This window comes from Triticum aestivum, chromosome 4B (assembly GCF_018294505.1).
Source record: "Triticum aestivum cultivar Chinese Spring chromosome 4B, IWGSC CS RefSeq v2.1, whole genome shotgun sequence".
Taxonomy (NCBI): domain Eukaryota; kingdom Viridiplantae; phylum Streptophyta; class Magnoliopsida; order Poales; family Poaceae; genus Triticum; species Triticum aestivum.
The window spans coordinates 556,322,852-556,394,940 of NC_057804.1; positions in this window are offsets into that span (position 1 = coordinate 556,322,852).

Consider the following 72,089-nt stretch of genomic DNA (forward strand, 5'->3'; position numbering starts at 1 on the left):
TGATGTTATTTTGGGAATGAACTGGTTGACTCAATATCAAGTATGCATAAATTGTGTGACCCGAGAAGTCACCCTGACAAATCAGGAAGGGCGAGCCATAAAATTTTATGCCCGCAAAGGCATACCCAAAGGGAGATGGTCTTCACTGCAGTAGCTAAAGAATTGGACCTAATTCCTGTGGTCAGTGAATTTCCCGATGTATTCTGTGAGGAATTACCAGGAATGCCCCCAGACAGAGAGATTGAGTTTGCAATCGATCTTGTACCTGGGACTGCACCGTTGTACAAAAAGTATTATCGGACACCTTCCTCCGAACTCATGGAATTAAAGAAGTAGTTGGATGAGATGTTGCAAAAAGGATATATCCGCCCAAGCTCGTTGAGGGAGTCCTGGATTAAGGGGTCCTTGGGCGTCCAGTCTATTGACATGGGCCGGACTGATGGGCTGTGAAGATACAAGACCGAAGACTCTCACCTGTGTCCGGATGGGACTCTCCTTGGTGTGGAAGGCAAGCTTGGTGTTTGGATATGTAGATTCCTTTCTTTGTAACCGAATTTGTACAACCCTAGTCCCCTCTGGTGTCTACATAAACCGGAGGGCTTAGTCCGTAGAGGCAATCATAATCATACATGCTAGACTTCTAGGGTTTTAGCCATTATGATCTCGTGGTAGATCAACTCTTCTAATACTCATATTCATCAAGATCAATCAAGTAGGAAGTAGGGTATTACCTCCATAGAGAGGGCCCGAACCTGCGTAAACATCGTGTCCCCCGCCTAATGTTACCATCAACCTTAGACGCACAGGTCGGGACCCCCTACCCGAGATCCGCTGGTTTTGACACTGACATTCGTGTTTTCATTGATAGTTCCACTGCGTCGTTGCCAAAAGGTTTGATGGCTCTGTCAATCATCTACAACAATGCAGTCCAGGGGGAGGTTTTCCTCCCTGGACAGATCTTTGTATTCGGCGGCTTCACACTCCGGGCCAACTCGCTTGGCCATCTAGAGCAGATCCACAGCTACGCCCCTGGCCATCAGGTCAGGTTTGGAAGCTTGAATTACGTTGTCGATATCCATGGAGGCTTGATCTTCGACTAATTCAAGCCCATGACAACCGCTCCCTACCACCACGATGAACATGACCTAAATCTGTCATCGGACCATGCCCAGGAGATAGTGCCTGTAACTGCTCTGGCCCTAGATCTGGAGCAGACTGCATCGTCTGAGGACGGGAAGCTCAACCCTGCCGTGGAAGCCGCAGACACAGCGGTGTTAGAGCCGCACACAAATCCAACCTCGAGTGGGGCCTGTGTCACCGGAACCTCAGATTCGTCTCCGGCCATAGGTTCCGAACCGCGTGCATCTGTGCCCACCAAGCAGGCGCCAATTGTTGAATTCAGTTCCACGGACATCTTCTAGCACTCAGCTTTAGGCGATGTGCTAAACTCATTAAAAGCCCTCTCGTTGTCAGAGGACTCTTAGCCGAACTATATCCGGCTTGAATTGGAAGCTGATGATGGAGAATTTCGCTTCCCACCCACCACCCACTTCATAGCCACTGTTGAAGACTTAACCAACATGCACGATTACGGCTCCGAAGACATCGATGATATGGACGACGATCTCTGAGAGGAGCAGGCACAAAAACCACCGCTTACAGGGTGCTAGACAGCCACCTCCTCGTATGACGTATACATGGTGGATACACCCAAAGAAAATAACGGCGGCAATGAAAAGGATCTAGTTGAGGATAAGCCTCCTGAGATACAGCCAAAGTGCCGGCATCAGCGGCGCTGCTCCAAAACACACCTTGGAAAAAACATCAATACCGACATAGGAGAAAATAATACTCCGGACAATGACGAAGACAATGAAGACCCCGTTGAGCCAACTTCCGAACAGGATGAACTGGAGGATGGGCAAGTTAACCCCAATGAACAGGCTGTTAACAAAGACTCGGAGGACCGTAATTATCTTCCCCTATCCGAGGACGTGGCGATCCTTAGCGACAAAGAATTTATCGTGCCTGAGGAGCCCGTCGATCAGGAGCACTTTAAGCGCCGGCTAATAGCCACTTCAAGGAGCCTGAAAAAGAAGAAGCAACAGCTTCAAGCTGATCAAGATCTGCTTAGTGACAGATGGACTAATATCCTGGCGGCCAAGGAATACACCCTCGAGTGCCCAACCAAAAGTTACCTGAAGCACAAATTGTTACCCTTCGATGACGAGGCACTGGAGCCCGTCCTACCAGCACATAATGCGGCTGATCGACCACTACGTGGTCGGGACAAAGCGGCAACTCAATAGGAACACCAGCCCGCACTACCTCGCCGTAAAAACAAAAACACAACAACTCGGGGATACACATATGACATGCGGCATGACATGGAAAACAGAGTAGGTCAGACCAGATCGATCTATGGATCACGGGGGCATGCCCCGATGCGCGACAATGGCCATTGTAGGACCTTTAAGTATGTCTAGAGGGGGGGTGATTAGACTACTTGACCAATAAAAACTTATCCTTTTCCCAATTTTAGAGTTTGGCAGATTTTAGCTATTTTAGGACAAGTCCAGCAATCATCACACAATTCAAGAAGGCATGCAAAAGAGTGTATAGGCAGCGGAAATTAAAGCATGCAACTTGCAAGAAAGTAAAGGGAAGGGTTTGGAGGATTCAAACGCAATTGGAGACACGGATGTTTTTGGCGTAGTTCCGATAGGTGGTGCTATCGTACATCCACGTTGATGGAGACTTCAACCCACGAAGGGTAATGGCTGCGCGAGTCCACGGAGGGCTCCACCCATGAAGGGTCCACGAAGAAGCAAACTTGTCTATCCCACCATGGTCGTCGCCCACAAAGGACTTGCCTCACTAGCGGTAGATCTTCACGAAGTAGGCGATCTCCTTGCCCTTACAAACTCCTTGGTTCAACTCCACAATCTTGTCGGAGGCTCCCAAGTGACACCTAGCCAATCTAGGAGACACCACTCTCCAAGAAGTAACAAATGGTGCGTTGATGATGAACTCCTTGCTCTTGTGCTTCAAATGATAGTCTCCCCAACACTCAACTCTCTCTCATAGGATTTGGATCTGGTGGAAAGAGGGTTTGAGTGGAAAGCAACTTGGGGAAGGCTAGAGATCAAGATTCATATGGTAGGAATGGAATATCTTGGCCTCAACCAATGAGTAGTGGTTCACTCTCAGAAATGGTAAGTTGGAAGTGTAGGTTCATTCTGATGGCTCTCTCCACGAATGAAGAGGAGGTGGAGGGGTATATATAGCCTCCACACAAAATCTAACCGTTACACACAATTTACCAAACTCGGTGGGACCGAATCATTAAACTCGGTCGGATCGATTTAGTAAACCTAGTGACCGTTAGTGATTTTCGGTGGGACTGAGATGCATCTCGGTGAGACCGATTCGGTTAGGGTTAGGGCATAACGTAATCTCGGTAAGACCGATTACACAAACTCGGTGAGACCGATTTGGTAATAAGCTCTCCAGAGAGTTGGTCAGGTAAACTCGGTGGGACCGATTTGCTCTTTTCGGTGAGACCGAAATGTTACAAAAAGGAAACAGAGAGTTTACATTGCAATCTCGGTGGGACCGATCGCTCACTTAGGTTAGACCGAAATGTTACGAAGGGAAATAGAGAGATTACAATCCCATCTCCGTGAGACCGAGATCCCTATCGGTAAGACCGATTTTCTTAGGGTTTGTGGCAGTGGCTATGACTTTTGGAATCGGTGGCGCCGGATAGAAAGAATCGGTGTGACTGATTTTGGCTTTAGGTTTAGGTCATTTGTGGATGTGGGAAAGTAGTTGAGGGTTTTGGAGCATATCACTAAGCACATGAAGCAAGAGGCTCATTAAGCAACACCTCATCCCTTCTTGATAGTATTGGCTTTTCCTATAGACTCAATGTGATCTCGGATCACTAAAATGTAAAATGAAGAGTCTTGAGCTTTTGAGCTTGAGCCAATACTTTGTCCTTAGTATTGTGAGGGATCCACTTTCATCATCCATACCATGCCATTCGTTGAGCTTTCCTGAGATAATAGTCTTGAAATAGCATTAGCTAAATGAGCTATATGTTGTTATGAATTACCAAAACCACCTAGGGATAGTTGCACTTTCAATCTCCCACTTTTTGGTAATTGATGACAACATATAGATCAAAGCTTCGACAAATGATAATAAAATTTAAATAACATCATCGCTTTGAGAAGTATGTGATCAGCAAGAGCTCCCCCTAAATTTGTGCATAGTTTTAGATTTGCTTTGGACTGCAAATGCACAATGAATTAGGCTCATGGGTTACTCTTCCATGTCACATACATCTTGGTGGAGCGCTCAAAATAATAAACAATGAATACATGCACTCATCACCTAGCATAGTGAGTGATCACATAAGATAGATAGAATAATATCAAGCATGCATAAGTGTAGCTTATGATCAAACACATGATCATTAATGTCTCACAAGCATAGTATCTCAACCAATCAAACAAACAAGGATTAAACACACCAAAATCAAGAGAGAACAAAAGCAACACTCTCTCTCTCTCGAAGCCTATGATCTATACATTTTTCTCCCCCTTTGGCAACAAGTTACCAAAAAGTTCATAGAAAATGCATAGTGCTAGATCGACTCTGAGCTTGATCTTCTGGTGGTGGTGTAGAGATGGCTGTTTGGATGAAGGCTTCAGTTGAAGTGGATGGAGCTGGAGGAGTTGGTGTTGGAGCTGGTTGCACTGGAACTGTAGGGGCAGTGGCTAGTGCTGAAGTTGTTGCTCTAGTGTCTGTCACTCGCACTACAACTGACCTTTGGGCTGTGGGCACTCTGGCAAACACAATGGTGGTAGTCTTGCCCTTCCTCTCCTGCATGTCATCCTGGAGCTGCTCCACAACTGACTGAATCTCAGTTACCTTGACATCTAGATCATAGAATTTTTATTCCATGATTGTTTCCACGCTCTGCTGGTTTTGAGTTAGGGTGTCCAACCCCTTCTCAATCCTCAGAGATGATGCTATCAAGTAACCAAGCTGCTCCTATTTGGTTTTCAAGAAATATTCAGATGCCTCCTCTTGTGTTGGCATCTTGACAGCCTTCTCCCTCCTTGCCTTCTCCTTCTTCTCCTGAGCTTGAACTGATTGTGCATCATCTTCATTCATGACAATCTCATTGTCCTCAAAGTCTGGATAAAGTGGAAAGTGTTCGTTATCCAACTGATATTTTCCTGTGCCCATCTTTGATTTTATCAATTCTTGATTCTGAGGGGCATATCCACAGCTCCTCTTCTGATCTGCTGCAAACCTCTTGATAGTTTCAACTATAAGGCTCATGACTTTGAATTTTTGTGGCACATCAAATAAATGCAACATGTTGATGGCATGCCCTCTGATCATGTTATGGTCACCAGACTTGGGCAACAGAGTGTGCCTCAGAATCCAATTTATGGTAGGCAGCCCTGACAGCAGAAAATGGACTGATCCAAAAGAGAAAGTCTCTAGGGCTTTGTTTGGGATCTCCTTGTACATGTGTGTCATGGTATTGTGTCCCATTTTCTTCTTTGCATAAATGTCCAGATCATCATCATTTTCCTTTGGGGCATTTATCAGTTTTGCCCATTCTTCAACAGTGGACTGGTACCTTGTACCTTTAGACATCCAAACTATTCTTCCATCTGGGTAAAAGTGTGTGCTGTGGAGTAGAACTGCATGATAAGCTCATCATTCCAGTTGGTGAACTTCTGTCCAACAAAATCTTCAACTCCACAAGCAACAAAGTTGTCTTGCACTCCAGGATAGTGCTGTTCATTTTCCTTGATGAATTTCCAGTCAACCCACCTCATGTCACAAACTATGGGCTTCTTGTCCAATAAGATTGTCTCATAGAAGTCCTACTGTTCCTTTGTGTGGAACCTATAGTTAACAACAGTTCTTCTTCTTGTGGCATATAGATCTGCCATCCTCCATAGTCTCAGCCCTGAATCCTTCCTAATTCTCATGTCCTCAGCCACAGGATGGGCATCATTGTGGTCTGGTATCTTTGGCTTGAGCTTCCTTAGAACCTGTCCTTCTTCATCTTCCTCCTCAGCAACATTTGGCACTGGGGCCTTGTTCTTCACAGCAGCTGGAATACTCCTGGTATTCCTCTTTGGTGCAGACTTGGCCTTGGGGGCAGCTTTGGGTGCTTCCTTGGGCTTAGATGTTGCAGCCCCTGATCTGATTGCATCTACCATAAGCTTAGCTGCCTTTGGAGCTGGTGCAGCAAGCTCTTCCTCTTCCATCATGGAAGGTTTCCCAACAACTCTAGCCATGGTCTTCTTGACCCTTCCCTTCCTCTTCTTGCTTTCATCAGCTGGCTCTTTCGGATCAGGATTTTCAGGCAGTTGAGTTGATGCTCCGAACTTGGGCATAGGTTGCCTTCTTGCAGGCCTTTTAATCTTCATGCGTGGCTTTATATCCTTTGCTGAGCCATATTCCTTCTTGAGCACCACTTTCTTGGAAGTAGCCTCATCTTCCTTAGCTTTGTAATCTTCATCCTCTAAATCTGAAGTTCTTTTCCTCCTTTGCCTAGTTGCAGCCTTAGGCAAATTGCTAGGAGTACTTCTGCTCCCTTCATCTGAAGTTGAGGGACTAGTGCCCTCACTCAAGTCCATCTACTCTTCTGACCTATTCTGGCTGTCACTTTGATCAGACATACTGCAAAAGCTGACTGCTGACCCTGTGAAGAGTTATAGATGAGATAGAAAAGATGAGCATCACAAAATGCAGAGGTTTTTGCAAAAGAATGACTCAAAAGTTCAGTCTTAGTTTTCCACAGAAAGCATTTTGGATCCACCGATTTTCAAACTCGGTGATACCGAAGCAGTTTTGGAACCTAAACTGATGATCTCGGTTGGACCGAGTTTCAGTTCGGTGGTACCAAGACTGCTAGGGTTTCACAGAATCCTCAATTCAGTTGCACCGATTAGTAATTCTCGGTCAGAACCGAGAGTCACTAGTGCAATGGCATAAGCCAAATCGGTGAGACCGAGTTTTTCAACTCAGTGGGTCCGAGATGGTTTCGGCGGAAACCTAACCCTAAAAATTTGAATCACATCTAATCTATGAACTACTTTGGCTGGATAGAAGGGTTTGAATCGTGGCAAGAATCAATATGAAAACAATGTGCCAGGAATCAGATCTGGATAGCACAAAGATTAAGTCCATACCCTAACTTGGCGGTGGACTTGCTACGGCGGCAACAGCGGGGACGAAATCCGTTGACGGCGGCGAAGACCAGTGACAGGAGGCTGTTGGCGATGAGGAGACGATCCGAGACCATGATGGCAGAGCGAGCTGTTGCGCAGGCGTAGGGTTTCGGAGAAATTTCCAAAATTTTGCCCGTGGCTATATATATTGCTCGACCCTGTCGGTGTGACCGAGTGGAACAACTCGGTGGCACCGAGATGCATAACTGTGTTCAGTTACAGCAAATCGGTGAGACCGAAAAGTTTGAATCAGTTGCACCGAGATTGAAAACTCAGATCAACTTGATGATCTCGGTAGGACCGAAATGGAAGGATTGGTCAAACCGAGAATGACTGAGAGGTTTTGGAAGTTTAAGTCTATGATGAATCGGGGACTCCGAGTGCTCCTCACACAGAGTGGTTCGAATCTGACTTGATCAAATTTTGTGATGTAGCATGAATAGAGTTTGAGACGAGAAAAGCATAGATAGCTAAAGAAGGTTCTTAGGAATTCTTGTCCATCCACTTGGCATAAAGAAAAGAATCCAAACAAACAAAACAACAAGTGGATGTCATTGAATGAGTAAAATATGCACCAACATGCTCACACAATAAGATGGCAATTGAAATATGTGGCAAAGCATGCACAACCAATTCTAGCATCTATCAAACAATTGGCGATGACTAGGTCATCTATATATGAGTATATTGACTTAGGAGTCAAATGAGAACATTTGATCATAGGTCATACTCATCGTTTAAGTTCAAGTGGGGTTACCACTTTTACATAATGCATTAATGTGTTCACACCATTAGAGTTGCTTTGACTCAATTCTTAGAGTTAAGCTCCCCCTAGATGTGAGATCCCCCCTTAGAGGGATGAACTAACCTTGGGTTTTGTCGATGATGACTTCATGTAGGTGTTGAAGTTGTAGATGCTCAATGTTGATGTACATCATTTGGAGCAATCCTTTGGAGTGAGTTGCACTTTCAACTTGCCTACATGGGTTAGTCCCACAAGGAATAACCAAGAATATCCATAGACATAGAATGATGCACACACAAGATGATGTCCATGAAAACATTAGGTTACCTTGTCCCTTGCCTTACCAACATGAGGGTTTGTGACTCCTTGAACTAGTGCAAGATGTGGAAGTTGATTACACTTGTCCTTTCCATAAAGATATGAGTGAAGAATGTTGGCGGAGTCACCCTCAAGAACTCTCTAGTTCTTCTTCTTCGGCATCCACATCATCTTGATGGGAATCCTTGGAGTTGTAGTTGTACTTGATGAAGTAGAACTTGACGTAGTCTTGGGAACCCACTTGAACGAGGCTTTAGGTGCTTCTTCAAATGCATCAATCTCTTCTTGAAGCTTGTCCTTGCCTTTGTCCTTGTGGTCTTGTGGTGGAAGATCATCTTGAGCTTGTGTCCCCTTGAAGGAAGTAGGATCATACTTCTCTTGTTGAGGAACAAACTTTGTCTTGGGGTATTGATCTTCTTCCCACTCAACTCCATTGGCGTTGAACTTTCGTTCAAAACCAACACCGTGATTCTTCCGGTGCCTTCCTTGCTTGCGTACAATTTCCTCGAATTGATTTTACTCCTGGCAAGGCTCTTGTAAACACCTTTCTTTATAATTCCCTTCAATAAACTATTTTCTTGCTCAAGTGTAACTTGGCTAAGAGAATCATTAGTGGAATCAAGAGAACTACTAGAAGCAACAACATTGGATTTGACATTATTATTGTTACTACTAGAGGAAGTATCTTTCTTGTACTTGTTACTAGACTTGACTTGAGGCATGTAAGTAGATACGAGTAAACGCTTGGCAATGTAAGAAGAACTTTTCTTGCGGAGATCATCATTGATTGCCTTTAAGAACTCATGCTCTTGCTCAAGATTGTGCTTTTCAAAGAGTAACTTCTCATGAGCCCTTAGAAGTTCTCGATGATCTTTGAAGATAGTTTCATGAGCCAACTTAAGAGTGTTTAGTTCTTTAGTTAGAAGCTCAATTTTCTCCTTATCATTGTCATTCGTTTGATTAGCATGATTAATTGACGTTTCATCATAGTATTCATCACTAGAGTTGTCAACAAGTAAATCATCATCCACAAGCAAGTCATCTTCATCACTATTGAAATCAACATACTCGGGATGTGTTACCTTTGGACCATTGGCCATGAAGCATCTTCCAATTCCTTCATTTGGTGAGTCAAATATGTCGTAGGAGTTGGTTGACACAAGTGCTAGACCGGCAACACCTTCATCTTGAGTATATTCGGAGTCGGAGTGATAGCTTCTCTCAGAGTGATTGTTGGAGTCGGAGCTGGAAACCCATTCACCAACATGAGCTTGATGTCTTTGTTTTGTGGAGCTCCTTGATGACTTATCCTTCCTCTCCGAATCCTTGCTTCTCCGTGAGGGTCTTCATTCATAATGATCATCTCTACTCCTCCTCTCTCATGGTGGTGATTCTTTTCTTTTTTTGTACGGTGTCGTACACTCATTGGAGTAGTGTCAAGGCCTCCCACAATTGTAGCAATTGCGCTCTCGACTGGAAGATCTTTTGTCATGATAAGACCTTGATTTGGAGCTTCTTTCTTTGCTTCTACTCTTGTAGAATTTGTTGAAGTTCTTCACCATTAAGCTCAATTCTTCATTGAAGGTTTGTTTCTCACTTGATGATGTGGGGGCTTCACTTGAGGCTTTGTAAGCACTACTTGACTTGTTGTGAAGTTCTTCCTTATCCTTGAGTGACATCTCATGAGCAACAATCCTTCCAATGACTTCCGTTGGCTTGAGATCTTTGTAGTTTGGCATCATTTGGATCAATGTGCAGATGGTATCATACTTTCCATCCAATGCTCTTAGGATTTTCTTGATGATGAATTTGTCGGTCATCTCTTCACTCCCTAAGCCGGCAATCTCATTTGTGATAAGAGCAAGCCTAGAGTACATTTCAGCGACACCTTCACCATCCTTCATTTTGAACTTGTCAAACTGACTTTGGAGCACATCCAACTTGGATTCCTTGACGGACTCGGTACCTTCATCCATATCAATCAAAGTATCCCAAATTTCCTTTGCATTCTCAAGACGGCTGATTTTGTTGAATTCTTCGGGGCACAATCCGTTGAACATGATGTCACATGCTTGAGCGTTGTATTGCGGCATCTTCAATTCTTCCGCATTCGCTTCACGGTTCGGTTCTCTCCCATCGAAGAATTCACCTTGCAAGCCAATTCAAATAATTGCCCAAACGGCGGGGTTATGTCCAAGAATATGCATTTTCATCTTATGCTTCCAACTAGCAAAATTAGTACCATCAAAGTAAGGACCTCTACGGTGATAATTTCCTTCGCTAGACGCCATACTCTCCTAGGTTGTGAAACCAAGGCTATGACCACCAAAAGCTTTGGAATTCAAAGCAAATGGAGACCAAAGCTCTGATACCACTTGTAGGACCTTGAAGTATGTCTAGAGGGGGGGGGTGATTAGACTACTTGATCAATAAAAACTTAACCTTTTCCCGATTTTAGAGTTTGGCAGATTTTAGCTATTTTAGGACAAATCAAGCAATCATCACACAATTCAAGCAAGCACGCAAAAGAGTGTATAGGCAGCGAAAATTAAAGCATGCAACTTGCAAGAAAGTAAAGGGAAGGGTTTGGAGGATTCAAACGCAATTGGAGACACGAATGTTTTTGGCGTGGTTCCGATAGGTGGTGCTATCGTACATCCACGTTGATGGAGACTTCAACCCACGAAGGGTAACGGCTGCGCGAGTCCACGGAGGGCTCCACCCACGATGGGTCCACGAAGAAGCAACCTTGTCTATCCCACCATGGCCGTCACCCACAAAAGACTTGCCTCACTAGCGGTAGATCTTCACGAAGTAGGCGATCTCCTTGCCCTTACAAACTCCTTGGTTCAACTCCACAATCTTGTCGGAGGCTCCCAAGTGACACCTAGCCAATCTAGGAGACACCACTCTCCAAGAAGTAACAAATGGTGTGTTTATGATGAACTCCTTGCTCTTGTGCTTCAAATGATAGTCTCCCCAACACTCAACTCTCTCTCATAGGATTTGGATCTGGTGGAAAGAGGGTTTGAGTGGAAAGCAACTTGGGGAAGGCTAGAGATCAAGATTCATATGGTAGGAATGGAATATCTTGGCCTCAACACATGAGTAGGTGGTTCCCTCTCAAAAATGGTAAGTTGGAACTATAGGTTCGTTCTGATGGCTCTCTCCACGAATGAAGAGGAGGTGGAGGGGTATATATAGCCTCCACACAAAATCTAACCGTTACACACAATTTACCAAACTCGGTGGGACCGAATCGTTAAACTCGGTTGGACCGATTTAGTAAACCTCATGACAGTTAGTGATTTTCAGTGGGACTACCATGCATCTCGGTGAGACCGATTTGGTTAGGGTTAGGGCATAACGTAATCTCGGTAAGACCGATTACACAAACTCGGTGAGACCGATTTGGTAATAAGCTTTCCAGAGAGTTGGTCAGGTAAACTCGGTGGGACCGATTTGCTCTTTTTGGTGAGACCGAAATGTTACAAAAAGGAATCAGAGAGTTTCCATTGCAATCTCGGTGGGACCGATCGCTCACTTCGGTTAGACCGAAACGTTATGAAGGGAAACAGAGAGATTACAATCCCATCTCGGTGAGACCGAGATCCCTATCGTAAGACCGATTTGCTTAGGGTTTGTGGCAGTGGCTATGACTTTTGGAATCGATGGTGCCGGATAGAAAGAATCGGTGTGAACGATTTTGGCTTTAGGTTTAGGTCATTTGTGGATGTGGGAAAGTAGTTGAGGGTTTTGGAGTATATCACTAAGCACATGAAGCAAGAGGCTCATTAAGCAACACCTCATCCCTTCTTGATAGTATTGGCTTTTCCTATAGACTCAATGTGATCTTGGATCACTAAAATGTAAAATGAAGAGTCTTGAGCTTTTGAGCTTGAGCCAATCCTTTGTCCTTAGTATTTTGAGGGATCCACTTTCATCATCCATGCCATGCCATTAATTGAGCTTTCCAGAAATAATAGTCTTGAAATAGCATTAGCTCAATGAGCTATATGTTGTTATGAATTATCAAAACCACCTAGGGATAGTTGCACTTTCAGCCATCTGGCCGGATGTGACAAACATAACCACACCCGGCCTGAAGACCGCAAACGAATTACATCCTAGCTATGTCGCGACTTGTCCCGATATAGAGGCGCCGCACACCCCCTTTGCTTCACTGATGAAGTAATGGAACATGAATTCCCGGAAGGGTTGAAACCCATGAACATCGAGTCATATGATGGGACAACAGACCCTGCGGTATGGATTGAGGATTTTCTTCTCCATATTCATATGGCCCGCGGTGATGATCTTCACGGCATCAAATACCTCCCGCTAAAACTCAAGGGACCAGCTCAGCACTGGTTCTACAGTCTGCCCGAAAACTCCATTGGCAGCTGGGAGGACTTGTAAGATGCCTTCCTCAACAACTTCCATGGTACATATGTCTGACCTCCAGATGCCGACGACTTAAGTCACATAGTTCAATAGCCCGGAGAGTCATCCAGGAAATTCTGGACTAGGTTCTTAACTAAAAAGAACCAGATCATCGACTGTCCAAATGCCGAAGCCCTAGTGGCCATTAAACATAGCCTTCATGACGAATGGCTCGCCCGACACCTTGGCCAAGAAAGGCCAAAGTCTATGGCAGCCCTCACGACGCTTATGACCTGCTTCTACGCAGGCGAGGATAGATGGCTATCCCATAGCAATAACAATGCAAGCGAACCTGGAACTTCTGAAGCCAAAAATAGCAACGGCAAGCCCCGATGCAATAGACACAAGCATCAAAACAATGGTGACAACACCGAGGACACGGCGGTCAATGCCGGATTCAATGGCTCTAAGTAGGGTCAGTGAAACACTACAAAAAAAAGACACATCCGTGACATTTTGGGCCGAACGAAATTTTTTTCTATCATACATATGACACTTTTATGACGATAATTGTGACAAAACCCGGAATCATCATAGATGCGGTGGGCTCCTACTTCTATGACAAAAAATCATGACAGAAAATGGGCTTTTCGTCCTGGGTGGGCCGGAGACGCAGTTGCATGACATTCTTTGGGCCGTCCATGACGGAAAAAACCGTGGTAGAAGTGAGGGCGAGGAAAATTTCAGGGAGTTCTCGGTTACGGTGGGTGGTCGGGGGCCGAGCGATGCATGTTTCTCTCGTACACGTACGCGCGTGTGTGCGAGGCGTTGGCTCTAACTGAACCCGTGCGAGGCGTTGGGCTCTAACTGAACCCGAGCGATTGTACTTCAGGCTACGCATTACTGAATCCGAGCGATCAATCAATGGTTGTTAACTGAACCCGATCGAGCGATTACTTCACTACTACTGTTAACTGAAGTCGATCGATGCTGCCTCTCTGGATGAACAGTGAGTGTTGCGGGGGGTTTGTATGAACATTGAGCGGTGGGGTGGATGAACAGGACCCCGTGGTGTTGCCTCGATCGAGCCGGTTGGGGCTGGATGAACAGTGCCCCATGGAGTGGAGGGCTGGATGAACAGGACGACCCGTGGATGGCTGGATGAACAGTAGATGGTGGAGGGGTGCCTGTGGAGGGGTGGTTGAACAGTATCTGGTGGAGTAGGGCGCGGTGGAGGCTGGATGAAGAGGAGCCCATGGAGGCTGGAGCAGGTCGACGGTAGCCCGTGGAGGCGGGAGGAGGTCGACGGTGGAGATGAACAGTATCCCGTGGAGTCCCGTTTTGCGGTACGCCACACCCCTCCCGATGAACAGGACCCCTGTTTCGACCATAGAGCTCCAACACAAGTCTGTTTCATTTGTTTTGCAGTACGCCACACCCCTCCCGATCAACATGACCCCCGTTTCGATTGTAGGAGGTCCGTCTCCTCCGTTTTGCGGTACGCCAGAACCCCCCCAATGAACAGGATCCCGTTTCGAACATGGACGGTCGAACACAAGGCCGTTCCCTCTGTTCTTCTGTACACCAGGCCTTGTTTCCATCGCATGTTCCATCCAAGCCCTCCCAATGAACACGACGACACATTCTGTTCCAACCCAGCCGGTTGGCTCCCCATGAACACAACGACGACGCTGTTTCTCCGTTCCGACCCATCCATGTTCACGAGCCCTGGCCGTACGTATGCGCGAGTAGGCATTCGAGACCCCGCCCGTATGTACACATACGTGGCCGTATTTTCTTTCTTGCACACTGGCGGCTGTACGTACGCATACATGCTACGTGCGCGCCTCTACATCGACCAGTATATATGTACATACACGTTTGTGACCAGAATGACAATGCTACGTACGCCTCGACCAGGTGGGTCCCGACTGTCAGGCACTTCCTTATCTGCGAAGATGTAGATGGTGGGTCCCAGCAGTCAGGGGGGCGAATCTTTTTTTTTTGCCCGGAGGCATTTCCTTTCGTGCGAAGAGGTAGCTGGTGGGTCCCAGCAGTCAGGGGGGCAAATTGTTTTTTTTTGCCCGGACGCACTTCCTTGTGTGCGAAGGTGTAGCTGGTGGGTCCTAACAGTCAGGGGGGAAACGTTTTTTTTCACGAAATATGGTGGCCCGTCTGGTGGGTCCGTGCTGTCAGGTGGAGGAATCATTATTTTCCGCATAATAAGGAGGCACTTCCTTGATGCAGCCGTGGACCCAGCTGTCAGCCCCTCAATGTATAGTCCACGTCCGATGGAAGTCGTTCCTTGACCACGTCGACCACGCCGCGCCGATAGCACCAGGGCGGTGGACGATGGCGAGGCTAGGAAGGGGACGACGCGGAGCTGGGGAAGACGTGAAAGTGGATGCCCGCGCATAGAGGAGTATGAGGGTTCACTGGTTCGGCTGCGGTGTGAGGCTCCCGTCGCCGCAGAATCACAGGGGGTGTGGGTGAGTAGAGGGATGGCCTGGCCAGTGGTGGGAGTACTAGGGGGCGGTGAGGCCTCCGCGGCATCACAGCCGGCCACGGGCGGTAGGAGCAGGCGGCACGACTGGTGCTGCTTTGGACGGCTGGAGCAAGAAGACCAGAGGTTGAAGAAGCACTACGGCCGTTGGATGGACATCGTACGGTCACTGGAGCTAGAATTGTTCATATATTGACTAAAGTTGACAAAGGCCTCCGTCCCAGTCAACTTAGTAGGCCCACAAGTCAGCCTCCCACCAAGGTGGGTCCCAGCTAGCAGGGGGGTATTCATTTTTTTATGCGTAATAAGGAGGCACTTTCGATGGGTCCGAGTTGACAGCGGGGGGAATGTTTTTTCGTGAAATACGGTGGCCCGTCCGGTGGGTCCCAGCAGTCTAGGGGAAACATTTTTTTCACGAAATACTGGTGGCCCGTCCGGTGGGTCCCTGCTGTCAGGTGGAGGAATAATTATTTTCCGCGTAATAAGTGGGCACTTCCTTGTGGCTGCCGTGGACCCAGCTGTCAGCCTCTCCATGTACAGTACTCTTCCGATGGAAGTCGGTTGTTGACCACATTGACCACGCCGCGCCGCGACCGCCACGGTGGTGGACGACGGCGAGGCGTAGGAAGGGGACGATGCGGAGCCAGGGAAGACGCGTTAGTAGAAGCCCGCGCGGAGAGGAGTACGAGGGTTCACCGGTTCGCCTGTGCTGTGAGGCTGCCGTTGCCGCAAAATAACATGTGGTGTGGGTGAGTAGAGGGATGCCCTGGCCAGTGGTGGGAGTAGAAGGGGGCGCTGAGGCGTGCACAGCAGCACAGCCGGCCACGGGAGGCGGGAGCAGGCGGTCCCGCCGGCGCTGCTTTAGTGGCTGGAGCAAGAAGATCAGAGATTGAAGAAACACGACGGTCATTGGATTGACATCCAACAGTTACGTCTGCTAGGATCGTTTGTTGACGTATATAATAACTAAAAAAAATCTTGCATACGCGTCAACTAAACAGGCCCACAAGTCAGACCACTCCCTCTTTTTTTTAATAATTTATATATAGCTCATGGCAACTTCTTATGAAATTTATTGTAGTCGTTTTCTTTGGTTGGCTTGGGCCAATTTCGCGTATTTCTGTGGGTTCCAAACTATTTTTAATACCGAAATGTCGAGCCAGATTTAAAGTACTTTGAAGATATATTTAAATTAGGTTAATGCCCAATGAAATAGGAATATGAAAATGTGAAAAAATTCAGAAATTATAAAGTAATTGCCAATTTGTCATCTGTTATATTTACAACCCATTTCATATTACTTTCAAGATTTGCAGGCGTGTTGAAAGAGTTGCAGCCCATCAGGGCGTAGAAAAATAAGTAGGCCTGGATTGGGTATTCTTCAGAAAAAATAAACTGGGCTCATTTTCACAAAGAAAAAATAGCTGGGCTGGTCACATGGTGAACATAAAATATAAGCCTGGGCTAGACGGGCCACAACCCAGTTCAAACCCTACTCCGTCTCAACAATAACAAAAAAATACTGCTCGAGAAGCTACGTCCCAGGTGTCAGCCGATCTTGTGTTGTTCTGTTGTCTATTGACTATATACGCTCACAATATCGTGGGTCCCATATGTGAGGAACACACTAGGAGGAAGCATTTTATTTTTCCATATGATGACGTGGTGGGCCCCTACCGTTATCCTCTCCACGTACTTTTGCCGATTCCTGTTGTTTGTTGACCATGTTGACAAAGCGAGAGGGCGGCGCCGCGGCAAGCGCGCCAAAGTGCGCGGAGGACGTCGGTGTTAACGATTTAGGCGACGGTGGGGTGGCGATGCGTGCGTTGAGGTGTAGCCAGCCGTGGGAGGCAGAAGCAGGCGGCCCCGCCGGCGCTGGTTTGATTTTGGCGGCTGGAGGAACACATGACTGAAGAAACAGGACAAACTATAAAAGAAGCAGGAGTACTTAACAACCTTAACTGAAACCAGCAGGGGCACTTAACAACCAAAGCTGAAAGCACTATGCGTACTTATACAGGTTCAACTGTACAAAGCACGCCTTGAACAGTGCTACTTTGCCTACAGTTAACCAAGGGTGAGGCCGCCAAGCCCAAGGACAAGGCCCGGGCTCCACCCCGCGCATCCACAACCTTCTGAAAGCGGCTTCATCTCGCAATGTGGTCAATAAACATGATATTCTCTTTAGAGCCATGGAAAAGCATGAACATAATCTTCTGTCCTATTCTCCAAGATGGACGGGCCTTCATTATTTGAGACCACCCATGAATAAGTATCTTTTCACATCCAAGGAGAATTGAGTAGGTCGACATAAACATCATGTTGTGACCAAGCGCAAGTCTGACCCGACAATGGTCAGGCATCTGTATAGGAACAATAGAACTAGGCAGTTTCTGTTTCAAGAAGATCACAACTGTAAAACTGTGTATAAGCAATAGTTTATGAACAACATATATAACATAAAACAACTCGTACCATAAGTTTCTCGACACAGTTGGACCTGTTCAATGAGTGCAGTAGTGGCACACATATCCCACGTGGCCTTCCACCATTGAAACGCCCCACAAGGACCACAAGATGATCAATAAAGTGTAGGAACTTGTGGATGTCGATCCAGTCAACTTCAGTGCCATCAGTAACATCTGAGTTATTATAGAGTAACAAACGAGCAGACTGCTTAACTCTGAAAAAACCTACACGTGTCACCAATTATAAGAAAATATTAGTTAGAAGTAGCATCTTCGTGAGAGATTCGTTGCTACTTCTAAATTTAAATTGTCATTAGTTACACAGAATAGGTGGATTAAGAAGTAATCGAGTCAACAAGAAAGAACCAGATACAAAACTAACATGGATAAACAATTGGAACAACATCGGGGTGGAAGATCGCAGGGAAGATGAGACCAGGTTCTGCTATTTCCATCAACATTCGTGCACCAACTTTCAGTCTGTAACACTTGAGAAAGTTTATCCAAGTTTGGCCACAAAAAAAGCAGCGATCTTCTTGGTTCATGAACCCAACTCGGAAATTATATCCATGGCTTGTCTTCACTATGACCATTCAACTAGTGTATTCAGTTATGGCAAGGCCGAGCATCTTGAGTACATGTGTTCTGGAAGAGCAAATAATACACTGCAGGAAAAATAATATGATAACACAATGTATTCCCTATCCAAACCTAGAAATAACTTCCTCCTTCACGACAGTGTTGATCATCGTACTAGTAGTACCTTTTATCGAAATATAGCAATCCAAATTTCCAAATTAGTCAACAGCATGTTCAAAAAATACCCACCCTCCCGGATAGAAAAGAGGATTCTAGGAACATATTGTGCGCATTTCAAAATCCGGTACTAGGATGAGAAGGAACAAGTGTGGCGTCTCGACGAGGGCACAGAAACCTGTAGGGTACTCGCACTTTGGGCACTGCAGATGAAACACACTAGATTCAGTAGGAAGAAAAATGCATCAACGGCGGGGGCTGCCATCCTAGGATTACCTGCGACCAAGGGACTTGGATTTATCGGGGATGGATGAAGAATTCGTACCTGGTTCTCCAGGGGAAAACCCTATGCAATCGCCAAGACGTTTTTTTCTCTAAACAAGCAGACGAGGGAGAAGGGGATTCCGGCCTAGTGAAATATTGCCGCTTCGTCTGTCCAGCTTACTGCTAAAGCTGGAAAGGGGGGGGGGTTGTGATTTGACAGCTCATTGGGCATTACTGCGGCGCTATGATAGGGGTGTGTCTACCGTGAAGTTGTGCACTCTAATTTGTGCATATGGCACGTGGACCCCGTTGCCGGTTGCCCCACATATCAGCAAAAGGAACTAGAAAGACAGGAGTAACTAGTTACACATAAATATATATTTTGATAGAGAGATACTCCCTCTCTAAAGAAATATACAAATCTTTTATATCACAGACATGCTCACCTTGCCAAGAAATATACTCCCTCTTCAACGCACGGGCATTATGCGGGTTCAGCTTTTTTTATGGGGGGTCAGCTGAGAATATAATACTCAGACAGGCTCACGGTTCTGGACTTTGGGCCGCAGGCAACCCTGCATGTTTGGGGGCCCATGTGTTCTACATTAGCGCTTTTCATATTGCAAGAGATCAGTACGGCGCTGGTTTTAGATGCTGTCACAAGGCCAATACACAAAATTGAATAAAGCACGACACCTGTTGGAATGAAATCGAGCGATAGTTCCTAACCAGCAATCAGAGTTGCAATTCTATCAATGACATACCATGTGATAAATAATACTACCGTACTACTTATATACACATGACACTTGTTTCACCATGCCAGATTATTACATCAAAATCTCTCGGAGGATAGATCAGTTCGACAGTTGCGTGTTGCTACTGAAGAATTTCAAAGTTGATTTGGACCTGCTCTCCATGCCAAGAAAGTTTGATTTTGACATCATCCCCTACCGCAAGATATGATTTAGATTTGAACCTTCACCATCCTTTAGCATCAATCATGATGAGACCATCCTTTGTACTTACAGTATATTGAGCAGGTTCATTCACACCAAGGCTGCGCATGGTAAGAGAAACTTGGCCGCGGTCGCCCGGATTGTTGAACGACTCCCTCGTTGCTCTAGGAATTCTCTGTTTGCAAACAAGAAGACATACCCAAACAGTTAGATCAACACAGTGAATCATGTGAAACAACATGGAATGAAAAAAGAACGAAGCACTTGGGCGGCCAATGCTTACCAAGAAGGTGGACATGCCAGTTTTTGTAAGGACTTTGGTATATGAAGTGCGAACTGCAGCCCAGTGTGTTGCCGGTGCAACTGCACGGGCCAGAGCAGATGCAAGTGCAAGTGTTGGCGCAGGTGCCGAAGCCGCTGCTACTGCTGGAGTCGATGCTCGATCCTTCGGTAGATCAGACTGATCCACTGATGCGGTCATGGCCCAATCCTTAGCTGGATCAGACTGAGCTGCTGCTGCTGTCAGTGCTAGAGCAACTGCCGGTGCTCGATCCGTTGTTGAAGGTGGTACCGATGTGCGAGACAGCGGCGATCATGTCTGGTCTGCTATGATTAGCTTTCTAACTTGACTAGGACACGTGACCGTGATCCGGTTTTTTTCTTCATTTCTTTTAAATGCAAGAAGGACTAATTGTGGCGTTTTTGTTAAACCAAACTGCAGTTCATCATAGGGATTCAGCTTGTACTCAGACAACAGACTGATCCAATTGTTTCCAGTAATATAAGTGATGGACAGTGCCTTCATTACATACACGACATAAGAAGTGAAACCTGCAGAAATAGCCATCGTAGAGCAAACCAAACAGTTTATTCTGTGATGAATGTCACATGGCAAAACCTGCATCGTAAAATTGCAGGAAAAGAAAGAAAACATGACATTAAATCAATAAGATTTAGACAGTAATCAATAAGATTTACTTGATGTGACACGAGTGAATTCTTTCCAGGAAATCACTATGTTGAAGTACTAAACAGAAGATTGATCCTCCAACTACGGGTGGCATGCAGGGGCCCCTCCTACTCCCACAAGCAGGACAGTCCAAAGGTCGTGACAAATCGTATGGACCGAACATCCATGGGACTGGAAATCCTGGTGGGTGCGATAAACCCTGCAATGCATACATATATTGGAGTGTAACCATAATTAATAAACCGTCCTCACAAAAAATATGATTTGGATACTTCAAAATATACAGACTGAATTGAGTGGACAGACATTAACATAGACCGTTCTCAGGACTGACCACACGCCAAAAGCGGCAATACTAATAAGCAATACAGGGTTCAAAAACACAAATCAAGTACTGAACAATAGTACTTACTACAGACAAGAAAAGTTGCACTAACTAAACTCTGCAGACTATTTCTTGCGACCAACCTATGGGATGAACCCCGCATAACTGACTAGGCCATGGACTTCGTGAGAGATTTCTACATGCACCATCACCATCTTGTCAACCTTGGAGAACCTAACAGAATGGTCTTTCCACTCATAAACATGATGATGAAGACAGGCCGCATCAGATTTGTTGGGAAGCTTTACAAGAACCACACCCTTCGTAATCGAAGGCACAACTAGGAAATTGTTGTTGTCAAGTACAGCCTCGAGAACACGCCTGACAACAAAGCTACAGGAAAACACCAGTTCAGGACACGTGGCGACAAGGACAGAGCAGTTGGATAGTTTAGCAGTAGAACTCATCATCAGGTCTTCCAGTTCACACGACATGACTTTGTGAACTTCATCTCCACCGCGGACCTGGTTCTAATTTAAACATAAACCATATTTTATTACTACCTCCGTTCAGAAATATAAGATGATTTTCGATATTATACTCCATATATGACGACATATATGCATAGAAATGAGTGAACAAAGACACTAGAACATGTCTTCAAAGGCATGCGAGGAGAGAGATTACTTGCAATATCCACAACACAAGTTACTGAGGAAAATATACCCTCTTCAAAGGTAGCATTGATGTTCATAAAGTACTCCCACCATCCCAAAATTCTTGTCTTAGACTTGTCTAAATACTGATGTATCAAGTCACATTTTAGTATTAGATACATCCGTATCTAGAAAAATCTAAGACAAGAAATTTGGGACAGAGGGAGTAGTTGAAAGTAATCTATAAGAAATCAGTGTCAACCTCTCGCATGTTTTGGTCAAAAGAGGAATTTAGAACCGTCATTTGGCACACTAAAATCACATGCAAGATCACCTAGAAAGTTGTACTACCAGTACTAGTACTGCGTGTTAGATGAAAAAACACGATCAAGATCAAGAAAAAGATCGTCAACAAGAGACACTACCTGGACTTGCTTAATGAGGGATCCCGGAGAGGGGGACTTGGACAGGGCGATGCCTTTGAGCTTGTCTGTGGTAGTCTCGGCGGGGTGCTTGAGCTTCTTCGTACCATGAGCCTCGACGGTTTTTTACCAGAGCCATAGATATCACGTCGGCCGGTGCTCCAGCGTCAATCCAAGAGAGGAAGCTGAGAGAGAAGAGTGAAAGGAGGAATGAGATGAGGGAGAAGCAAAGAGAGTGAGGGTTTTCTTCAAGAGAGGAAGCTGAGAGAGAAGAGGGAAATGATGGTTGCTTCGTCTGTCCAACTTACTACTGGAAAGGAGGGGGTTTTGTGATTTGACGGCTCATTGGGCATTACTGCGGCGCTTCGATCGGGGTAGTCTACCGTCATTGTACTATGGAGTAATTTGGTGCATGGCTGGTGGACCCAGGTGCTGGCTATCCCACACGTCGATGAAAGTGAGTAATTTAGTGCATGGCTGGAGGAGGATCCGCATGGTAGAGCGTGTCCACTGTTTTTCTGAAGAAAAAAAATGATTACAGCAAGCGTTTCCACTCTTACGATGGAGGAGTGCGAAACATGGCAGCCACTTGAACATACACAGTGCTCCTACTACTAGGCATGTGCAGTGGTTCATACGTCAGTACTACACAATCTTGTTGCTAGTGTAGTAAGATATGACGATAACAAATGATGTTGTGCGCATGTCAACTGCTCCTATATGTAACATATTACCGCTTTTTGACTGTCCGGTCGAGAATGAACGGTGAGATCAATGTTAATAGAAGTAGGTCTGCAGTGCACGGAGAGTACGGTGCTACAGTATTCCACAAAACATGAACCATATGAAGGACGAATAGTGTTAGGCAGGGTGTATGAAGGGTGCACGGGATGGGGGCAAAAGTTCCCTTCTCGACCCACTTTTGGGTGTTTGGCAGAGTGCATGAAGGGTGCATGAGTCCACACTAGTAGGTTAACAAAAATACACGAAGAGGAAACAACTATATTGAGATGAGAATGCAACCAAACACGCCACACGCTTTGTGCTACAGTGACTGATCTGCACCGTCTGAGTTTGATCCAACGGTCATGTTGAACGAGACATGGACATGCCCATGCAGAGGGTGCTTAAACACCACCGAAGTCCCTCTACTTGTCGAGGCGCACGACGTTGGTGATGCAGGGTGCAACCGCCCATAGAGCCCGCTCTCGATCGACGGGAGCCAGCTCGTCGAAGACGGCATCCAATGGCACGAATGGATTCCAGTGATGGAGCCCTGAAAGGATTCGTCCGACAACGGCGACGGCAGCTGGCAACCCCTCCTTGTCCATCTCAGCCCCCACCATCGCGCGGAGACGGCTCAACTCCTCGGAGATATAGGTGAAGAAGGAGACCATGTCAGGAAGCCGCAGCTCGTTGAAGTCGACCGGGTGATCGAATGGGTTTAGCCCGACGGCCAGCATCATCGCGCTGGCACGACAGTAGGCATCTCGCAGCCGCAACACGTGTGTGGCAACTTGGTTCACCAAGTGGCTGAGGCGATCCTGGACCTCGTCACGATCGGCCCGCTCACGGTCCAGCCGGCTCCCCTGATGGCCTATCGTATCTCCCGCTTTTTGCAGCAACACCGCCGACGCCTCGAGCATCTTTGTGGTGGACGCCTGCCGCTTTTGAAGCTCCGTGAACTCCCGCACATAATGAAGGAGCATGGCACTCCTCTCCTCCTTGAGCTCACGGAGCTCCATGTCCTTGGCCCTGAGCTCTGCATCCTTGGCATGGAGCTCCTGTGTCAAGCGCCTCACCTCGGACTCTGTGATCTGCTGCGCCGCCATGGCACCAGGTAGAAGCAATGGGAAGAGGAAGCAAAGGGGGCTAAACTGCTAAAAGGCAATGCAATCTACGGGAAGGCGGAGGGAGCCAGCCGAGGAGCGGGGAATCTTTTGGTTTTCACCACGGTAAAACACCAGTCGACGACTTCTCACACCAGGGAGCAGTGGGTTTTACAGGCAGAGTCATCATGACTAATTGCTGCCGCGCCTGCTCCCGTCAATCAAAAAATTAAAAATCCTGCCGCGCCTACTCCCGTCAATCAAAAAATTAAAAATCTTTTCGCACCCAAACACCAGAGCAACGTCGTGGTGGATATTTAAATTTACCTGCCGGCAAGTAGATAAAAAAAGGGGTGAAAAAACAAATGTGGCGGCGGCCTAGCTAATCGGTCGAACTAGCCCAACTAGCTAGCCACCGTGCTGCACTGATGTACTCGACGGGAAAGGTGGTCTTTCGTGATTTGACGACTCATTTACTTTCTTCAGTGCTACGACCGAGGAGGACCCATGAAACGCGTGGTAGGGTATCTCACGTGAGGAAGAATATATGCGTGCACCACCCGGGAGGACCCCGAAACCGCGTGGTTGGGTTTGCCACGTCTCGGCACGGAGGAAAAATGTGCGTGTAAAAATATATTGTATCAGACGTAGTACCTATGGTTCGACCTCGGGACCCAGCCAGTCGGTCGAAAACACTCCACTAGCCACACAGCTTCATCATGCAAACATGGCATGGAGGATAGATATGGTTAGCTCCGTCTCGACCAGCCACAACGTCTCTTGTTCTAGGCGATTCTTCTATTTTCCAAGCTTTTTTTAGTTGTAATAACACCACGGCAAGCTAGCGCCGCTCTTCTTGTGTGACCGTGCAAAGCTTAAACGATGGAGAGAAGAGAGATTGAGATCGCAGACCTGGGACCCACCAGTAAGTGAGAAAACGGTCATGCACGTGTTGACAAGGCACTCCCTCTACTCTACTCAACGCAAGTACTGTATAAAATTAAGTTATGGGACAAAGCCAACAACCGTTGTTGTTTCAGGCTATCGACTTACGCTTTGTAGTCCAGGTTGCCAGTTCGAATCTCGTCTTTCAGATTTGTTAGTTTTAGGTCCAAATTTGATTAATGACAAGTGGGACCCCCGTGTGTTGTTCCGATATTTCAGTGTAGGATGGTTTTTTTGAACAAACACTTTGCACGGTTAGACAAGTAACGGCACGAGTTACAAAGATTTTGCAAGTTTACGAACAAAAATGACAGCAGCATAGAATATCACATCCACCCTGCAGCTTAGATACTATGGTGATATGAGTTTTTACACCGTTGGAAATGAGATCCAATGGCTTGGGAGTAGTCTTTGTAATTATGTGCAATTTCCAAACTCTCTAAAGGTTTTTTTTTGCAAATAAAACATTCAGGCCTCGCGTGTGCCGCTGGATCTTCGATCCAACAGCTCCCCGTTGCTCATATTAGGTGCTCCCCGTAGCTTAATTACCCGCTATGGTGATATGAGCATCTAGGTCGTATGATCAGTGATCAGATGGCACATGCGTAGTACTTGTACTTTCTGCGCATTTCCCGAACTCTATCAGCCGTATATTTCAAAAACATTCAAACCTCCTACTGTGGGCCGTTAGATCTAAGTGAACTCGTATCACCATAGAATCTACGGTGCGGGAGCACCTCATATTCTCCCGTGCAAGAAAATATAAGGAGTTATCGCAACTTGGATGCTACGGTGATTCGAGCTTGGAGGTTGTTTGATCTAAGATCCAATGGCATCTGAGCAGTCTTTGTGCTTGTAAGCAGTGGCCGAGTTCTTTTGTGGCTTTTCTGCAAAAAAACATTCAAACCACCGAGGAGGTGTTGGTTCACAAATCCAACGGCTCCGAAGAGCTTGTATCCCCAAAGCATCTAAGGTGTGGTAGCACATGATATTCTTGCATACAGGAGAATATGATGTCCTCCTTCATCTTAGATGCTACGGTGATACGAGCTTCAAGGTCGTTGGATATGGGATCCAAGGGCATCTGAGTAGTTTTTGTACAAATTGTGTGCAATTCTCAAACTCATCAAGGTTTCCTGTAAAAATATTAAGACACATCATGTGCGCTGCTATATCTCAGATCTACAAGCTCCAAGCAACTTGTATCGGCATATAGCATCTAAGGTATGGGGGCACATGATATTCTCCCGGGGAGGAGGGGTGGGGGTGCACAACCAATCGGTGGTTGGGAGGGTGGGGACAAATATAATCTAAACAACCCTAAACAGAGCTCCACAATTTTATCTAAGGTCGAGGGGTTGACCCCCGACAATCATAGCTCCGCCTAAACACAACATTTGCATGTATTGTAGTACTAGACTTCATATTCATGTTCCAGTTTCATGTTCATTTTAAATATTGAACTGAGGACCATGCATGTCTTACATTTTACTCCCTTCGTTCCTAACTATTAGTCTTTTTAGAGGTTTCAAATGGATTGGCACATACGGATGTGTATAGACATATTTTAGAGTATAGATTCACTCATTTTGCTCCGTATGTAGTCACTTGTTGAACTCTCTAAAAGACTAATATTTAGGTATAGAAGGAGTATTTTTGAATTTGTGTCATACATGCATGGTTTGAAAAAATAGATGCACTATACTTATTGGATTGTTGTTGTGTTTGTGCGTGTGTATCTCTCTCTCTCTCTCTGTGTGTGTGGTCATATGCTTGATACATACAAAGTTTTCTCACTCCATATTGTTCATCTTCTAAATTTGAATTTCATTGGAAAACTTACTAGGGATACCATGAAATGTGAAATCCACGTTGAGATCACTATATCACAAACTCACTCTAATTCAACAACTCGTCATAAATGAATTACCACGTTGAGATTAGTATTTGCAAGGAAAATACGGGTATTGTAATACACATCAATTCGATCAGCAATTTAAAAGGTTCCTTTCGTATTCTCGAATGGTAGGACCCAACGGCGTACCAGCCAGACCTTGGCTCGTGTTGATCCTAAAAAATAAAAAAATAAAAATCGGGCTCGTGTCCTTCGGTGGCGTGCGTGGTATGCACATTAGGCAACCTGAACCAGTCGAGCCTCAGCGTTTCAAGTCGAAATATCTGGCGGCCAGAATTCCAGCCCTAGGAAATTCCCCTCATGTCCCCGGTCCATAATGACTACCGATGAACAACCTAGGGATGCTTTAGTAACTAGAAAATGTTACCTACCGTGCCGAGCACGGTTCAATTCCCTCGGTCGCTGCTCGTCAAGGTCACCCGTCAACTGCATTGCCTAGTAGTAGTAGTACTACTACACCAGGATGAGCACAGAATTGAGCCCGTTTGTTCGTGCCTAGTACTTGAGTTAATATATCAGGTAATGCACTGGTACGAAGGGATTATCCTTTTACTCTGCACATATAACTTGTCTGAAGTCTAACTAAGCAAAATGTTTGACCAAATCCTTTCTTAAGAAATACAACAGGACAGATGTACGACTTGAAAATTTATTGCATGATGCAGGTTATGATATTGTTTCGAATCCTGGGTCTTAAATTTCAGAAAATCCAAAAGTGAGCATAAATTCTTGAAACTGAGCATGGTCACGTGATATGGCACAAATATTACTTCGTAAGTTTTTTCTTCAATTTGAGACAAGCTGCTTTTGACAAGTTGCACAAATGAAGAGCCAAGGTATTTTGGAACAAAGACCTATCACGTTAAGGCGAACGCTTTCACTATTGAAACCATGGGCGTTTACGTGCCGCCACGAGTCCCCGCTTCTCATCGGCAGGTGCCATCCGAGCAAGCGTGTGAGTCGACGGGAGGCGTGCGAGAAGACCGCTGCGCCAGCTGACCGGGAGGCGTGCGAGCAGAACGCTATGCAGGCTCACCGGGAGGCGAGCCCTTTGACCAGGCTCCGCCGCCCACCTTCGTCCCAACTGCTCCCACTTTTAATGTTGTCGGCGCCGCAGTTTAAAATCAACCCCGCACTACCTGGTATCGCTACAATCTTCTCTCTTCCTCTTTGATTCTCCTGTCCTCTACCTCCAACTAGCTTGACCTAAACATGCGCCATGCCGCATCACGATGGTTTGCCCTTAGTGTTCCAGTTTCCTGAGGAAGACACCCAGCCGGAGTCTCAAGAACATAAGGCGCTTTGGGACGAGCTTGAACTGGCCTTGCAGGAAGACGCCGCGCCTATCACCGCTCCCGTTCCGGCTCCCATCGCCCTGACTGTGCCAGCGCCCATCCCCGTGGCATTGATGGGCTGGGAGCCTCGCATTGTCGCCGAGCTTGATCCCACGGGGTTCCACGAGGTCCCCGCCGACTTTCACACGCCCGTGCACCTGCCAGCGCATGGGCTTGCACGTGCAATGACGTGCATGCCCATGCCGGTGCCCGTGCACCTGCCAGCGCATGTGCCTGCGCATGCGTGCCCATGCTGGTGCTCGTGCACACGAATGTCTCCGCTGCGCCGTTGATAGCGCCCATCCCCGTGCGGGTGCCAGTGCCTCCCTCAGCGGCATGGATGGCCGCCGTCGACCGCTTCCTTGCACCAACGCCAGTCGCCTCCTCCCGCCAGTTGACTCGCTCCGAAGTCCAAAACATTTTGGCCTTCCTTGAAGCTAGGCCAACGTCCAGGAGTACGCCAACAACGGCGCAAGTCGCCGCCATCGCCGTTGGTTAGTGGCCCGACGACACACAGAGCATGGCAAAGGAGCCGCTTCCCACCGCGAGACGCCCCCGCCGCTGCCGCGTAATCTAAATTTGCCATGAAAAACGTTCGGATTGCCATGCTTAAAATCCGAACGTTTATCATTTCTGTTTATTTTATATCGATCATCGTATAATTTAAAATCGGAGTCAGACTGAACAAAATCTATGGTTTGATCGATTGAATGTTCTTCTAGAGCCATATCAAATTAAATATAAAACATCATCAAGCTACATGTATTCCTTGTCATCCAACGACCTAGACTGCTTCAATGTCGAGCGCTCAACACGTTTAGCATGCAGTTAATTTCATGCCAAAAATAGTGCTAATCACATAAGAACACACAAATAATATCCTAGTACTTAATATCCAAATGCACTTAATATACTTCCAAATTAACTGCTAGTACGTGAAACTGGTGCCGTGACTTGTGAATGCATCCAGATATGGTCAATGGCAACATCGCCTGCGAGTTCTTCGTGTTTGCCCGTGCGTCTAAACGCAGAAGGGGAGGAGAGAGAGAGCACATATGGAACCCACCAGTAAGTGAAGGCGAATAGTACAAATAATAATATTACATGTTATCCATTAAATAGGTTGTGGTAATATAAAAACATTATGTGAACAAAGGGGGTACTGTTGATGGTATAATTTGGCTAGTTAATATATGATGGGCCAAATTGATTCAATGATTTATCAAGCTGATCGGTTGATGCATTTTTGAAGTATTGTAACAGGAAGTTTCATGGACAACAAAGATGCAAGTTCTAAGAACGATCGGATGCTAAGCTAAACTATGGGCATGGAGTGCATGGTCTATATATATCTACGTGTGCGGAGAAGTATGCTTAGTGATGATGGCTATTATCCAGGCTGATTTGCGACGTTGCCAGAGTAATTTATTATTTTCTTTGAAGGCTCAAGGTATTTGTACGTGTATGCTTAGAATTTGGGCTATTATATTATCTGATGATAGCGACGTGGCCGGAATATTTAATTTGTATATGCAAGACTACATGTATGTGGATATGGCCTAGATTTGTCACGTACTTAGATTGGCAAGTATATTTTTGTATGCATGTTACATGGTAGCCGAATCGAGTCATGTTCGGTTTTAGTTTTGGAGTTGTATTCCTGTACGGCAAGGCATGCTACGGAACCAAGTCCTGCCTTGTATACGCAAAGTCCAGCGTACCTTATTTATAAGGCCACGGCCGATTGGAAAAGCCCCAAGCAATCGATCTATCAATACAAACATTACTTTTTCACGTACGTCTATCTTCTGTCGCTACTTCCTGCCGAGCCCTAGCAGCCCTAGGGTTTGGTTGATCTTTGCCGTTTTGCGCTGTAAAATGGTCGTTTCTCCTCCATGAAAGTGAGGAAATCTTTGTTGCTTTGCTCCTAAAGCAATCGTTCGTCGTCACGAAATCACGACAAATATCCTGGTGTTGCGTGGCGATTTTCCGTGCCAACACAATTGGCGACTCCGCTGGGGACGAGAAGAAGAAGAGCTACACGATGAGTACCGAGTTCAAGAACAGGAGCGACATTGACCCGGAGAACGTCATCGCCGTCACACTCGACGACCTGTCGGAAGATGTTCGGCGCGAGATTGAAGAGGAGCTTGAGAAAGAAAAGGTTGAGAGGTTGAAGCTCAAGTTGGCTGGATACGCGAAGACGAGGAACGGCGTCGTCAAAAAGGTAGTTCCGAGCCCTTCCGATGCTCAGGTAAAAAACTCAACCGAAGAAATTGCTCATCTAATTGATGTGTCCGTAGCTAGTAAATATGGTTTTGATATGGAGAATACGACACGTCCAATTACTCAAGCAGTAGCTAATAGACTTGAAGAATTTAAGGAGCAGCTTAATAACGATCTTGGAAAATGTCTACCTGGTCATGTACGCTCATTAGTGCTGCAAGTCAATGATGAGTATTCTGGAAAAAGACCGATGCGATCAGACAGTAGAAGATTTAACAATTTTCCAAGTAATATACATACGCCTAGTGCATCGGCTAATGCTATGCAGACTCATGTTCCTTTAAACAATAATCTGGATGGCCAGAACTATGTTGGTAGTTCGGCTAATAATTTAGTTCCTAGTACTACTGCTCCTATTATTTCGACTTCGGTTCCACAAAATCACAATAACAATAACTGAAGTTTCGGTTTTAATTCTGATTTGCAGCAGCCTAGTTATCAGACAGTAGCATATAGTACGCCACCACTGCCGCCTGTCGGTACTGGGTTTCCGTATGGGCCGGTACCTGATTCATATTTTAGTGGGTCTCCGTTGCAAACTTCGCATGCTCCACCACGTGCTGGTATTTCATCTACTCCACAAGCCAGTTCTTTACAACCCAATAATAATTTTAAGGATCAGCTTGCTAATATACTTAGAGAATTTGGTTTAGAACCTAAGGGTAGAGCACGTGCATATCAAAAACCATACCCTGATTATTTTGACTCCACACCATATCCTCGTGGTTTTAGAATTCCAGATTTTGTTAAATTTACGGGGGAAGATGGTAGATCTACTTTTGAGCATGTGGGACAATTTTTAGCACAATGCAGTGAGGTCGGCACATCGGATGTTTTTAGATTAAAATTATTTCCTTTATCTCTATCTGGTACTGCATTTACTTGGTTTACATCGCTTGCTCCTAATTCTATTTCAACATGGGCACAATTGGAGCAAAAATTTCATGAGTATTTTTGTAGCGGTGAAACAGAACTTCGGCTTTCAGATTTAACTATGGTAAGGCAGAAATATAATGAGCATGTTCATGATTATATTAGGAGGTTTAGGGATGTCAAAAACCGATGTTTCAGCTTGACCATAGGCGAAAAGGATTTAGCCGATCTTGCCTTTTCGGGTTTACTCGCTCATATTAAGGATAAACTAGAAGGGCAAGAATTGTTAGATGTTAACCAAGTTTTGCAGAAGGCTTTGGTGCAAGAAAACCGGGCTAAGGAAATTAAACAATATAGCCGGTTTAAAGATAACAGAAATAAAGAGAAAGATAATCATGTGGTTAATGCCTTAGATTATGATAGTGATTCGGCTAGTGAGGATGATGTTAATATATGTGTAGCCGAATGGCTTCAAGCGCCAAAGTCAAAACCTTTTGCATGTTCTGCTTTGAAACCTACACCTGCTAGAAGAGATGAAATTAAATGCACTTTTGATGTTAGCAAGTGTGATAGAATTTTTGATATGTTATTGCAGAATAAATTAATTAGAGTGAGAGAGGGTCATGTAATTCCACCTCCAGAAGAATTGGGTAGAAGAGCTTATTGTAAGTGGCACAATTCTTTTTCTCATGCTACTATTGATTGTAACGTGTTTCGTCGACAGGTGCAATCGGCCATCAATGAAGGATGATTGAAGTTTACAGAAGGTCCTAAGATGAAGCTCGACAGCGACCCTTTTCCTATCAATATGGTCGAGCTTGAGAGTAAAAAAATGCTTATTCGGTCGGATCAGACCGAATCCGCAAGAGAGAAAAATGTTGTTCATAACAGTGCCCCTCCAAGGATGATCAAACCAAAAAATACAGAAATAGGAGTGTGGAAAGTCAACGGAGGAAGGAGACAAGCTCCAAGGCCAAAGCCGACAGTTAGCATGTTGTTGGAAAAATATACCTCACGCAAGACCAACAATGTGTTTAATCGGCTCGGAGGTAATAAGCGTCCTAGATCTCCTTCTGGACCTCAAAGTCATGAGCAATGGCAAGGAAGTGCATATGACGAACAACCGTATTTTGCAATGGAGCCGACATATTGGGGTTGTGCACCTCCTATGTATCCGCAGTTTCCTCCATGGGGGTTTAACCCTTGGGCGCCATATCCTACAGGGCCAGCAGGTTATTTTCAGCAAGGATGGATCCCGCCGAGGCCTATGTTCAGACCAAACGTACATGAGAAAAGGGCTCGTTTCAATGAGGAGGCTAGATCACATAACGCCATCGAGATTCAAGGAGGTCAATCACCAGTACGCAGTGCAGAGCGCAACAACTATAAGGGCAACTACAAGCGCGTATGGATGCCGGTGAAGCGTGATGAAACTAAAGCAGCAAAAAATTCAGATGATTTGGATGTTGATCATGGTCTGAAAATAGCGGAACACCAGTCAGATGAAGGTGTTGTCAATTGTACAGAAACAAGCAGTGTCTCAAAAGAAGCTCTCAGTACAGAGGAGAAAAGTTATGGCGTAAAGTTGCAGCAAGCTGGCCTGTCTAATCAATTTGAAAAGCAAACTAATTTTGGGCATAACCCGCATGCACAGTCGGATGGTATATCCTCACGTACTATTCAGAAGCATAAATCGGCTAGCACACAAGCTGATTTGATCATAAACAATTGTTGCACAGGAACATCCAAGAGTTTGCCTCCGAGGAGTTTCAAGTCTAATACTAGTACATCTACACGTTGGGACTCGGGCAATATACGCAGCCAGGGATTTAATTTCAGTACCGTATATGATCAGCAGAGAAGTTTTTTGGCCGGAGATGAAATGTTTGCCAGAAAAATAAAAGTACGTCAGTATAGGCCGAAGGACCCGGGGGGCAGCCAAATTAAGTCTGTCATGCCAGGAACTAAACCAGCACCGCAGTGGTGCCCGAATGGACTTACCCACACTCAGAAACAACGTGTACAGCGACTGCGGACATTGGAAATAAAGGAAGAGATAGCTGAGAAGAAGCGCGATAGATGGTTCAACCAGGATAAACCAATGATGCCTACAAAGACTTGGAAGGAGAAGCGCATCACAGCAGAGGAAAATAAAAATACGGATGACATCATTATTGCAGAAAATCCAGAGAATAATAAAGATGCACCAACTGATATGGATGTTAATATGGTGTTCGCATTGCCTACTGAATTTCGCGCGCCCGAGGCAGAAATTGTTGAACTTGTTCTTGGCCCAAAGAATGCTAGATTTGAGAAACCAGAGAAGCATGGGCAGCATCTAAAGCCATTATTTATCAGAGGTCACATTGATGGTAAGCCTATTGGTCGCATGCTCGTTGATGGTGGTGCAGGTGTTAATATTATGCCCCTTTCGGTATTTTCTAAACTGAACCGAAAAGAGAGCGAGTTAATGAAGAACAACATGGGACTTAGTGGGTTCTTAGGAGAATTGTCTGAGGCTAAGGGTGTTATTTCTATGGAGCTCACAGTCGGAAGCAAAACATTGCCGACTGCATTTTTTGTTGTTGATGTCAAAGGCCGGTATAATATTCTTTTGGGACACGACTGGATTCATGCAAATTGCTGCATCCCTTCTACTCTTCATCAATGCTTAATTCAGTGGGTTAATGATGATGTCGAGGTGATTGAGGCGGACAATTCTTCTTGCATTGCTTTGACTGAGGCGCTGGTTGATTGGCAACACGGTGACATGCGATGTTTGACCGGTAGGGATTTATCGGATTATGATTATATCAGTATCAGTAGAGATGGTTTTGTACCTATAAATGCACAGCCAGCTGACATAGCTCGGCTTAATGATTTATCTATATAAATGATGAATAAATATGATAGTATTGAGTGGCTACAAAGACACACGGAGGAGTATCGTTCCGGAAAGAGCGATATGCATGAAACAATTGAAGATTTTGATGACATGGAAAAGCTTGGACAAGGATTCTCATCGGCTGATCCACTTGAAGAAATTGATATTGGTGATGGAAGTATCCCGAGGCCTACATTTATCAAAGCTAGCTTGAAAGCCGATCAGAAAAGTAAGGTATGTTTATTACTTAAAGAATTCGTTGATTGCTTTGCTTGGAATTATACTGAGATGCCCGGTTTGAGTAGAGATTTAGTAGAACATAGATTACCTATTAAATCTGGTTTTAGGCCGCATAAACAACCTCGTAGAAGTTTCAATCCTAATTTGTATGACCGCATCAAAGAAGAGGTTGATTGGTTGTTAAAAGCTAAGTTTATTCGGCCATGTAGATATGCAGATGGGGTTTCTAATATTGTGCCCGTGGAAAAGAAAAATACTGGTAATATTAGAATCTGTGTTGATTTTAGAGATTTGGATAAGGCTACTCCGAAAGATGAATATCCTATGCCTATAGCCGACATGCTTATTAATGATGCATCGGGACATAAAGTAATTAGCTTTTTAGATGGTAATGCAGGTTATAATCAAATATTTATGGCCGAACAAGATATGTCTAAGACTGCTTTTCGTTGCCCAGGTTTTGTTGGTTTATTTGAGTGGGTCGTTATGACGTTTGGGTTGAAAAATGCCGGCGCTACATACCAACGAGCTATGAACTTAATTTTTCATGATCTTCTAGGCATTGTACTAGAAATATATATTGATGACATAGTTGTTAAATCGGATGGGTTTGATCATCATTTAGCCGATTTAAGATTAGCTTTTGAAAGGATGCGCCGGTATGGATTAAAAATGAACCCACTTAAATATGCTTTTGGCGTGTCGGCTGGTAAGTTTTTAGGATTCATAATTCATGAAAATGGCATAGAGATTGACCCTAAGAAAGTGGAGGCAATTAGAAATTTGGAGGAACCCACGTGTAAAAGGGATGTGCAAAATTTCTTAGGAAAAATTAATTACTGGAGACGATTCATATCTAACCTTGCAGGGAAAATTGAATCGTTTGTTCCTCTACTTCGGCTAAAGAATGATGCCGAATTTACTTGGGGGGCAGAGCAACGATATGCTTTCAATAATATAAAGCAATTCTTGTCAAATCCTCCAATATTGCGGGCGCCCATGTCCGGTGCGCCGTTCAGGCTGTACAGTGCTGCAGAAGATAGGGTGATCGGTGCGGTGTTGGCGCAAGAGGTCAGCGGCGAAGAATACATCATTGCATACTTAAGCCGTCGTTTGCTCGACGCCGAAAGTCGGTACGTGTTTATTGAAAAGTTATGCTTATCTTTATACTATGCATGTACCAAGTTTCGGTCTTATCTTGTTTCTAGTACGTGTGTAGTAGCTTGCCAGGCCGACGTCATTAAGTGTATGTTGCAACGACCGATTCTTAGTGGTAGGATTGGAAAGTGGGCTTACGCACTTGTGACGCCCGGATAGTTAAGCTACAGTGAACCTCCGCTAATGATGCCACGTCATCTCGGGTTACTGTTTATAAACTCCCGCCAGTTCGAAACCTAGTTCAAACTTTAAAAATTTAAGCAAACAATAAAAGTTTTCAAATATTAAAACTAAAATGTTCGGAGTGATCCATCTAATGCATAGGTAATTATGGTGGAGAAACATAACTTTAATAAAATGTTTAAGTGTTCAAAATAATTAAAATTGTAGGTTAAATAATAAAATAAATGCCTTTTGAATTTTATAAAATATTAAACTATTTTAGTTGGGATAAGAATTAATGTGGCAGTAGTTTATTTAAAAGTACCAATTTAGGTGTTAGTGATAATTTTTACTAAAACTAAAATAAAACAGAAAAGAAATAAGATAAAAAAAGGAAAAAGGAAGAAGATAAAAACAGAAGACTAAAGAAACGAAAAGGATCCCCCCCCCGGCCCCTCGGCCCACTAGGCCACCAGGCTGCCAGGCAGCCCACGACCCACCCCACTCTCCCTGGCCTAAAGGGCCACTCCCCCGACCCCAAACCCTAAATCACCCTCACTCCCCCACGATTCCCTCGTCTCCCTCCCAGCGCCGCCACACGCAACACAAACACACACACGCATCGTCCCAGGGAGAGGGGCGCCCCTATTCGAACCCCTCCTCCCGCACGCCCACGCCCGATGCAAGGCGCCGCCGGCGCCCCTCCTCTCCCTTACGCGGCGCCCACCTGAAGCCGTGCCCTTGCCCCCGTCGCCTCAACCACGCCTCCCTCGCCGGACCACCTCAACGGCCTGCCTCCTCGTCGCCCGATCGTCGCCGTCGACCACCCCGAGCCCCGCTGCCCCTCCCGGTCTCCTTCCTCTCCATGCTGCACCGCGCCGTCTTCCTCGAGCTCCGCCCAGGCTCCGTCCATGGCCGCCCCGACCTCCCGCCGCACGCCGTCGAGCTGCCCATCCCCGGCCTCATCGAGCCTCCCCTGCAACGCTGTGAGCAGCACCACGCTCCCCCTCCGTCCTCCCCCTCGATTTGTTGTTGTTGCTGCTAGCTCCGCCGTTACCGAGCCCGCCGCCTAGCGCCACTCCCCGCCGGCCGGCGCACTCGTCGTGGTCCGATCGCGCCCTGGTTTCGTATGCCCGCTATCGAGGCCTTCGCCCCGGGCCTTGCCCGCCACCGCACTCGTTCCTCCGCTGCCTTCCTTGGCCTGGCCGTCGGCGCCGGCGTGCGCCGCGCGCGCCCAGCGCCCTCGGGTTGCGCCCGCACCCCCTGCACGCGGCGCCCGTCGCCCGCTGCAACTGCTTGGGCGCACGCCCGCACCCGCACGCCCATGCCCGCTAAGGCCATTGGCCCTATGACAAGCAGGCCCCACCCCAGAACGAAAAAAAAGAAGGCTTGAAAAAAGTAAATAAATAAATAACTAAAATAATTAAAATATTAATTAATTAATTAAAGAATTAATTAACTTAATTAATCCTGATTAGTTAACCTAATTAATTGTAGTTATTAAACCTAATCATTTTAGTTAGACTAACTAAACCTGATTAGTTAGTCTTATACAATGACAATCGGGTCCCACCATCAGGTTGACCAGTCAACTCTGTTGACTGCTGACGTCAGCATGACATCATGCTGATGTCATAAAACCAAATTTCGAATTAAATTAAATAATTAATTAAATTCCAGGAATTAATAAAATCTTTAGAAAATCATATCTTTTAATCCGTAACTCGGATTAAAATATCTTCAACATGAAAGTTGCTCAGAACGAGGAGACGAATCCGGACACGCAGTCCGTTCGTCCGCCACGCACCCCTAACATATCAAACTCGCAACTTTCCCCCTCCGGCTCCTCTGCCCGAAAACACGAAACACCGGGGATATTTTCCCAGATGTTTCCCCCTTCACCAGTATCGCCTATCCCTACGTTAGGTCACCCCTAGCACAACGTATTGCCGCGTCTTGCTTTGTGTTACATTTGATTGCTCTGTTATTTATTGTGTTCCCCCTCCGTTACTCCTTTCCGGTAGACTCTGAGACCGATGCTGATGCCCCTGTGGTCGACTACGTCACCGACGACCCCTCCTTGTCTGAGCAACCAGGCAAGCCCCCCCTTGATCACTAGATATCGCCTATTCTACTCTATACTGCTTGCATTAGAGTAGTGTAGCATGTTACTGCTTTCTGTTATACCTATCCTGATGCATAGCCTGTCCTTGTTACTACTGTTGTTACCTTTACCTGCAATCCTACTTGCTTAGTTTAGGATGCTAGTATTCCCATCTGTGGCCCTACATTCTTGTCCGTCTGCTGTGCTATACTATCGGGCCGTGATCACTCGGGAGGTGATCACGGGTATATACTATATACTTTATACATGATACATGTGGAGACTAAAGTCGGGTCGGCTGGTGGAGCACCCGCGAGTGGATCTTTGAGGTGGAGCGACAGGGCAGGTTGAGACCGCCGAGGAGAGAGGTGGGCCTGGCCCTGTTCGGGGTTCGCGGATATTTAACACGCTTAACGAGATCTTGGTATTTGATCTGAGTTGGCTACGAGCCTATACGCACTAACCATCTACGTGGTAGTAGTTATGGGTATCCCGGCGTCGTGGTATCAGCCGAAGCACTTCAGACGTCAGCGACGGAGCGGCGCGCGCCGGATTGGAATGTAAGCCTGCTCTTGTATTAAGGGGGCTAGTTCTGCTTCCGGCCGCCCTCGCAACGTGCAGCTGTGCTATGGGCGATGGGCCCAGACCCCTGTGCGCTTAGGTTTAGACCGGCGTGCTGACCTCTCTGTTGTGTCTAGGTGGGGCTGCGACGTGTTGATCTTCCGAGGCCGGGCATGACCCAGGAAAGTGTGTCCGGCCAAATGGGATAGAGCGTGTTGGGTAAGTTGGTGCACCCCTGCAGGGAAGTTAATCTATTCAAATAGCCGTGATCTTCGGTAACAGGACGACTTGGAGTTGTACCTTGACCTTATGACAACTAGAACCGGATACTTAATAAAACACACTCTTCCAAGTTCCACAGACAACCCGGTGATCGCTTTTCTACAGGGCGACGAGGAGAGGATCGCCGGGTAGGATTATGCCATGCGATGCTACCTGGAGATGCTACTTGGAGATGCTACCTGGAGATGCTACTTGGAGATGCTACTTAGAGATGCTACTTGGAGGACTTCAATCTACTCTCTTCTACATGCTGCAAGACGGAGGCTGCCAGAAGCGTAGTCTTCGACAGGATTAGCTATCCCCCTTTTATTCTGGCATTCTGCAGTTCAGTCCACTGATATGGCCCCTTTACACATATACCCATGCATTTGTAGTGTAGCTCCTTGCTTGCGAGTACTTTGGATGAGTACTCACGGTTGCTTTTCTCCCTCTTTTCCCCTTTCCCTTCTACCTGGTTGTCGCAACCAGATGCTGGAGCCCTAGAGCCAGACGCCACCGTCGAAGATGATTCCTACTACACAGGAGGTGCCTACTACTACGTGCAGGCTGCTGAGACGACCATGAGTAGTTTAGGAGGATCCCAGGCAGGAGGCCTACGCCTCTTTCGATCTGTATCCCAGTTTGTGCTAGCCTTCCTAAGGCAAACTTGTTTAACTTATGTCTGTACTCAGATATTGTTGCTTCCGCTGACTCGTCTATGATCGAGCACTTGTATTCGAGCCCTCGAGGCCCCTGCCTTGTATTATGATGCTTGTATGACTTATTTTATTTGTAGAGTTGTGTTGTGATATCTTCCCATGAGTCCCTGATCTTGATCGTACACGTTTGCGTGTATGATTAGTGTACGATTGAATCGGGGGCATCACAAGTTGGTATCAGAGCCGACTGCCTGTAGGAATCCCCCTTTCCAACTCCTTGGCCGAAGCTGAGTCTAGTCATTGCAAAACTTTTACTAACTTGGCTGTGTGCCTTACGGGCCCACGTCGCCATTGGGTGGTATTAGGATCTTTTATTCCTCGACCTATACTCTGGGGCTCTGATCTCTCTTCTATTAGGGTTAAATGATTTTTGCTAAATCTAACATTAGGATCTCGTTATCACTTTCACTCGGAGAGCCCCTTATTAATGATGATCGCCTGCGGCACCTGAAGACCCTGAAGATACTCTTCGCTGTTAACCCGAGAACTTATGTTCATCGCATTTGCAATTCCCCTTCCACTGAAACCCTTATGGATAACTACTTGCAGTTGTTATTCTTACTTTCATCCCCAATTGGTCTTGTTATTACCAGATACCTCGAAACACTCGTCGTTGTTTCGATAATCCTTTGAGCTTACCGCCTTGCTGTTCTTTGTCACTTGAGTACCCCTATGGATAATTCTCGCACTTATCGAGTATCTGCTCATCCCCAGTGGTTCATGTGTTTCACAAAAGTCTTCAAAATACTATTCGATCTTCCGAAAATCCTCTGGAGCCTTTGGCTCTTGAAATTCTTGCTTGCTTGCATTATGGTTAATCCCATAACTCTCATAGTCTTATTGACATTCCTTGTCATTATCATTTTGATTCTTTTGACTCAATATATTTGCGAATACCCGCAATCATCTTTGATCCATATAAGTTACTTTTTCGGCTGAGCTGCCATTCTTTTAACTGGAATTGGTTCTCGACCAATCCAATTGTCGTTGATTGTACCATAAGGCTATTCTACTTATCCATCCCTAACCAGAGCATTGCTTCTGATCCCTTGATTTGGAAATCATAATTCCTTTGCATTTGACAAACTGATTTAGTCAGTCGTTTCTATAATCTGATCTCCTTGCATTCTTCTTCCTCTAGTTGAGTACCGATACTCACGTCAGATCCCTTGTGGACCACCAGATCCTTTGTTGGGTTTTATCTGACAACGCCCTTCATATTCAATAACCTTGTGAGCATTCCCTCTGATACATAATGCCTTTGGTAAATTCACTACTGGAATCAGCTAATTTGCCATCTGCCAGCTCTTTGCCGTCTGCTAGCTGACGACAAAGAAGCTCTTTGCCATCAGCTACCAAAAAGCAGACGGCAAAGATCAGGCGGACGGCAAAGAAGCTCTTTGCCGTCCACCTGATCTTTGTCGTCCGCCAGCAGACGGCAAAGAATCTTTGCCGTCAGCTGGCAGACGGCAAAGAGAGAGGAGGCCCCCACCCCCCGCCCGTTTGGGAAAAACTTAACGGCCCACCTCTTTGCCGTCTGCCAGCAGACGACAAAGAGGCAAAAGGGCGGACGGCAAAGAGGGGCGGACGGCAAAGAGGGAAGTATCTAACGGCCCGTACCCCCCCCCCCCGCCCCTCTCTGTTCTCTCCTCGCCCCGCCACCACCTCCCACCCTACCGCCGCCGCCGCCGCCCGCCGCGCGCCGCCGCCTCTCGCCCCCGCCGACGCCGCCCCGTCGCCCCCGCGGCCCCGGCCCCCCCGCCGCCCCGGCCAGCTCCTCCACCGCCCGGCCCCCCTCCTCCATCGGCCCTGCCCCAGGTGAGCCCCCCTCCTTTTTTCTGTTTTTTTCCTTTTTAGTTGTAGTTTATATTTAGTTTTAGTTTTAGTTTTAGGTTTAGTTTTAGTTTAATTTTAGGTTTAGATTTAGTTTTTTCCTTTTTTTCTGTTTTATTAGTTTTAGGTTTATGTTTAGATTAGATTTAGTTTTAGTTTTAGTTTTAGGTTTAGTTTAGTTTGAGGAAAGAAGAAGAAGAGAAAAAGAGGAGAGGAGGAGAAGAAGAAGAGGAAAAAGGAAAGGAAGAAGAAGAAGAGGAGGAGGAGAAGAAAAAAGAAGAAGAGGAAGAAGAAGAAGAAAAAAGAGGAGAGGAGGAGAATAAAAAGAGGAAAAAGGAAAGAAGAAGAAGAAGAAGAAGAAGAAGAAGAAGAAGAAGAAGAAGAAGAAGAAGAAGAAGAAGAAGAAGAAGAAGAAGAAGAAGGAAGAAAAGGAAGAAAAGGAAGAAAAGGAAGAATAGGAAGAAGAAGAAAAGGAAAAAAGAGGAAAAACCCCGACCCGACACGGCACCCTGACCCGACACGGCACCCCGACCCCGACACGACACCCCGACACCTAGACCCCGACCCCGACACCCCGACCCCGACCCCGACACCCCGACCCCGACCCCGACACCCCGACCCCGAGCCCTGACCCGACACCCCGACCCCGACACCGACACGTCACCCCGACCCCGACCCGGCACCCCGACCTGACACCCCGACCCCGAGACCCCGACCCCGACACCGACACGACACACCGACACCGACACCGACACCCTGACACCACACCCACCCTTACCCCGACACCGACACCGACACGGCACCCCGACCCCGACCCGGCACGCCGACCAGACACCCCGACCCTAAGACCCCGACCCCGAGCCTGACCCGACACCCCGACCCCGACACTGACACGGCACCCCGACCCGAGACCCCGACCCCGACCCCGACACCCCGACCCCGAGCCGGACCCGACACCCCGACCCCGACACCGACACGGCACCCCGACCCCGACCCGGCACCCCGACCCGACACCCCGACCCCAAGACCCCGACACGGCACCCCGACACCGATAGGACACCCCGACCACCGACACCTCCCGAAAAGGTGTTCTTTGGCCTTCCAGAGGCCGACAGGGTCATATATTTGTGAATTATTAGTTAGGTCATATATTTTTCGATTTTGTTATGAAAAACATCATATATAATTGTGTTGATCGTGTAGTTTTAAATGTGCAGTTGTTTCATCGCTGCGAGGTTTGGTGTTCGACGACCTTGCCGCGCGTTTGACGAGCTCTGCCCCTTCGTTCATGGGTGAGCACAAATGACAAGTCCTCCTCCCCCATTAATTATTTGATCTATTCCGATGAAACTTGATAGCTAGCTATATATGTGTCTTGAATCATCAGTATGCGTAACCAATATGTGTCTCCCGTTCGAAAGCGTCATAGTTATAAATATGCATGCATTTCCATATTTATAACCTTGATTCTTTCGAATTGTCCAACGCTATCCATGGACAACCCGAGTATGTGTAGATTGGGTTCGTTTTCCCATATGCTTTGCTCCGGATCCGACGCATATATTTTGTCAGTGCCTCCCCTGTTGTTCTCCGGGCAACCCAATACAGTTGTTGGCCCGTATTTGTTTTTCAACTCAATCTCCCCCCCCCCCGGACAGATTATGCAAAGAAAGAACATTTTCCTGGCGTTGATAATTCCAGGACCCAACTATCTGGGCAAAAATATGAATGTGTACATGCAGCCGCTTAAGGATGAATTGCAAGAAGCCTGGGATAATGGGTTCAAGACATACGACGCCTTTAGCAAACGGAACTTCATAATGCATGTCTGGTACATGTACTCGACGCATGACTTGCCGGCGTATGCGCTATTCGTTGGCTGGTGTGTGCATGGAAGGTTCCCGTGCCCCACATGCAAGGGAGCTCTTGAGTTTCGTTGGCTTCAGGCCGGTCGCAAGTTTGCTTGCTTCGACATGCATAGACAGTTCCTGGATCCTCGCCATAAGTTCAGGAAAGACAAGAAGAACTTCATCAGGGGTAGAGTTGTCAAAAACTCTGCACCACCTGCATTGACAGGCCAACAGACCCTGGGTCAGTTAAACGCTCTCGAGCCAGATCCACAACATCCAGGGTACTTCAAGGGGTATAATACTGAGCACGCGTGGACTCACAAAACATGCTCATGGGATCTGCCTTACTTCAAAGACCTCCTTTGCCCACACAACATCGACGTGATGCACACTGAGAAGAATATCGCCGAGGCACTTTTTGGTACATTGTTCGGCATAGATGGGAAGTCAAAGGATAATACTAAGGCTAGAGTCAATCTGGAGGCGCTATGTGATAGGCCGTTACAAAACATGAAAGAACCGAAAGGAAAGCAGAACTGGACGAAGCCAAAGGCATGGTTCAATCTTGGACGGCCAGCTACGAGGGAAATTCTCTTGTGGGTGCAACAGCAGTTGATGTTCCCCGATGGGTATGCAGCGAATCTAAAGAGGGGAGCGAATCTTGGTAAACTGAAGATATTTGGTCTCAAGAGTTATGATTGGCACATATGGATTGAGCGGGTAATGCCGGTGATGTTGCGTGGCTTCATCCCTGAGGATGAATGGCTAGTACTGGCAGAACTCAGCTATTTCTTCTGTGTTCTTTGTGCGAAAGAACTATTGCCTGGCGTGCTAGAAGAAATGGAAGAGTTGGCGCCGGAGTTGATCTGCAAGTTAGAGAAGATCTTTCCACCGGGCTTCTTTAATCCAATGCAGCATTTGATTTTGCATCTCCCGACCGAGGCAAGATTGGGGGGGCCCGTGCAAAATCGTTGGTGCTACCGAACTGAGAGGATGCAGAAGACGCTTCCAGAAAAATGTAAAAATAAACGTAGAATTGAAGCATCGATGGCTGAGGCATTCATCACAGAGGAGGCGGCAAACTTCGTAACAGCGCACTACGAAGCCAAAAATCGTCATTTGCATAGTCCGAAGCCTCGGTACAATGCTGACGAGCCTAAAAAGGGTGGATCCAACCTCAGCCTATTCAAAGGGAATCTCGCACCAGCTAGTGTTTCACATCCAGTATCTTTGGATAACGAAGAATGGCGGACAATTTCGTTGTATATCTTCAACAACTTGATAGAAGTGCGGCCGTACATCGAGTAAGTTCTCGGTACATTGTTTCGCAACTTCTATTTCCTTTGAACTACTCTTATTCCTGGATATGTCATACAGTCGATACGTCACCATATTCTCGTATGGAGCGGAGATCCAAAAGGATTCCGTCGAAGAGTATGAGCTTCTCGCAAAGCAAGGAGGTGGCTATCCTGGTTTCATCTCTTGGTTCAAACAAACGGTAATTTCTATTAGACAATTTCATATCATTCGCTAATTTGTGCATAATGCAACAATCCTTTCATATTAAACTTGTAGGCTAATTCAGAGTCTATGGACGCCGAATTGAGACAAGTCGATAATGGTTTTGACTATAAGGTCCGTTCATTTGACAAGTACGACATCAACGGGTATCGCTTTCGTACCTATGGCAAAGAGCTATCTATGGCCGACCGAAAGTCAACAAATTGTTGTGTATCTGCTATCGGCGAAGGAGTTACCGAGTATTATGGGAGAGTTGAAGCAATTTATGAACTTCTGTTCCATGGTGAAAATCCACCGAATGTTGTAGTCTTCAAATGTTATTGGTTTCAGCCGAAGGAGACTAGAAGGACTCTTGAACATGTAGGGCTAGTTGAAATCAACCAAAGCACTCATTTAGATGTTCCTGATGTCTATATTATGGCTCAACAGGCGACCCAAGTATTCTATCTACCGTGGGCCTGCCAAACTAATCCAAATCTGAAAGGTTGGGATGTCGTTTATGAAGTGCCGCCACGTGCTAGACTTTCTCCCCCAAAGGAAGAGGATTATGAACCTCACATTAACCCAGACACATATGAAGGAGAATTCTTCCAAGAGACACGTCTTTCCAAAAAGCGTTTCAAGAACCGCTATACTTCACCCCAAAACATTGAAGTAGACAGCGACAATGAATCCGACATCACCCCAGAGGAGGAACAAGAAGAGCCGGAACAAGAAGAGGTTACTGTTGCGGATGACCTGTCAATGCTTGACCGATTACGTCAAGGTGGCCTTGCACATGTTGATGCCAATGAACCCTATGAGCCCGTCATTGATTATAGTGATGATGATGATTATGCATTTATTGATGATACTGATCGAGATTATTAGTAGTGTCAGGTATTACATTTTTTTATGTTGTACTTGATGATGATACACTTAAGTGATACACATATTATTATTCATGTCGGTCTTTTTTTATGTTGTACTAATTTCGTTTACTGTTTGTCATGGCAGGTGTTGAAAGATGGTCTATCCAGACAAGCATCGCACGATCCTTCTCCAGCTACGGACACGAGCCACCCCGCTCCTACACCTCCTACATCTTGGTAAGTTTATCTAGTGTTTTGCTTAACACATGCATAAAGACCTAGACTTAGCTTTATTTCCTCCAATGCTCACCATAATGACCTAGACTTAGCTTCTTCACCTCCAAAATGACTTAATAAGCTTACTGACCTCCAAAACCAACCATTTTACCTAAGTTAGCTCTAAAACGATCTGTACTTAGCTTACTTATGTCAAAAATTGCATAATTAGCTTAGTTAGCTTATAGACGATCCATTTTACCTAAGTTTGCTCTAAAATGACCCATTTTACCTAGGTTAGCTTATAAATGATCCAGTTCATCCAAGTTAGCTCAAAAATGACCCATTTTACCTAGATTAGCTCCTAATTGATCCATTTTACCTACGTTAGCTTTAAAATGACCCATTTCACCTAGGTTAACTCCAAAATGACCAATCTTACCTAGGTTATCTCATAAACGATCCATTTCAACTAATTTAGCTCATAAACGATCCATTTCACCTAGGTTACCTAAAAAATGATCCATTTCACCTAAATTAGCTCTTAAATGATCCATTTCACCTAAGTTAGCTCAAAAAGATCCATTTCAACTAAATTAGCTCATAAATGATCCATTTCACCTAAGTTAGCTCAAAAACGATCCATTTCAACTAAGTTAGCTCATAAATGATCCATTTCATCTAAGTTAGCTAAAAAAGATCCATTTCACCTTAGTTACCTGAAAAACGATCCATTTGACCTTAGTTAGCTCATAAACAACCCATTTCAACTAAGTTAGCTCATAAATGATCCATTTCACCTTAGCTAGCTCATAAACGACCCATTTCAACTTAGTTAGCTCATATATGATCCATTTCATGTAAGTTAGCTCATAAATGACATACTCTTCTTGTTCTAGTCTTCTTCTTGTTCTAATCTTCTTGTTCTAGTCTTCTTCTTGTTCTACTCTTCTTGTTCTAACTTTCTTATTTTTCATTTTGCAGAGTTCATTCACTTGACGAAAGCTTGCATAGATGGAGTGCTCCTTATCCCTTTCTCTGTTTCTTTTGTATCGTTGAACTATGCATGTATCGTTGGATGAAACTATTGTAATATATATGGTTGGATGCCTCTATGTTGAACTTGTTATGTATGATGGAACAATGCATGTAATATATATGGTTGGATGATGAAGTTATGTGTTGGATATCTTATATGTTTGCTCTGTAATGGCCTTTTGAAATATATCTATATATGTCATCGATATTTGTGATGAAAATTGTTGGATTTAATAAAAAACAGGTAAAAGAGCCAATATGCAGGCTCTTTGCCGTCTGCCACCGACGGCAACGGGCTCTTTGCCGTCTGCCGCGGACGGCAAAGAAGGCACGTGGCATCCAGCTGTGCTTCCTGGGAGCTGATCCGTTTGGTCAGTTTGCCTATAGTGGCAGACGGCAAAGAACCTGCCATGTAGTGACGTGTAGATGACATCATACGGCGGACGGCAAAGACACTAGAAAGTTTGCCGTCAGCGGCGGACGGCAAAGGCCTGCCGTTAGCCACTTAACGGACTGACAGCGCAATTATTGCCATCCGCCTTCTTTGCCGTCTGCTGCGCTCTCTTTGCCGTCTGCGGCGGACGGCAAAGACTTTGCCATCAGTAGCAGACGGCAAAGTAGCTGTTTACCGAAGCCTACTTTGCCAGAGCCTTTTGCCGTCCGCGGCTGACGGCAAAGGCCTTTGCCGTCCGCCGTCCATGCCTTTGCCGTCCGCCGTGGCCGACGGCAAAGTAGCTGATTCCTGTAGTGATTGTATCCTCTACTTTTTCCAACCATGCTCTGCTTTTGAGCATCTGTTATTTACTATTAAAGCTTGTAGCGTATGTTTCCACGATGCCCTGATGGGTTGAACCTATGCCTTTCTTAATCTATGTGAACCCGAAAGTTTTCACGGGTCATACTCCTCTGGTAATTCACCAGGTAGGTTTTGACACTGAAATAATTTTTATCTAGAGTAGTGAATGAAAGATTATATGTTGAACAAGTGGGAGTCGACCTTGAAACCCGTGTTCATGCCCATGGACCCGATGTATACCTTATCATGGAAGCTTCTCTTAAAATAATTATCCCCTTGTTATAAGTTCATCTTGTATCCATGGACGTGGTTCCGACCATGTTCCTCCTTGATTCCGTTTCTCGTGCAAGTTTGAGCCCTTATCTTCTGCAGAGCAACACCCTAGTCCAACCTCTACCTTGATCTGTCGTCGAGTATTACCCCTTGGTATCTTGAGATAATCATGGAACTGCATAACTTCTTATGAGTTCTTCATCAAGTGCTACCTTCTCACTGATTCTAATTTTCCACAGGCTGGAGTTATTAGACACTCAAAGACACCGATAACTGAATCGAGATCGCACCGCGATTAAACAACTCTTGGTAACCTTCATTACTTACGAATTTGAACTCGATCACGTAAGTCCTGGCCTGCTCGGCTATATCATTATCATGCTAAACTTTAACTGTGCTACCTGGTCCTTAATCCCGGAGCACCACTTTCGATGATGAGCTAAGCTTACGACGATCATGCTCGTCATATCAGTTCACCTTGAACAACAAGCTTGATTTCAAGTTTGTGTCCTACCCATGGTTCCAATAACCTTCCGCTCCATCATTCCTTTGACCTGATGTCGTCGCTGATTGATTACTTCTTCATGAAATTCCTCGACAAATGTGTCGTCATCATCATCGACCTTATGAGCTCTTCCAGGATATCAATTGAGTTCATGATGAGAAATATTATCCTTGACCCCGATGATTTGTGTTATTTTTGACCACTTTATTGCCTTCCGGTCAACACAAACGTGTTCGTGTTTTGTGTTATACCTTGAGTTCCCTGCTATCCAGCATTTGTTCTTCTTTACCCTGGAGTATTACCATCTTTTAATATCAAGGATGTTGTGAGGATTGCTCCACCTCTTAAGAATTCTTGGAATAGTGATACTTCTCATCATCACCATTCTTTCGTGGTCCTCACGTTGATTCCAACCGGGGTACCAACAAGTGAACGGTGCTGTTTGGATTCTTCCTTTCTAGCAACCCTATTACTTTGAAGTTAATGGCCGGCCATTCATTCTTAGACTATTGATTATTGAATCACCATTCTGACATTGGTGGTGCAGCCCAACCATATTTCGGGCGCATCTTTCTACCAATGTTTAACTGTGTATGTTTTCCTCCAGCATACCTCATTATATGATTTGATCTGACAAGTGTTATCTCCTTGTTCACTTAGTTGTGGAAATCCATCCTTTTTGGAAATGTCAATGGATTGTCGCTGAGTCAATCCGCCACCTCCTCATCCTCTCCTCGGTCTAATGATGAACTATTGTTTTGGGACCCACTTCCATAGTTCATTTCCCGAGAATCTTACAATGTCGTCTCGTCGATTTGTGTTGCACCTTTTCATCTCGGACATCCTGCGTCTGAGGTATCATGGCACCAACCAGATCTGAATCTCAGTCAGATATGATGGTTGGGACTTATTTCCAAGAGTTATAACATTGGTCCTTATATATCGGCAATGTGAGGTCATGCCTATCACCCCTGGCCGGAGGACCTATTGTTATAGTTCCCTTTTTAGCAAGCTTAGCGATTCTTCCCTGAGGAAATCATAATACTTATACTATAAGTTGCTCCTGATGAATCCTTTGTGCATCCAAATTCCGACCCCTTACTTGATGATCACGTCAATGCTATCTCGAAGCATGTCTATGGTATTCCGTTTTTCAACAAGAACATTTGAAGCCCAGTGCTAAATGTTTCTTGCTCAATTATCCAATCACCGTTGTACGGGTGATGTCATGAAATTTCTCTCCCCTTCCCTGAAGGGTTTTCTACTTAATATCCTGCTAGGGATATCATTCTCTATTTGTCCTTGGCAAGGATATACCCCTAAAATAAGTGTTCAAAAACATTTTCCTTTCCATTGATCTGTTTAATCTGATAATCATACTATCCTTCCCATTGTATTGATTAACATTTCTAGCAATCTGACTTATCTGAGCAGTGGCATTTCCCTGCTTAGCTAAGCACCTTGCTGTACAACTCTATTAGTAAGACCCTGTTATTCTTGTTGATGACATTTTGGTAACCACCGATGGATGAGAACTTTGCCTACTGGTCCGCCTCGTTCAACGAACAGGAAAATGGTTCTCTTCATCCCTCGCCCTTGGTACTGATGTTGTTGCCGACATAACTGATAGGCTATCCTCTGACATACCTTGCTTGCATGATCACGCAAGACGTCTCCGCCCTTCCTACTTTTAACCCACATGGTGGGCCCATAACCCACAGTTCCACAGGATCAAAACCTGACTCTCTTGTACACCCCTGTTCCTAAAGCTATTCCTCACGCTTGGCTTCGTATGAAATATCACGAGCCACCTTCCTAGTGATCTATTCTGGTATCAGACACAATACTTATTCCCGTTGCTTTGAACCCTTTCGCGCCTTGTAACAGGCATCAAACGATTGCCTGCCCGCTCGAAACTTCCCATGATACCTCCTTACTTGGCTCTCGATACTTTCTTAAGTTTCAATTCGAGAGTTACTTCCCACCACCTTCCCCGATGTTATTGACCAGATAGTTAACCTGGTTCGTTCCCCCGGAATACCCACCCTTTATTCTTTCGGAAGTAAGATGGAATTCCCGAAGAAAGGATGCCGACTTCATCATGATGACCTAAAGCAGAGAAATGAATACATCAACGAAAAGGATCAACCTCTTCGAAAGGGCAGCCAAGACGGAGAAGACTCGTTAGGTTTTTCGCTATCAGCACCTTCCCCCCCTTACTCCACCGCTTAAATCTCGGGACGAGATTTCTTGTAGTGGAGGAGAATTGTGACGCCTGAATAGTTAAGCTACAGTGAAGCTCCGCTAATGATGCCACGTCACCTCGGATTACTGTTTATAAACTCGCGCCAGTTCGAAACCTAGTTCAAACTTTAAAAATTTAAGCAAACAATAAAAGTTTTCAAATATTAAAACTAAAATGTTCAGAGTGATCCAACTAATGCATAGATAATTATGGTGGAGAAACATAACTTTAATAAAATGTTTAAGTGTTCAAAATAATTAAAATTGTAGGTTAAATAATAAAATAAATGCCTTTTGAATTTTATAAAATATTAAACTATTTTAGTTGGGATAAGAATTAATGTGGCAGTAGTTTATTTAAAAGTACCAATTTAGGTGTTAGTGATAATTTTTACTAAAACTAAAATAAAACAGAAAAGAAATAAGATAAAAAAAGGAAAAAGGAAGAAGATAAAAACAGAAGACTAAAGAAAAGAAAAGGATCCCCCCCCGACCCCTCGGCCCACTAGGCCACCAGGCTGCCAGGCAGCCCACGACCCACCCCACTCTCCCTGGCCTAAAGGGCCACTCCCCCGATCCCAAACCCTAAATCACCCTCACTCCCCCACGATCCCCTCGTCTCCCTCCTAGCGCCGCCACACGCAACACAAACACACACACGCATCGTCCCAGGGAGAGGGGCGCCCCTATTCGATCCCCTCCTCCCGCACGCCCACGCCCGATGCAAGGCGCCGCCGGCGCCCCTCCTCCCGGACTCGTCCGCGCCCCTCCTCTCCCTTGCGCGGCGCCCACCTTAAGCCGTGCCCTCGCCCCCGTCGCCTCAGCCACGCCTCCCTCGCCGGACCACCTCAACGGCCTGCCTGCTCGTCGCCCGATCGTCGTCGTCGACTTCCCCGAGCCCCGCTGCCCTTCCCGGTCTCCTTCCTCTCCATGCTGCACCGCGCCATCTTCCTCGAGCTCCGCCCACGCTCCGCCCATGGCCGCCCCGACCTCCCGCCGCACGCCGTCGAGCTGCCCATCCCCGGCCTCATCGAGCCTCCCCTGCAACGCTGTGAGCAGCACCACGCTCCCCCTCCGTCCTCCCCCTCGATTTGTTGTTGTTGCTGCTAGCTCCGCCGTTACCGAGCCCGCCGCCTAGCGCCACTCCCCGCCGGCCGGCGCGCTCGTCATGGGCCGCTCGCGTCCTGGTTTCGCATGCCCGCTATCGAGGCCTTCGCCCCGGGCCTTGCCCGCCACCGCACTCGCTCCTCCGCTGCCTTCCTTGGCCTGGCCGCCGGCGCCGGCGTGCGCCGCGCGCGCCCAGCGCCCTCGGGTTGCGCCCGCACCCCCTGCACGCGGTGCCCGTCGCCCGCTGCAACCGCTTGGGCGCACGCCCGCACCCGCACGCCCATGCCCGCTAAGGCCATTGGCCCTATGACAAGCAGGCCCCACCCCAGAACGAAAAAAAAGAAGGCTTAAAAAAAGTAAATAAATAAATAACTAAAATAATTAAAATATTAATTAATTAATTAAAGAATTAATTAACTTAATTAATCCTGATTAGTTAACCTAATTAATTGTAGTTATTAAACCTAATCATTTTAGTTAGACTAACTAAACCTGATTAGTTAGTCTTATACAATGACAATCGGGTCCCACCATCAGGTTGACCAGTCAACTCTGTTGACTGCTGACGTCAGCATGACATCATGCTGATGTCATAAAACCAAATTTCGAATTAAATTAAATAATTAATTAAATTCCAGGAATTAATAAAATCTTTAGAAAATCATATCTTTTAATCCGTAACTCGGATTAAAATATCTTCAACATGAAAGTTGCTCCTCTGCTGCTCCAGCTCCTCTGCCCGAAAACATGAAACACCGGGGATATTTTCCCGGATGTTTCCCCCTTCACCGGTATCGCCTATCCCTACGTTAGGTCACCCCTAGCACAACATATTGCCGCGTCTTGCTTTGTGTTACATTTGATTGCTCTGTTATTTATTGTGTTCCCCCTCCGTTACTCCTTTCCGGTAGACTCTGAGACCGATGCTGATGCCCCTGTGGTCGACTACGTCACCGACGACCCCTCCTTGTCTGAGCAACCAGGAAAGCCCCCCCCTTGATCACCAGATATCGCCTATTCTACTCTATACTTCTTGCATTAGAGTAGTGTAGCATGTTACTGCTTTCTGTTATACCTATCCTGATGCATAGCCTGTCCTTGTTACTACTGTTGTTACCTTTACCTGCAATCCTAGTTGCTTAGTTTAGGATGCTAGTATTCCCATCTGTGGCCCTACATTCTTGTCCGTCTGCTGTGCTATACTATCGGGCCGTGATCACTCGGGAGGTGATCACGGGTATATACTATATACTTTATACATGATACATGTGGAGACTAAAGTCGGGTCGGCTGGTGGAGCACCCGCGAGTGGATCTTTGAGGCGGAGCGACAGGGCAGGTTGAGACCGCCTAGGAGAGAGGTGGGCCTGGCCCTGTTCGGCGTTCGCGGATATTTAACACGCTTAACGAGATCTTGGTATTTGATCTGAGTTGGCTACGAGCCTATACGCACTAACCATCTACGTGGGAGTAGTTATGGGTATCCCGGCGTCGTGGTAGCAGCCGAAGCACTTCAGAGTCCGCGATGGAGCGGCGCGCGCCGGATTGGAACGTAAGCCTGCTCTTGTATTAAGGGGGCTAGTTCTGCTTCTGGCCGGCCTCGCAACGTGCAGCTGTGCTATGGGCGATGGGCCCAGACCCCTGTGCGCTTAGGTTTAGACCGGCGTGCTGACCTCTCTGTTGTGTCTAGGTGGGGCTGCGACGTGTTGATCTTCCGAGGCCGGGCATGACCCAGGAAAGTGTGTCCGGCCAAATGGGATCGAGCGTGTTGGGTAAGTTGGTGCACCCCTGCAGGAAAGTTAATCTATTCGAATAGCCGTGATCTTCGGTAACAGGACGACTTGGAGTTCACTACTAGGAAAAGGCATGCTAGTGGTGCACCGAATTTGCCTTCTAATGGCGCACTTCTGGTGCGCCACTGGCATCACGCCATTAGAATTAAATTCTAATGGCGCACTACTGGTGCGCCATTAGTATCTGGTGTTCTAATGGCGCACCGCGTAGTGCGCCATTAGTATAGCCTGCAGTGCGCCATTAGAATGCCTCCCAGGGGCCATATGTACAAATGTGCTTTGGCATTCTAATGGCGCACCAGCAGCTAATGCGCCATTAGTGTGATGATCACAGTGCGCCATTAGTGTCTTGTGTGGTGCGCCATTAGTATGAATATTAGGTTTTATTTTTTTTGCTTTTCTGATTTTTGCACAGGTTACAAAATATATTATTGCATAGAATATAGACAGCAGCACACAGCAACATCAGATTCATCAAATACAATAGAAGATTAGTCTCCGAATACAATTCATCATATTAGTCTCCGGATTCAAAAGACCGGACAAAGATAAAACATTACAAGTCTCAAGACCGCGAGTATCGAGTTTGCCTTCACATTACAAGTCGATATCGATCATCTAAACTACCATCACATAGAAGAGAGCTGTGGTCATCACGATGAGCATCATCGCGATCAAACTGGTCTTCATCCGGTTCCTCCAACGCTCCCTCCTCTCTCCCGCTAGATAGCGGGCGTATCTAGATTCGGCCTCCGCCCTAGTGGTGTACCCTTTGTAACTGTTACCGCTGAAACGGTGAACCTGTCTCCGACACTCCTCCCAGTCATCGTAGACTCCGGGAACCTTACCCTTGTACACGACATACGACGGCATCTCTATGCACAAGCCAAACAACAGACAATACATAAGCAATGTGTAAGTATGCAACAAAAGGATCGGAAGAGAAAAGCAAGACATTAATAGCACGATTCATGGTCCTACTAATAAATAGCATCGATTACATCTAAGTTGAACAACCGTCCAAACCAAAGAGACATCCGAATTCATTAAAGTTTAATTACAACATGAGCCAATCAATGTTTCAGAACTACACATCACTACTTTCGACTCAACTCATCGGACAGGAGCGTGGGTGAAGCCGCCGTCTGTCGTGATGGTCATGAAATCACGGTCGTTGTCACCCTGCATTTGTAGCGTTTCATCTATCTCACTGTTGGACGGTTGATATCTGAGGAAGAACTGCCCCGCGGTATGAAGGACATCTTGATGGATGATGTCCGCAAACTCCGACTGGATGCGAAAGAATTCTTGTCTGAGGTCCGCGTCCTGGACTGCCGACAAGCTCGCGGCCCAATCTTTGAGATTATCTGGTAGCAGAAGGTGATGATGGTCCCTTACGATCGCCCGCATGTGATGGAGGGCGTAGTAGGCATCCTTCTGACCGCCAGGCGGCTGCTTGACGCAGCAGAACTTCGTATTGTGTGAGAAGATGTGCTTGCCGTACTTACGAACTGGCCTGGTGAAGGTGCCTCCAGATTGGGCGTAGCCGGGGAGAACATCATCAAGAACTTTCTTCACATTTGTGTAGTCTATCATGGAGTTACGGTTCGGGTCGAAATACGTGGCCATGGAATATTTCGGGCTTAAGAGGATGAGTGTGCAATGTGTGTCACTGCACAGAACACGGAATGTTAGAAAAAAAGAACGATCGAAATCTAAGAAATCATATGTTACGGGGCGGTTAAGGGATGACTTACTCGGGAAAGTAAGGCACAAGGAAGTTATCCTTATCTGCGTTTGCCAGAATGACGCCTTCGAGGTGTGAACTCGCAATTTGGCGGTCCCCAGCGCTGCTCAAGTGCTTGGCACGCATGTAGAAGGGGTCGACTATCACGATGTCCGGGGTATTGTCTCTAATGATCCGCATCTGCATGCTCAGCGAAAACAGCCGAACGAAGGTGTAGTGCAACGGATGAAGGTTAAACATAGCAAAGATGTCATCAAACCGCAGGACGATCATACCCCCGATGTCGCCATCCACAAAGCCCTTGCTCTCTGGCACCTTGGCCACGAAAACCGGGTATGCCACATCCTTCTCTCTGAGACGCCGCTTCTCCAAAATCAGAACACTGTCGTGCAGACTCCGCATAGCACCGGTTGCAGCATTCAGCATATTTGGCGGTAGCATCGCCCTACCCGCCACATGCACCCTCCTCGAGATATCCTTAGGTGAAGGTGGCCCGTCCTGAGCACGGATCGAACTCGGTGCCGGCTGGCTCGCACCGGCGCCCTTGTTAGTCTTTCGTTTCCGGCCCTTCTTCTTGATCTCCTGTAATGGGACCGAGTTCTGCTCACAGACCGCCTTCTTCAGCGTGTTGGGGCTGATAATATTTCGCGCCTCAGCTATCTGAGGCTCGGTGAAGGCGGGAGCTGGAGGCGTGTCCTGAGAACTGAACGCCAGACGACGCTTGTTGCAATTGGATTTCTCCGCCGTACCAGCTAGATCGCGGTGGTCTTGGTTGGGTTCTTGAGAAAGAGGCCCGCAGAACTCGTCAGCGTACCCATGTTCGGCAAAGTACTTATCAACTTTGGTAAATGTACCGTCGTCGTTGTCGTCGCCGTCCGGATCCTGTGCCATAGGGCTGTCCGGATCCTGTGCCATAGGGATGTCCGGCAGGTCCGGTAGCGTTGCGGCGTTCTTGCCATGGCTTGGCGCCGGCACGACTGGCGGTCTTGTCTGTGGGGTGGTGTCCCCCGCCCCCAAACGAATCTGGCTCTTCGGCCATAGCAGGGGCCAGTTTACGCAGGTGCCGAGGGTCATCTCATCTTCTTCGTCGGCCCCAGCGGGTCGAATCGGAGGTAATAGCTCGTCGCAGCCTGGCAGCACCCGGACCACTTCAACCCTATACATTGTGGTTGGCATCCGATTACCGTGGAACATGGGGTTGCCCGGTTGAACGATTCTGCCCTTGGCGACATCGACCAACTCGGCGCCCACGAAGTGCAGAAGAGTGCAAGGAACGTCGGCGGTGCCCTGGAAAAACATGTATAGGGCGTCAGGGATGCCCAGTCAAAGGCAAGGAGATGAAGTCATCGGCCGAGAGGCTTAGTTACCGTGATGCCGTCGAGCTCGGCTAATGTCGAGGCACCGCCAACGGCGGGCGTGCAACTGACGGAGGGGGCGCTTGCTGGCGAGGTGCCGGTCGGCGTACACCCGGGTGCATTAAGCTCCAATGCCCGTGCCGGTGCCGGAGACACGAATACCGCCTCCGCCGGAGACACCAATGGCGCCGCCGCCGGAGACACCAATGGTGCCGCCGCCGGAGACACCAATGGCGCCGTCGCCGGAGACACCAATGGCGCGGCCGCCGGAGACACCAATGGCGCCGCCGCCGGAGACACCAATGGTGCCGCCGCCACGCTGTGCGAGTTGCTGGCCGTGAAGCTGGGAACCGGGGGAGGCCCCTTTTGGCCGCCCGCAATCCACGTCGTCAGCCCATGAATCAACGTAGGCACCATGGCGTTGAGCGTCGTTCCAAGTTGTTGTTGCACTTGCTCATGGACAAGCTCCGGAATCCGCGCCACTTGTGCCTTGAGTTCTTCAACCTCGCGCATCTGGCTTTCCGAGCTGGTCTTTTTCTCCTTCCGCACACCAGCGGTATAGTATGACCCCCATTTTGTGGACAAGCCTTTGCCGGCCACACGACCAGCTGACGTCGGCTTATCGAGCTTATCCTTCTTTTTCATTACGTTCAACGCCCTATTTAAAGGGGTGTCGAAAGGGGAGCTCTTAGACGACCCCGCGCTACTGCTTTCATTGTCCTGCGAAAGGAACATGAACCATTTAGAAATATTGGGGATTAATTAGAGTGCAACCATATGGAGCTAATTACGCGGGGGTGTATTCCTTACCAGAACAAGCTCAAGCGCCCTGGTCTTCGGATCCGTGGTAAGCTCCTTTGTTATCGGGTCCTCCTTGTACCGGGCCCTGACATAGTTCCTGGTCTGCTTGTCACCGCTGTATTTCTCGAAGCGGGGCGGTAGGCCTTGCTCGGCACGCTCCGCGTCCTCCTTGTCCCATATAGGCTCCGCCACTCTATAACCGCCGGGACCGAGTTTGTGTTCCCCTAAGTTCAACTCCCGCATTTCTTTCCCCCACTGACTTGATTCGGAGGTTGCGGGGCTCTGGCACTTGATCTTGAACTCCTTGTACTCATCTTCGCTCATCAAAGGATATTTCGCCTTGATCTTGTCATAACTATCACCTTTATCAATCATTCTCTTCACCGCGCTTCTCCAAGTAGACATGGCCGTGCTCATCTTCGTGAGGGCGGCATTGTTCACTTTATTCCCTGAGAGGCGTGTGTTTTCAAATTCGGCGGGGAACTTGTATCGTTCGTGCAGCTTCGTGAAGAGGAGGTTGCGCAAATTCCCTCGGTCCTTATGCCTAAGGTTCTCGGTGTTGATCGAGACGGTGCTCCGGAGAATGCACCCGAGCTGAACCGAGTACCCCTTGACTATATGTTTGGGCTCCGTTGGATTCCCGTCGGAGTCCACTTGAGTGAATTCCTCCTTGACGGTGCGGAGCGCATTCGGGCGCCGGTCCTTCCTTTGCTTCTTCGGTTGGCTGCCATCTGTGTGTGCGCCGCCACCATCTGTGTGTGCGCCGCCATCATCAGTGGTGGCATCCTCGGCGGCACCATCAGTGGTGTCATCCCCGACGCCACTAGGGGTTGTGTAATCAGGATCGGTGTCTTCCGCGGCGTCATCATAGCGGTGAGGTTGTTCCTCCATCTCTTGGGACAGCTCCCAGAATTGCTTGCCGCCCGAACCACCGGCCTCATCGTTGTGGGCCATGTTTCTCTCTAAATAGGAAAAAAGTTTGGTCAAAAAGATGGTTATTGTCAAGGAACAAGATCATGGTCTCATGATTTAGGGTTTGTCGACACCGAGGCACCCTAAAAGCCTAAGCTTTCATCATTTAGGTTCTCATCGACACCGAGGCATCCGGGGCAACCAAGTTAAGTTTTCATCATTTAGGGTTTATCGATGCCGAGGCACCCTAGGTTGGGCCTAATCTTGGCTCTATTGCCACCTATGTTGGGTTTATCATCTAGGGTTTATCGATGCTAAGGATAATTCTAAGTTGGGCCTAATCACTTGGCTCTATTGCCACCTATGATTTAATGCAGCAAGAATGGCAGGGCAGTTGATCCTACTTAACTAAGTACTAAGATAGCCCGGCCCATGCATTAGTCGCAAGTACCCCATATGTCCTATTTTTAGCAAAGTCATGCTAAAATTCACGGAAAATTTCAGCATGACCTTTGCTGAAAATAGGACATATGGAGTACCCGAATTTGCCGGAACGGAAGTTAATCGACATTCCGGCAAACTCAAGGGCCTCTCGGGGTACCTGCAAATTCATCACGACACGATGGTCGGAGACAAAACCCAGCCACAGACCATATGGTCCTCTGCTTTCATATGGACAAAAATCAGCTCAACTTATGTGAGCTTCCATTCCAGATATAATATGTCTCCCAACAAAAAATCATCAATAGTTTAGAAAGTCTGTACAAACACAGAAAGAATGACAAATGTATTTTTACAGATCATGGCTCAGAGTCATAAACATCTATGGACCAAATATAGTAATGGATACAGCAGATTAGTCTTATGATTTTACTTGTTCGGTATAAAATAGCTTATGCTTTCCTTACAGTACATGTCCACATTTGATATGTCCTTTTTGTCTGTCCTGCTTTTTGAATCAACCGTATCGAGCAATACTATGGAATTAGTCAAATAATTGTGCATGTTTTGACAATAGGATGAATGCAAAAGAAAATCAAATGGTTGTGGCAATCTGTCCATCATCATGACTGTTGACAGTCGCCACACCCACTGTTGGACTTCGATCTAGCACAAAGGGGGTGTATAAGAGCAGATATGGATGGTGTGGTCTGGCACAGATAGCAGTATAATCATCTTAATCTTGCAGTGTAATTTTTAATCCGTGGCAGCAAACGGGCATTGTGCTAGTCTAATAAGAATACACATTGTTGAACTTCATTGCTGGAATTAATGGTTTACTATCGGGATGTGCCTTAGGAGCATCGCTTATCAAGTGAAAACATAAGACACAAACTTGTAGCTGTATGTGTTTTGCCAAGAAAGGGTGCAACAAGAAATATTTTCCTAGTACTGGTTTATCTCACCTACTAGTAAAGGGACATTTCTCCTCAAATCGAAAGTTAATACATCGTTGTTTCTTACTAGGGGAAGATGGACCTGGATGGTCAAGCACGTGGAAGATGGCTTTGTGGGCGCGCCTTCTTAACAGCGAAAATGCATACAGAATGATCCTAAAGTTAATCACATTGGTTCCACCTGGTGAAAAAGTTGGGTTCGAAGGAGGACTGTACACCAATCTGTGGACAGCACACATAAGAACAGTAGCAGTAGTACTACTACTACTAGCAGTAGTACTACCAAAAGAAAGGAAAGAACAGTAGCAGTAGTACTACTACTAGCTAGCTAGCTAGCTGGTACTGATCTAGCTTCTGCATGCATTTCTCTGAATTTTGTTATACTTAAACACTACAAGGAATTATACTTTGTCATAGCTATTAGTCTTTGGACTAAGGGGCACTAGCACACTAGTAAGTGATAGGCAACCATCCTACATGGAAATGTGAAGAGTTACATGGATGAGTACCAGCTCTAAGTGAAGGCTCAATGGATTCAAGATCAACCGACTGAAGTTGCCCAAACCTGCAAGGAAAAGAGAGAATAATGATTTCGAACTGCTTCTGATGGCATACATAAGCATAAGTTCAGTCCCCAAATCAAGTACTCCATCAGATTGGGATACTACTCTAGATTAGTGTAGCCACTATCTAACAAAAAATTTCAGAACTGAATTTCAGAGTACTCTAAATGTTGTGTGCCCTAGTATTTCTGTGTTCCCTTGCATTTCTATAACATTTAGTAGCATGACAATTTTATCATGTTGAAAAAAATTCAGTAACATGAATTTGGCTAAGCCAAGCATGATCTTGCTTGCATTGCCGCCTTTGCTACATGAAGCAATAGGGTAGGTTCAGTTTCACTGAATTTTTGAAACTATACATCATTTGCTGAATTTTTGCTCTACATCACTTGCTCTTTGTAAATTATTGCATATATCCAGTGACTGAATTTTTGAAACTATAGGTGAACCTCTTCAGGAAACGCAAAACAGTTAACTGAAACTATCTAAAATAGTTAAATCCACTTGATGCTTACCTAATGCAGGCCAACAGAATGAAATGAACTACGAATTTGTTCTCTGAAATACATGTAGGCCAACAGAGAGGATGTTCTTACAAGGGAGCAAGAAGCCTGCCGCCATGGCCCTAGGGTTTGCAGGTGAGGGGGTGGAGGAGAAGGGAGGAATCACCATGCATAGGTTGGGGAGGGAGGAAGGATGGAGAGGGAGGAAGGAGGAAGGAGGAGAGGTACCTGGGCAGGCGCGGCCGGTCGCCGGAGGGGTCAGGGTCGGGGTTGGGGTCGGGGTCGGCGGCGGCGGCGTCGTCGAAGGGATGCCTCAGTTGGCCGTGGGAAGGCCGGCGGCCGCGGTCGTCGTCCTGCACCCCGTGCCCGGACTGAGGAAGACGCCGGCGTTGAAGCTCCGGCAGCGGCTGGGCGTCGGGGGGCGACGGCGCGGGGGCGACGGCGCGGGGGCAAAGTTAGGTCGAGTGGGGGGGGGATCTGGCGAGGGAGGGAGAGAGGCCAGAGGGGAATAGGTGGAGGGAAGCTTTCTAATGGCGCACCACACGCAGGTGCGCCATAAGTACGACTGTTCTAATGGCGCACCACCCCTCGGTGCGCCATTAGAATTTTGTTTTAACCTAGCCTAGTAGCCATATCTACAGCCCAACCCTATCTACAACAGAACCCACGCACTAGCCCGACTGGTCAGCACGCAGCACACACACCAGGAGGTCCTGGGTTCGATTCCCAGGATCCCCAATATTTTTTTATGCATTTTAAATGGTGTTTTTTATATTTATTTGTGTTTAAATATGTTCAAACTTGTTTAAATCATAACAGTAATATTTTTTATGCATTTTAAATGCTGTTTTTTATATTTATTTGTGTTTAAATATGTTCAAACTTGTTTAAATTATAACAGTAATATTTTTTATAAAAATAGTAAAAAAAATTTAAAAAATATGTTCAAAAAGTGCGGGTGCGGGGGGCCGGGTGCTCCGGCGGTGGAGCGGGGGAGGGTTGCGATGGGTGGAGCTAGCGGGGGAGGGTGCGGGTGCGATCGAGATGGAGGGGGATCGAGATCGAGATGGAGGGGGAATCGAGATCAAGTGTCCTCATGAATTCAAAAAGTGCCCATGAAATTTAAAAATATTCATGATATCAAAAGGTGCCCATGAAATACAATCGAGAAATGAAGACTACGATTTAAATACAATCGGTCTTAGCTAGCTATCTGTTCACAATCTTCTTGCCCTTCTTTTTCGCAAACGGAGTTCTTCTGTGGAACGGACGTCCTTTAGGTAGGGTGGTCCTGCTTCTTCTTGTGGTGTGTGCTGCTACTTCATCGTCGTCGTCATGTTCGATCTTCGGGTCGCCGTACTTGTCGAAGTCTTGCTCATTGGCTACTCCATCCATTCCGATGATCTTCCTTTTGCCTCTCCTCACGACAACATGACTGGGCTTTGGCGGGTCGGTAATGAAGAAGCATTGGTCCACTTGGGAAGCCAGTACCCATGGCTCATTTTTTGCGGTGAGGTTTGCGCCCGCGGTCTTGGATTTGGCTTCGGGTATAACCAGGGTGGTGAAATACCGGTCTTCTTTTATGACGTTTTTGGCCCATCTGACACGGAACATCGGGACCTTCTCTCCAGCGTAGCTCAGCTCCCAGATCTCCTCGATCCTTCCGTAGTATCTGTCCTTGTCGTTACCGGTGTAGGATTCCATCGTTACCCCGGAGTTCTGATAACCATCGCTCTTCATGTCCTTGTCCTCGGTGTAGAATGTGTAGCCGTTGATATCGTACGCCTCATAGGTCATCAGGTTGTGCTCGGCGCCCTGTGACAAGGCGAATATGAGTTGTTCTTCCGCGGAAGAATCCTCATGTAAAGGGTACGACAGAAGCTTCTGCTTGAACCAACGCGTGAAACATGAGTTGTGCTCTTTGAGTATATCTCCGTCCGTCCTCTGTTGGCCTCGGTCATTGTACGTCTTCTTAATAAAGGTTTTGTGCTCTACCACCCAAGGATCGACCACGTCTATGTGTTGTAGCGCGACTAGGTTTGCTCTTTCAAAGTCGGCGAGTCGACCCTCGAAGTCGACATGCATTTCGCGGCGACCCTCATGGTGACCCCATCCAGCGAGCCTGCCGAGGTGCCTGTTGACGGGCAGACCAACGGGGTTCTCGATGCCTAGATAATTCGTGCAGTAGGAGATGCACTCTTCGGTCAGAAAGCCCCTGGCCATGCTTCCCTCTAGACGTGACATGTTGCGAACGTATCCTTTGATGACACCATTCATCCTTTCGAACGGCATCATGCTGTGCAGGAACGTCGGCCCGAGTTGGATGATATCCTCCACTATATGGACCAGCAGATGCACCATAACATCGAAGAATGCGGGCGGGAAGTACATCTCAAGCTCGCATAGTATCACCATGATCTCTTCCTGTAGCCTTCTGAGTTGCCTCACGCTAATCGACTTCCGAGAGATGACGTCGAAAAAGTTGCATAGGCCAAATAGCGTTTCACGGACGTGCGCGTCCATGATCCCACGGATTGCAACTGGAAGTATCTGCGTCATCAGCACGTGACAGTCATGAGACTTCATCCCGCTGAACTTCTGCTTCGCTGGGTCTAGGTATCTGATTATCTTCCCCGCGTAACCGTAAGGAAGTTTTACTCCTAGGAGGCAGGTGAAAAACTGCTCGATCTCCTCCTGACTTAGAGTGAAGCACGCGGGAGGGTAGTCATTTCCGTTCTTCTTGGCCTTTTTGCCTTTGCGACGACTTTCCGTGTCGTGCTTCGCCTCATCATCATAATCATCATCATCATTAGCGTGAAGCTCCTGCCTGATGCCCATTGATTTCAAGTCTGCCCTTGCTTTCGGCCCATCTTTGGTCCTCTCTGGCATGTTGAGCAGGGTACCAAGCAGACTCTCGCACACATTCTTCGTGATATGCATGACATCAAGGCTGTGAGGCACACGGTGGATCTTCCAGTACGGCAAGTCCCAGAAAACAGACCTTGTTTTCCATACCTTCAGCAGCGGCTCTGGCGCCTTTCGCTTCTTTCCCGGCAGTGGGTAGTCTTTCCAATTTTTCAACAGCTTGTCTATTTCCTCGCCGCTCCTCGTACACGGGCGTTTTCGGGGTTCGGTTTCACCATCGAACAGATCCTTGCGTTTCCTCCACGGGTCATCGTCGCGAAGCCACCTTCGATGTCCCATGAGCACGGTTTTCGAAGACCCGGGATCTCTATCTAGCTGGCGATACGTTGTGTCATCCATGCACCTTACGCATCCAGAAATTCCATGGACTACCTGCCCCGCGAGATATCCGTAACCGAGATAGTCGTGCACCGTCGTGAGCAGTGCGGCTCTCATAGGGAAATATTCTTTCTCTGCGGCGTCCCACGTATTGGCTGGCGTTTTCCACAGCGTGTCAAGCTCCTCTTTCAGCAGCCCCAGATACAAATTGATGTCGTTCCCTGGTTGTTTCGGCCCTTCAATTAGCATACTCATGTGAATGTACTTCCTCTTCATGCACAACCAGGGGGGAAGGTTGTACATCCACACAAACACAGGCCAGGTGCTATGTGTGATTCTCTGGCTGCCAAACGGATTGACTCCATCGGTGCTCGCGGCCAGCACGATGTTCCTTGGATCGTTCCCAAATTCTGGGTATTCGAAGTTCAATGCTTGCCACTGGCTCGCATCCTTAGGGTGACTCAGCATCTTGTCTTTTTTATCTATCTCCGGATCATTTGCGTCATCTTCTCGCTTCTTCTCCTCCCTATCCGCGTGCCAACGCAGGAGCTTTGCTACCTTAGGGTCCGCGAAATACCGCTGCAGACGAGGAGTGATCGGAAAGTACCACACCGATTTTCGAGGAGCTTTCTTCCTCTTCTTGTATCGAGTGACGCCGCACACCGTACATATGGTACACTCCGTGTGCTCGTCCTGATAAATGATGCAATTGTTCATGCACACATGGTATTTCACGTGCGGTAAATCCAGAGGACACACGATTTTCTTCGCCTCCTCGAAACTGGTCGGGCACTTGTTCCCCTTGGGAAGACGTTCGTGCTAGAATGACATGTTCTCATCGAAGCATGCGTCGGTCATTTTGTGTTTTACCTTCATCTCCAGAGCCATGAGCGTTACTTTCAGGCGGGTATCCTCGGGCCTGCATCCTTCATACAATGGAGTAACCGCGTCTATCTCCAGTTGATCCAGCTTGGCTTTCTCTCGGGCGGCAACTCTTGCGTTATCCGTCCGCTTGAGAAGCAGCTCTTGAATATGAGGGTCCTGCACCCAGCCTCCATCATCGTCTGCTCCGGCATCTTCATCTTCATGATCATTCCCTTCGTCTTCATCGTCCTCATCATCATGTACGACATCTTCTACATGATGACTGTGTACAGCATCACCGTCGTGATCATGTCCTGGAGATTCTTCGTCTTCTCGCCCGCCCTCGCCGCGGTGGTACTTGTCTTGTTGCCCTTCCTCACTTCTTGCCCGGCCCCGGCCATGGACGACTTGGTAGTCATCTTCATCACCTTGCCACCGATAGCCATCCATGAAACCACGCAAGAGCAGGTGGTCCCGCACCTGCCCGGAATCCGGGTCCGCAATAAGGCTCTTCAGCTTGCATCTTCGACATGGACATCTTATCTCCGTCTCGTTCTTTTGAAGCATCTCGGCCTTCGCGGAGCTCAAAACCTATTCACGATGCCTTCAGTCATCGTGCGGACCATGGTCGCCTGCGGGGTAGAGCAAAACGATATGTTAGAACCAAGAAAAAATTTGGCATGACCTTCCCTAAAAATAGGACCAAAAAGAATGCATAGTGCCAAAATTCTCGCCGAAACGGAGATGAATCAAAACATTCCGGCAAAATATTGGCAACTATCGCATATTTCAAATACCGGTACCTTCAAGCACAAACATATATGCAACACCACAAACACATGCAACACCACAAACATACATAGATCTAGCTAGGCCACAAAAAGTGCATGTGCACGTTGTTGGAGCGAGCTAGGGAGAAAAAAAAGTAGATCTATATCATGAAGATAGCTTTCCCTTACTTACCTATCAAAAAAAGTTAATTTCACCACTTAATTTTGTTGAATCTATGGTGGAAATGAGGTGAGGAGGAGGAGATGGCCGAAAGCTTGGAGAAGGAGGTGGATGGAATGAAGGGGGGAAAGTGAGTGGGTAGGTGTGGGCTGTCCAAAATATCTTGTTGGTCCCAGGTTACTAATGGCGCACCGTAGGAAAATGCGCCATTAGTAACCCTGGTTACTAATGGCGCATCAGCCTACGGTGCGCCATTAGTAGTTTTGCAAAAAAGTAAAAATAATAAGTATATATACTAATGGCGCATCTCCTCTGAGTGCGCCATTACTAGTTTAAACTAGTAATGGCGCACTGTGCCACGATGCGCCATTAGTAGTTTGCCAAAAAAAAGAAGAAAACAAAATTTACAGTAATGGCGCACTGCCTGCTTGGTGCGCCATTAGTAGTTATAGATAGTAATGGCGCATTATGGACCCGATGCGCCATTAGTATGTATGGGAAAATGGAAAAAAAATGTAATTCATACTAGTGGCGCACCCTGTTTACGGTGCGCCATTAGTGTCTTCCACACTAATGGCGTATCACAAACAGGTGCGCCATTAGTATATAGTAGTGGCGCACTGCTTCCACGGTGCGCCATTAGAATCAATCCTATCTATAGCCCTTTTCCTAGTAGTGGTTGTACCTTGACCTTATGACAACTAGAACCGGATACTTAATAAAACACACCCTTCCAAGTTCCACAGACAACCCGGTGATCGCTTTTCTACAGGGCGACGAGGAGAGGATCGCCGGGTAGGATTATGCTATTCGATGCTACCTGGAGATGCTACTTGGAGATGCTACCTGGAGATGCTACTTGGAGATGCTACTTGGAGATTCTACTTGGAGATGCTACTTGGAGATGCTACTTGGGGGACTTCAATCTACTCTCTTCTACATGCTGCAAGACGGAGGCTGCCAGAAGCGTAGTCTTCGACAGGATTAGCTATCCCCCTTTTATTCTGGCATTCTGCAGTTCAGTCCACCGATATGGCCCCTTTACACATATACCCATGCATTTGTAGTGTAGCTCCTTGCTTGCGAGTACTTTGGATGAGTACTCACGGTTGCTTTTCTCCCTCTTTTCCCCTTTCCCTTCTACCTGGTTGTCGCAACCAGATGCTGGAGCCCTGGAGCCAGACGCCACCGTCCACGATGATTCCTACTACACAGGAGGTGCCTACTACTACGTGCAGGCTGCTGACGACGACCATGAGTAGTTTAGGAGGATCCCAGGCAGGAGGCCTGCGCCTCTTTCGATCTGTATCCCAGTTTGTGCTAGCCTTCTTAAGGCAAACTTGTTTAACTTATGTCTGTACTCAGATATTGTTGCTTCCGCTGACTCGTCTATGATCGAGCACTTGTATTTGAGCCCTCAAGGCCCCTGGCTTGTATTATGATGCTTGTATGACTTATTTTATTTGTAGATTTGTGTTGTGATATCTTCCCGTGAGTCCCTGATCTTGATTGTACACGTTTGCGTGTATGATTACTGTACGATTGAATCGGGGGCGTCACATCACTAATAGAATATGATTTGACATATGAATCGTTGCGTGCTATGAAGGGTCAAGTTATTGCCGATTTCATTGTTGATCATAGGATTAAAGACGATGAAAACATTAATTATGTTAGTGTATGCCCATGGAAGCTTTATTTTGATGGATCGGTTTGTAGGGAAGGGCAAGGCGTTGGTAATGTTTTAGTTTCGCCTAATAATGTTTTTTACGATACATCGGTCCGTTTGGAATATCCTTGCACTAATAACCAAGCTGAGTATGAAGCTTTACTGTTTGGTTTACAAACTTTAGTTGATATGGGTGTAAAGGATGTAGATGCTTTTGGGGATTCGCTCCTGGTAGTACAACAAATTAAGGGCGAATTTCAATGTTTTGATGGATTATTAAATAGTTATTTGGACTGATGTTTAGACATAATTAAGTCTCTAGATACGTTCACCATCCATCATATACCTAGAGAAGAGAATTCTAGAGCTAATTGTTTAGCACAGCAAGCATCCGGTTATCACATTAGTAAAGGAATGTTTTTTTATAATAGACAAGTCGATGCATGTTGAGTCTATAATGATGGATACTTTGCCACAGGGTGCACTTGGGCCTAGTACAGTTGAACCACTAGTTGTACAATGTATTGCAGATTCGGTGCATAGGTCACAAACGACCGAATTATCAAATAAATTAGAATTAAGTGATTGGAGAGTTCCTCTAGTTAATCATTTAAAGGATCCAAGTCAAACAAGAGATAGGAAAATTCGGCCACAAGCTTTAAAATATACTTTGTTTAATGACGAGTTGTATCACCGAACAATAGATGGGTTATTTTTAAAATGCTTGGATTCTGATCAGTCTAGAATAGCTATGGGTGAAGTGCATGAAGGAATATGTGGAACACATCAGTCGGCTCACAAAATGCAATGGTTATTAAAACGAGCAGGATTTTATTGGCCGACTTTGTTAGAGGATTGTTTTCGGTATTATAAAGGTTGTGAGGCATGTCAAAAATTTGGTAATGTACAGTTAGCGCTCGCGTCTATGTTAAATCCCATAATTAGGCCATGGCCATTTAGAGGGTGGGGTTTAGATTTTATTGGTGAGATACATCCTTCGTCTTCTAAAAGACATCGCTTCGTCCTAGTTGCTACAAATTATTTTACTAAATGGACCAAAGCAGTTCCTTTGAAAAATATGACTCACAAAGAGGTTATCAGTTTTGTTTTAGAGCATATTATTCATAGATTCGGTATTCCTCAAACTTTAACTACTGATCAAGGTGCTTCTTTTATGTCTCATCAATTTCGTGAATTTGCCGAATCTTTAGGAATTAAATTGTTAAATTTGTCGCCTTACTATGCTCAAGCTAACGGACAGGCCGAATCTAGCAATAAAGCTATAATTAAGCTTATAAAGAAGAAAATTGAGGAGCATCCGAAAAGATGGCATGAGGTACTATCGTAAGCTTTATGGGCTCATCGGATATCTAAACACGGAGCGACTCAAGTAGCACCGTATGATCTAGTATATGGTCAAGAGGCGGTGTTACCTATAGAGGTTAATTTACAAGCTCTTAGAGTGGCTAGACAAAATGATTTGTCGGCTGTAGATTATAATGATTTGATGATGGATAAGATAGATGACATTTCAGAAGAGAGATTAAGGGCTTTGGGAGAAATTGAGAAGGAGAAATTAAGAGTAGCCAAGGCTTATAATAAAAAGGTGAGAGAGAAATCGTTTCAAATAGGGGATTTAGTGTGGAAAATGATTTTACCTATTGGAACTAAAGATAGAAAATTCGGCAAATGGTCGCCGAGTTGGGAAGGCCCGTATAAAATTATAGAGATTGTTCCCGGAAATTCATATTTTGTACAATCTTTGCAGGGAGAAAAGTTGTCCAAAGCTCTCAATGGAAAATATTTGAAGAAGTACTATCCTAGCATGTGGCAGGAGGCCTGAACATGTTGTGGCCGATATGTTATTTCAAGTATCGCCTAGAGCAAATTTGGCTGATATATTATTTGAGGTATCGCCCTAAGAAAATTTGGCCGATGTATCTTTGGACATCGCCCTGAGTAATGATATGATCGTGATAAACTTCATCTTATGGTAACTGCTATAGTATTTTTGGTCAATGCAATTGTACCAAAAACAGGGGGGCATGTGTTGATGGTATAATTTGGCTAGTTAATATATGATGGGCCAAATTGATTCAATGATTTATCAAGCTGATCAGTTGATGCATTTTTGAAGTATTGTAACAGGAAGTTTCATGGACAACAAAGATGCAAGTTCTAAGAAGGATCGGATGCTAAGCTAAACTATGGGCATGGAGTGCATGGTCTATATATATCTACGTGTGCGGAGAAGTATGCTTAGTGCTGATGGCTATTATCTAGGCTGATTTGCGACGTTGCCAAAGTATTTTATTATTTTCTTTGAAGGCTCAAGGTATTTGTACGTGTATGCTTAGAATTTGGGCTATTATATTATCTGATGATAGCGACATGGCGGAATATTTAATTTGTATATGCAAGACTACATGTATGTGGATATGGCCTAGATTTGTCACGTACTTAGATTGGCAAGTATATTTTTGTACGCATGTTACATGGTAGCCGAATCGAGTCATGTTCGGTTTTAGTTTTGGAGTTGTATTCCTGTACGGCAAGACATGCTACAGAACCAAGTCCTGCCTTGTATACGCAAAGTCCAGCGTACCTTATTTATAAGGCCACGGCCGATTGGAAAAGCCCCTAGCAATCGATCTATCAATACAAACATTACTTTTTCACGTACGTCTATCTTCTGTCGCTACTTCCTGCCGAGCCCTAGCAATCCTAGGGTTTGGTCGATCTTTGCCGTTTTGCGATGTAAAACGGTCGTTTCTCCTCCACGAAAGCGAGGAAATCTTTGTTGCTTTGGTCGTAAAGCAATCGTTCGTCGTCCCGAAAGCACAACAAATATCCTGGTGTTGCGCGGCGATTTTCCGTGCCAACAGGTACAACAAACATTGTTGTTCTATGTATGTTGCCCATTGCCGTGCGGCTTGAAGGCTCGGTCGCATGTTCGATCCTCGTCCTTTATTTTTTAATTTGTATATGGTTCCAAATTTGTTTCATGACATGTGGGCCCCCCGGTGTGTAGTTTGTAGCACTTTAATTTGTGGGTCGAAATTTGTTCCATTCCAAGTGGACTATCGATGTGTAGTTTTGTAGCTTATTTATAATAATTAAAGAGAACAACATAGTGTTTTGCAATAATACCATGGTGCGACGTTGAAGGCGAAAAAGGACATGCGAGAGAGCGATGACCGAGCTAGAGGGAAATCAACTAGGGGAGTTGCGGGGGGGGGGGGGGGGTGGAACGGTGTTTGGAGTAGTTGTGGGACGAATGCTACAAAAATATAATCTAAACCGACCGGAATAAATGCCTACACAAATTAATCCAAGGTTGGAGTGCCCCTCGCAATGTAAATAGCTCCGGCTTTGCAAGGGATGGAGAGGTACTAGCTTCAATGCGTGGAAGATACGGTGTGAGAAAGAGAGGTCAATCGAGAGACATATAGATAGAGAGACAAAGTGAGTGTGGTCCGACATTCATTGAACATATATATATGGTCTGGAGAGATATTGTCCGATTGAGCTTTTGGCAAGGGTGAGGGCTGTAAGATAGAGCTGGAGAGATGATCCAGTCACAGACATGTAGATATATTTTGTGTGTGGGAGGAAGCAAGGTCAATCGATCACATAGGGTCGCCGTGCGATCAAAAGAGTGAGACGGGTTGGAGAGAGTGACCTAGGTAGACAATGTGCGTAAGAGAGTATACAATGTGAATAGGTCAAATTGGGCTCAAACATGGTGATATATCGTTTTTGTCCGAGAAAGAGCGAGGTCAATCGAGAGAGAGAGATTGAGTGAGCGTGGCCCGCCATGAGGTCGAAAGAGTGGTGGCATTTTGGTTGGACTGACCTAGATAGACAATCTGCGTGAGAGAGTATAGAGTGTGTCGATCGAGGCCTGAATAGGGAGATGTATCATTTGTGTGTGAAAGAAAACGAGGTTAAACGAGACTCAGATAAAGAGAGCGAGATTGAGCGAGTGTGGCCCGCCGTGCGGAAGAAAGAGTGAGACAGTCTCAAGGGAGTGACCTAGATATACAATGTGCTTGCGTGCGCACGAGAGGTTGGGGGGGCTAGATAGGCAATGCATGTATTTAGCACGAGAGGGTGAGAGGGAGAGGGGAGAGAGAGAGAGAGAGCTCGGCATGGGGTGCAATGGCAGGTATGTGAGGTAAATACATTTGGTAATAGAGTGGAAAAGGGGGTTGTGTAGTTGAGAGACTTAGAGATCGAAACATGGAGAGAAAGAATGAATGTGTGTTGGAAACTGATAGCTTCCTAAGGTGGTTAGGAGAGGAAGATTGACCAATACAGGAAGTATGTAGCGTGTGTGCGAGGGGGCGGGGCCTAAAAACAACATTTGAATATACATAGTACGAGACTTAATATCGATGTTTAAATTTGGTGTACATTGTAAGATTTGAACCGAGGACCATGCATACGGGTAATTTTTTCGAATTCATGCCATACTAAGTTTCGAAAAGTTGACATTGACTCAATTTGCTGTGCGTTTTTGTAGGTCATATGTTTGAATACATCCAAAAGTTTTCTCACTACCATGGTGTTCATCATACACATATGAATTTGCGTTAAAAATGTAGCATGGATACAGTGAAATGCAAAATCCACGTTAGAATTGGAGATCGCAATGTGACACACACTCTAATTCAAATAACAAATTATGTGACACACACTCTAATCCACGTTAGAGTGGATACCGTTTTGATTTTTTTTCAAATAACTC